This window comes from Xenopus laevis, chromosome 4L, assembly GCF_017654675.1.
Source record: "Xenopus laevis strain J_2021 chromosome 4L, Xenopus_laevis_v10.1, whole genome shotgun sequence".
Lineage (NCBI taxonomy): Eukaryota > Metazoa > Chordata > Amphibia > Anura > Pipidae > Xenopus > Xenopus laevis.
The window spans coordinates 28582500-28654588 of record NC_054377.1 but is presented as its reverse complement, the minus strand read 5'-3'; the positions used below and the strand labels follow the sequence as shown (position 1 = coordinate 28654588).

General features: G+C 40.3%; 1 protein-coding gene across 6 annotated transcripts; it reads right to left on the bottom strand.

The window, feature by feature from the left end:
- Nucleotides 1-40567: 40567 nt before the first annotated feature.
- Nucleotides 40568-65353, bottom strand: kmt5b.L (lysine methyltransferase 5B L homeolog). Of its 6 annotated transcripts, XM_018256874.2 has the most exons (12): nucleotides 65200-65353; nucleotides 64795-64860; nucleotides 56079-56320; nucleotides 54828-54972; nucleotides 52343-52408; nucleotides 51680-51845; nucleotides 50304-50413; nucleotides 49416-49582; nucleotides 46280-46299; nucleotides 46061-46197; nucleotides 44125-44318; nucleotides 40568-43223 (listed from the first exon to the last, which is right to left on the bottom strand). In XM_018256874.2, exons 3-12 carry the CDS (start codon nucleotides 56236-56238, stop codon nucleotides 41755-41757), a joined length of 2634 nt encoding a protein of 877 aa, XP_018112363.1. In that variant the 5' UTR covers nucleotides 56239-56320; nucleotides 64795-64860; nucleotides 65200-65353; the 3' UTR covers nucleotides 40568-41754.
- Between the last annotated feature and the right edge of the window lie 6736 nt (nucleotides 65354-72089).

The following is a 72089-nucleotide window of genomic DNA, read 5'->3' as shown; positions in this document are numbered from 1 at the left end:
CTTGACTCCGGCGCAGCTGGGAACTTCTTGGATAAAGCCTTCGCAGAACAACATTCTATTCCCCTCCAAAGTCTGGCTGTTCCACTTCGTGTTCTTGCCATTGATGATCGGCCTCTTTCATCTGCCTTCATCTCCAAGTCTTCGCAAGAATTGTCTTTCAAAGTGGGCACCCTGCATACCGAAAGACTTTCATTCTTGATTATTGATTGCCCCTCGACTCCTGTAGTCCTTGGACTAACTTGGTTGCACACCCACAATCCAGTCATTGACTGGTCCGCAACTCAAATTTCTCGTTGGGGTTTCTTTTGTCAACAGAACTGTCTTCCAGCCCAGTCCTTGGTCAAGGTATCCTCTGTTGTTTCAAATTCTTCAATTCCTCCTGTTTATCAAGATTTCTCCGATGTGTTCAACAAGAAATCTGCTGAAGTCCTGCCTCCCCACCGGCCCTATGATTGTCCCATTGAGCTTCTTCCTGGAACCATGCCTCCAAGAGGACGTACTTACCCGCTCTCCCTCTCTGAAACTGCGGCGATGAAAGAGTACATGCAGGAAAATCTGCTTCATTCGTCCTTCTTCGTCTCCTGCAGGAGCAGGCTTCTTCTTCGTAGAAAATAAAGATGGCAGTCTACGTCCCTGCATTGATTATCGCGGATTGAACAAGATTACAGTAAAAAAACGCTATCCGCTCCCCCTTATTTCCGAGTTATTTGACCAGCTCAAAGGTGCCAGCATCTTTACCAAGCTTGATCTTCGTGGAGCCTACAATCTCATTCGGATCAGAGAAGGGGACGAATGGAAAACCGCATTTAATACTCGTGATGGGCACTACGAGTATCTCGTGATGCCCTTTGGACTTTGTAACGCCCCTGCGGTTTTCCAAGAGCTGGTAAACGATGTCTTCCGGGACTTACTTGGCATAAGTGTGGTCGTATACCTAGACGACATTCTAATTTTTTCTTCAAACCTTTCCGAGCATCGAATCCAGGTACGGGAAGTTTTATCTCGCTTAAGGAAAAATAATCTGTTTGCCAAGCTGGAAAAGTGTTCCTTCGAAGTTTCTTCTATTCCTTTTTTAGGGTACATTATTTCCCAACAAGGCTTCAAGATGGATCCGGCCAAAGTCTCAGCGATCCAGGATTGGCCCCTCCCCACCTGCACTAAAGCTATCCAGAGGTTTATTGGCTTTGCCAATTACTACAGACAGTTCATCAAAGGCTTCTCCTCCAAGATTTCCCCTATCCTGTCTCTCATTCGGAAGGGTGGGAAGCCCCAATGTTGGACACCTCAGGCTTTAGAAGCTTTCAAGAACCTCAAAGACTCTTTTTCATCTGCTCCAATTCTTAGGCACCCAGAACCTCTTCTACCATTCTTCATTGAGGTGGATGCCTCCGACGTAGGGGCTGGTGCGGTGTTGTCCCAAAGGTCTTCTAATGATGGCAAACTTCATCCTTGTGCTTTCTTTTCTAAAAAGTTTTCTTCTTCTGAGCAGAACTATGACGTGGGAAACCGTGAGCTACTGGCAGTTAAACTAGCTCTTGAAGAGTGGAGACATCTGTTGGAAAGTTCTTCGGTGCCAGTATCTATCTTTACGGATCACAAGAACCTTGAATTCATCCAGTCCCTTAAACGCCTCAATCCCAGGCAAGCTAGATGGGCACTTTTCTTCTCCAAATTCAATTTCGTGATCACATTCCGCCCGGGGTCCAGAAACAAGAAAGCTGACGCTCTTTCCAGAAGCTTCATTCCCGAGGATTCGTGTTCCGAAGACCCTGAACCCATTGTGCCTCCTGTTAAAATTATTGCTGCCTTATTCCCCACCATGGCCTCTCAGTTATTGTCCGCACAGTCCTCTGCTCCTGACAGTACTCCTTTGGGAGTTGCTTTTGTTCCTCCAGATCTCCGTCATTCTATCCTTGCTCAGTCTCATAATTCCAGACAAGCCGGCCATCCTGGTATCAAGAAAACTACTGAACTCCTGTCTCGCCTAGTGTGGTGGCCTTCTCTCCGAAAGGACGTCAAGGATTTTGTCTCCTCCTGTTCTGTTTGTGCAGCTTCCAAGTCTGGCCACTCTCCTCCCAAAGGATTACTTCTACCTTTACCCATTCCCTCTCGTCCATGGACTCACTTGGCGATGGATTTCATTGTGGATCTGCCTGTTTCCCTCGGTCATACTGTTATCTGGGTCGTGGTTGACCGATTCAGCAAGATGGCCCATTTCATTCCCCTGCGAAAGTTACCTTCTGCTCAGGAACTCTCCAAATTATTCATTCAGCATATCTTTCGCCTTCACGGATTCCCGGCTGAAGTGGTGTCGGACAGAGGTTCCCAATTCGTTTCCAAATTTTGGAGATCGTTATGCAAGGCACTTCATATCTCTCTCCAGTTTTCCACTGCCTATCACCCTCAATCTAATGGAGCTGCCGAGAGAGTCAACCAAGCATTGGAGCAATTTCTTCGTTGCCATGTCTCTTTGTGCCAAGACGACTGGGCAGACCTTCTTCCTTGGGCAGAATTTGCTCACAACAATGCTATGCACGCTTCTTCTGAAAAGTCTCCGTTCTTTTGTGTCTATGGTCAGAATCCTCTAGCTTTTCCGCAAGATCTTCTTCTCACAAATGTCCCTGCTGCCAATGATCAGGCCGCTCATATGCTTGCTATCTGGGTTGCCACTAAAGCTAATTTGGAGAAGAGTTCTCTGTCTCAGAAGAAATTCGCGGACAAGAGAAGAATTTCTTCCCCACAATATTGCCTCGGTGATAAGGTTTGGCTTTCTACACGGAACATTCATCTTAAAGTTCCTACTCCTAAACTCGGTCCCAAGTTCATCGGTCCTTTCCCCATTATAGAAATCATCAATCCCGTGGCAGTTCGTCTTCAGCTTTCCCCCGAGATGCGGATTCCCAATGTCTTCCATGTATCTCTTCTCAAACCGGCAAAAGATTCTTCTTCTTCTTCCTCGTCTTCTCCTACTCCTGTTCTTATTGATGGACACCAAGAATTTGAAGTCAAAAGAATTCTGAACTCTCGAATTTCCAGGGGTAGGTTACAGTATTTAATCAAATGGAAGGGGTTTGGTCCAGAGGAATGCTCCTGGGTGAAGGACTCTGACGTCCATGCTCCTCTTCTTATTCGAAGATTCCACAAGCAATTTCCTTCCAGTCCCGGTTTTGGTGGTCCTGAGGCCCCCCCCTAAGGAAGGGGGTACTGTAATGGAAACTGAAGTTTCTCACCCTCGTGATGGCCATGGCGTCCAAGATGGCGACGGCGTCCAAGATGGCGACGGCGTCCAAGATGGCGACTCCTTCCTTCCCCATGTGGATCCTGCTGGTCCCTGTGTGATGACGTCTGCTGCCTCTCGCTCTCCGATTGGTCGCCGGCGACGGAATGGTCGCCGGCGTCAGAACGTGCGTCGGCGTCACGACGTTAGCGTCTTGACGCCGGCGTCAGCGTCATGACGTCATCGCGTTCAAAATCTTGGCGCCAAAACTTGCCTATTTAAACCCCCTGGACATTGCAAACATTGCCCAAGTATAGGTTCATCTTCGTGATTCCTGGGTGTTATATTATTGACTGATTTCTTGTGTACGAACCTTGCCTGTTATTCGGATTGACCCTTTGCTGCCTGTATTGAACCCTTTGCTTGTACCTCGACTATTCTTCTGCCTGATCCCTTTGTACCACGAACTCGCTGACTACCTGCCTCCTCCTTGGTCCGCACTCCAACTGCGCCTTCGGGCCCTTACAAATACATTCTCAGTAGCATCAGATATATATCCGAGCTAATGCATCTTTTTTGGCAGTTTTTCTTTTACATACTCCAGAAAAGCTTGGGGAGCATGCTTATTACTAGTTGCTGCTAGAAGAATGTTTAAAAAAAATAGCTGATGTATGGTCTTGCTCAGCTGCCATGTTAGGAAGTGGTAATGAGAGAAGTAGTGTGTGTCAGATGTCACAGGAGAAAGAAGGAAGCAGTGGTTATGCTATGAAAACCAATGTGGATATACCACTGAAGGGGTTTTACTCAGCTGGATAGTGGTAGCCTGCTGCCTTATGAGCACCCGGCGTCACGGATGGCAAACAATTGGCGGGCCTGGTTGTTGTGAAGGTGCTGGGTGTGAAGGAATCCCCTGCATAGGTTCACTGAAGCCTCCTGACCTCTCCATGTGCATCTCCAAGTTGGCCGCTGCAACTGTGTTCTCAGCGATCCATAAGTGGTGCAACAAAAATGACATGTGTAGCTGATGCATTGGCACAAAATTAAAATTCATGGGAGAAAGGCCAGTTCTTTACTGTGTGGTTAGGTGTGCTCGGTGCCGGTGTAGAGATTGCTCTGACAGATTAATTGTGGGCACTAGCCTCATAATAGAAGTGCTGACAGCTCTGCAGATGCCCCCCCCCTGGGGAATTAGAAATGGTAGCTGAGTGTGGCAGCGCTGGTGCAAACCTTACACTGAATCACCACTCATGGGCCCAGACAGAGTTGGGGCGTGTCCATATAAGTCAGGTGATAACACCTCTTGGGTGTAAGGAGGAGAACCTAGCAGCGCAGAAGCATGCTTCTGATTCAACTTCAGGGGAAGCAGCGCCCCCAAATGCTGTAAGTCCCCAAACTGGCAGTGGATTTAGGTGTCCTTCTGATAAGGAGTAAAGTAGTGGTAAATCAAAGATGAATTAAATATATAAATTAGCAAAGGGAGCAGAGCTCCCCAGGTATCCTACCTCCTAGGAGAAGGATGGCAAAAAAACTGATAGAGGAGGGGTCATTCCAGGGAAGGGGAGGTTTAGGGGAATATCTTCTTCTCACGTTTTGAGCCATCTTGCCTCCTAAAGGGAACAACACATTGACTCTACTGTCCCTGTGGTGCCTATGAATGTTCCGAAAAAAATATGTGCCTAGTGAACTGCTCTGTTGAGCCCTAGGTATGTGCCTATTCTGCCTGCTCTTAGTTCTAGCCCTGGTACCTGATGTTTACTAATGTGCCCTCTTAATAGAAGAAGACACAATAATTTGTTGCATATCAAAACATGCAACAAAGCACACACCTTCTTTTTAGCAGGTTAAGAAAACATTGGTGTAGCAGTCAAAATATCTAGGGCAGTAAAACATATTCCCACCAAATTTAGGCAAATAAGCTTTCACCGCTAACTGGTCTTCAAAATGAGCCCCCCCCTGAGGTGTAGCCCCACAGTTTGGAATCCACTCTACATAAAAACTATATCTTCTTAATTATGCACAGCATGGGGTTGTCGTGTATGTAAGGGCAGCTTTCATGTAAAAAAATACAAAAGAATTGCAATGGATTGACAGTTTCTCTGTACATGAGAAAAACACCAGAGGGCATATTTACTAAAATGTTAAATTCTTCCTCCAAAGTTCACCTCCATTAGTCAGGTGTATTGCCACAACACAGCTCATGGTCATTAAAAATAGTACGTATACAGTTGTGAGAAAAATGTGGTGAATTTTCTTTAGTTGTATATTCTAAACCAGTAATTCTGCTGTATTATATATGCATTTCTCCACACAATTGCAGTGGGGAAAATTCTCTAGAGAATTTAAACCATATAGAAATGGAGTATAAGGGATTTTCACATTTCAGAAGTGACAAATGTAAAAGTGACCTCTCTAGCTTTACAATGGCAGTTTGCCAGCTTGAACCCGGCCAAATCTAAGTCAGGCTGCTGGCAACATAATTTCAGGATATATTCAGTCATATTGTTTTTAGGTAATAACATTTTCAAATAACTTAAAAACTATTAAAAGTATTGTACTGTATATTATTGGAAAGTTGCTTATAATTTTCTTTCCCCGTGCACAGAAAAAATGGTTTTCAGGGGAGGACCCCATTCAAATTCAAAGTAGGGTGAAAACGTTTTAGTAAGGATTTTTGCAGCAATTTGAAATACTTATGTCCAAAAAGTTTCAACTACAGGATATTGCCACCATACGAGTCTCCTGGCTTTGGCATTCATGAAAACATGCGGGTGAAGATGAAGGGATGATGGCACGTTTGCATAAAGCAGTGATATTCCATCTGTGTAAGACTTTATAGGCCATTTCCTTAGGGGTGGTTCATCTTTGAGATAACTTTTAGTATGATGTAGAGAGTAATATTCTGAGACATTTTATTATTGGTTAATTTTTTATTATTTGTGGTTTTTGAGTTATTTAACTTTTTAATCAGCATCTCAATTTGCATTTTAAGCAATCTGGTCGCTAGGGTGCAAATTCCCATAGTAACCATGCACTGATTTGAATAAGAGACTGGCAGGCCCAGACCAAGCGAGCCAGGCACCCAAGGCAACCCGGCCGGCTGCTTCGCCCCCTTACTGGCACGGCCTCGACTGCGCATGTGCATGCATCTGGAACTGCGCATGCGCAGGAATCAGAGCCAAGCCAAGCTGAGTTGATGTCAACGCATAATGCGCAAGTTGACGCCAGCATGCATGTGCAGAAGCGCCAATTGGTGTGCACACAGAATCAGAAGCGCAAGAAGACGGGTAGTGAAGGGACCGGACATGGGGTAGGCGACAGAGCAGGTACATGCCTGGCACCTCCCCAGCTGTGCGCCCTAGGCACCTGCCTACTCTGCCTATCCCTAGTTCCGGCCCTGGAGACTGTAATATGAATAGGAGAGGAGCTGAATAGAAAGATCAGGAATATTCTTATATTATTATATAATAAGTAGCAATAGCAATACATTTGTAGCCTTACAGAGCATTTGCTTTTTTGGAAGGGAGTCAGTGACATACATCTGAAAGCTGCAAAGAGTCAGAAGGAAAAAAACGATAAAAATAAATAAATAATGAAAATCAATTAAAAAGTTGCTTAGCATTGGCCATTCTATAACATACTAAAAGTTGCCTTAAAGGTGAACCACCCCTTTAACGCTGAATTGAAGTCAACATTTTAGACAACTTGTTATCTATTTCTTCGAGTTGTCCATGTAATCATATATGAGCATACAGAGTCATTGTGATTGTATTCATTAATTTTATATATATATATATATATATATATATATATATATATATATATATATATATATATACACATCACGAGGCCACTGCACACGCTTGCCAATAGGTTACACACCCTGGTGCTCCCAGAAATTCGAATATAGGTAAGTAGATGCCGGTGCACACAAGGAATTTTTTGAATAAATCCTTCTTTATTTTATCGACGTTTCGGTCCTCTGCTGGGACCTTTCTCAAGATGAGGACCAATTATTGCGGGGGTACGTATGGTTAAGGTTGTAGCGTTTGGGGGCAATAAGTGATGTATCAGGAAGCGTTTCAGTCAGGACTTTTAGACATCCTCAAAGAATGTTACATCAGTGACACTGGTAACAAAGTTATAAATTAGAGTATAAATAGTCAGCATATTGTTACAAAATAGTTACAAGGGAACAGTGTCCTGATACATTGGTTTTAAACTTGTTTTAACATTGTATCTAATTAAAATATACTGTTAGATTTAACTGTAATGCATAATGAAGTGCAATGAATCTGTGGTTTTCTATCATAAATGGAGTCGCTCTGTTTCTGACGAGTAGTAAACGTCAGAGCTACCATTGTTTCCCGCCAGATTGTGTGTATATAAGGAATGTTTTTTGCAGAATGAATACTTTGAGAAAGGCCTCGGAGAGGCCGAAACGTTAGTCATCTGTTCTAATAAATATTTTTAACTTTACTTAAGACCTTTGAGTGCGGATTCCTTTGGATTGTTGTGGATAAAATTTCTGCACCCAGGCTTACTAACATCGTCCTTCGTCAGTGCCGACACCATGGTGGTGTTGTCAGCTGTGCTCATAGTTTATATATATCTCCACTCAAACCATGCACCTTCTAGTGTAGCACAGTGAGGTGTTTAGAAATGATAGAAGGTTGAAATCTGATTATATTGCAAAATGTTGGAATAATTACCATTTCTTGCAGCAGTTGGAAAGATTTAAGTCCCCAGAAAGTAAGATAAATACATCATGCTTACCAATAAAAGTTGAATTTGATGTTTCTGTATGTTTACAGTTATAACCCACAATAAGAAACAGGAAAAAAAATGATCAAACTTTATTCCCTGGTCCCGTTCACAAATGAATTTAGTATCTAAGCTAATGCATGTATTAGGCAAAACAGGGATTTTAGTTACAAAATTATAGAACACAACAAGGCCACTATTTATAAATATATGTGTTTTCAAAGTCCGCCCACTGAACTGTTCCTGTAGAGGAGTGCCACTGAAATCAGTTAAATAGAAATTGCACTTTCAAGCCTCCTTCGACTTGTTAACCCTATGGATATAATGACTATTAGGGGGTTATTTACCAAAACTCGATTTTATCAATTTTTTTTATAAAAATAAAGATGACCCAAGTCAAGTCGAAAAAGTCGGTGTGGGAAAAGTCTAGATAAAATCGTATGAAAATTGAATAGTACGACTTTGTATGATTTTTTCAAGTTGTTGTCTGAAAACCTGTTAAAAATATCCAGAGCAGATCACTATGTCAAGAAACATCTTCAGGGGCGTGGCCATGAGCGCAAGCAGGACGGACGTGTTCTAAGACAGCTTTAGCACTGCTAAACTCAATGCAGGACTCTAGCTGGAGGTTAGAACCCGGAGTTCGCCACCTTGAATGCAAGTTCACCTGTTGGCAGAGACTTCACATGGGAATCCACGATCGGCAAAGGCCTTCAGTTTACAAGCATGGAACACTTGATTGATATCATGTAAAGTAAATTTTTGGTTTAATCTTATTGACACGTCTTGGTCCTGTTTGTTCTGAGGACCATTACCTAGAAGACTATAAAAATAGTTATGGGAGTAAATCCACTCAACATAACTAGAAATGTTGTTAATAATCTGCACAGTGTGGTCATAAGGGTAAATATTGTATATGTCTGTTTTAGGGGCACACAACCAGCCCAATATATTACACAAATACATAATGGATAGTCTAAAGGTTCTATCATGGAATGTGAGATGACAAGTGAGTGCAATAAAGAGAGGCCTGGTGTTCCAATTACTCAAGCTCCACAACCATCACATTGTTCTCCTACAGGAGACACATCTTGTAAATTTTTAGCCCTCAAAAATAGTTGGATGTCTGCAACATACCACGCCACATACCTATTCAAGAGGGATCATAGGGCAAGTAGAGTATGGTACACACAGGGAGCATAGGGCAGGCAGAGTATGGAACACAGGGAACATAGGGCAGGCAGAGTATGGAACACAGGGAGCATAGGGCAGGCAGAGTATAGAACACAGGGAACATAGGGCAGGCAGAGTATGACACACACAGGGAGCATGTGGAAGGCAGAATACAACAGGAGACAGGGAAATTTATAAGGACCACTCTAAAATAAACAGGTAAACACTCTAAGGTGTTAACAGGTGAACAATGCAGGCACTTTCAGTGTAGGTCTGAGGGGTGAATAGTACAGGATTTGAACACAGGGGTGTGAACAATAGAGGTTTCACAGGTGTGAACAATGCAGCGGGATTACATGTGTGAACCTTACTGTCTGAATTTGAGGTGTAAACAATGCAGGGACCAGTTAATCTCAATACTGATACCTTTTAAAGTTTATACAAACGTAAGAAGGCAGATTTACAAGGTGAGTCGTGGACCGTCAGTTGGACAGCACTGCTGTTAAGGAATCTGAAGGGGATGTGTGAGTCCTTCCGGCAAAAAGTAGTTAATGGCCGGCAGGTACTGAAAATAGGCTGAAGGTCAGAAACAAGAAAGACGTGATTGGGAAGAAGAGGCAGAAGAGTCAGAGACAGACAGGAGCAGGACGGAACGAGTGTAGCAGAAGCGGGCAAAAGGTCGGGCAGGAGCATGACAAAGCAAGCAAAGGTGCAGGTAAGAGCAGGCCCGGATTTGTGGAGAGGCCACCAAGGCCCGGGCCTAGGGTGGCAGGATTTTATGGGCGGCATGTTGCCCAACCACACCCGCATTGGTTTAGAAACACTGGGGATGCGCAGGAGATACAATCGTTTTTTAAATTTCCCAATCCTCATTGCTCTGGTCCAGATGAAAATTTGAGCGAATAAAAAGGAGGGGACGGAGGTGACAAACGACAGAGGGCCAAGGGATGCCCGCTATCTAAATCCGGTCGGATCGAATATCTGAATTTGAATATGCCAATTAGGCTTCAGATTTTGTTCAGTATTCAGTCAAATTTTTTGTGGAGAATACAGTATTCACTTGAACACAAAAATTATGAATTTTATACATCCCTATAAACAGAACCAGCTTGAAACTGTCCCTCATAGCTTTGCAATTAAACCATCTGACACGTGCTTACGCCAGCTCTTGTTAGGAGATATTTGCCCCAAAAAGCAGGTTTCAGGACATTGAATTAGAAACCAAAATAAAGGATTTTGGATTATCTCATGATTGCACAAGAGAATTATAAACCTATCATATAAACAGTGCTTAGTAATGTCTTCTAATACAAGCAGTTCTTAGTGAAGTCATATGTGTCACAAGTTTCACCCAGAGTTGTGTCATTTCATTCAAACTTGTAAGATATGTAATGACCTTTAGAAAAGCACTTGGGTCCTGACCTTGTGGTTCTATAACCATGTCAGATGCTGCACACACTCAATAGCCAGTCCTTTAGTTATAAATGCTTTCCACTTTTAATGTTTTTATCAAATGTAACCTTTAAAAATTCCTTAGTTCCCAGTTAATATCCCTGTGCTTGGAAATTTCAGCTACTTTATGAGGGTAATGATGGGGCGGTTTTTCACCCACGAGAAATCTGAAAAGTGCCTGAAAATACAATCCTATCAGGATCCATTGAAATCGTCATATGTAAAATGACTTTTGTGGGCCCAGCCCAGGCCCAGACTGGCAATCAGTGAGTTCTGGGTAATGCCAGAGGGGCTGCTCTGAGGTGCCATAGAAAGTCACATCTTATTGGGCTGGTGGATGGCTGTTTGGGTTTCTTTGTGGGCTGTTTGGGCCTCTGTGTACCTGGCAGAGCCTATTTTGATTCTCAGTCTAGACCTGGCCCAGCCGGTCCAGATCCGCAGGCTTCTTCCTGCCGCGACCTCCCTTTTTGGGGTGGTTCTGGCAAAAACACAGTGAGCATGCGTGCATGCACATCGGCGCAGCAGGGGGGTCCCTGGGACAGCAGCCCCTGTGGGCCTCGCCCCCCAGTCCGACCCTGGATGACAGTGTCCTATCTGTCATCATCTCTGGGCAGAAATTTCTCAGCTGTTTGTCCTGCACAGTGTATAGCGCTCTGGTGCAAATCAGGTAAAAGGTGTCAGTTCTAGCACACAGAAGGCTCTGCTGTGAATGCAACTAATGCACTTGGAAAGGGGAGTGGCACTTTAAACATATTTTAAATGAGCAGGGCCGTGTGCATTCGTTTACAACTTCTCACATCACTGCCACAGACTATAAAATCCAACTATTACAATACTGCCATCTACAGTCTAAATTGCATCCAAAATACACAAAACCAAAATGTATAAGGAGTAAAGTTTGAGTGTATTATTAATATTATTATTATTACTAATAATATTACTAACACATATTTAGAAAGCATCACCATATTCCACAGTGTTGTACAATGGAAGAGTGTAAACCTCAAACACAAAAACAGAACAATTATTTTATCATAGTATTAAAAAAAATTATTTGTTTTAGCTGGTTTCTGTTTTTCCCATTTTTTTAAACAAGGTTTTAAAATTAATTAGTTTCATCTCTCAATCTCTCTCATAATTGGGTCAGTAAGCTAGATGGCCAACCCCCTAAATTATTAACATTTAATACATTCTCAGTAGCATCAGATATATCTAATGCATCTTTTTTGGCAGTTTTTCTTTTACAGCTTGGGGAGCATGCTTATTACTAGTTGCTGCTAGAAGAATGTTCTTGCTCAGCTGCCATGTTAGGAAGTGGTAATGAGAGAAGTAGTGTGTGTCAGATGTCACAGGAGAAAGAAGGAAGCAGTGGTTATGCTATGAAAACCAATGTGGATATACCACTGAAGGGGTCTTACTCAGCTGGATAGTGGTAGCCTGCTGCCTTATGAGCACCCGGCGTCACGGATGGCAAACAATTGGCGGGCCTGGTTGTTGTGAAGGTGCTGGGTGTGAAGGAATCCCCTGCGTAGGTTGACTGAAGCCTCCTGACCTCTTCATGTGCATCTCCAAGTTGGCCGCTGCAACTGTGTTCTCAGCGATCCATAAGTGGTGCAACAAAAATGACATGTGTAGCTGATGCATTGGCACAAAATTAAAATTCATGGGAGAAAGGCCAGTTCTTTACTGTGTGGTTAGGTGTGCTCAGTGCCGGTGTAGAGATTGCTCTGACAGATTAATTGTGGGCACTAGCCTCATAATTGAAGTGCTGACAGCTCTGCAGATGCCCCCCTGGGGAATTAGAAATGGTAGCTGAGTGTGGCAGCGCTGGTGAATACCTTACACTGAATCACCACTCATGGGCCCAGACAGAGTTGGGGCGTGTCCATATAAGTCAGGTGATAACACCTCTTGGGTGTAAGGAGGAGAACCTAGCAGCGCTGAAGCATGCTTCTGATTCAACTTCAGGGGAAGCAGCGCCCCCAAATGCTGTAAGTCCCCAAACTGGCAGTGGATTTAGGTGTCCTTCTGATAAGGAGTAAAGTAGTGGTAAATCAAAGATGAATTAAAATAAAATAAATTAACAAAGGGAGCAGAGCTCCCCAGGTATCCTACCTCCTAGGAGAAGGATGGCAAAAACTGATAGAGGAGGGGTCATTCCAGGGAAGGGAAGGATCAGGGGAATATCTTCTTCTCACGTTTTGAGCCATCCTGCCTCCTAAAGGGAACAACACATTGACTCTACTGTCCCTGTGCTGCCTATGAATGTTCCGAAAAAAATATGTGCCTAGTGAACTGCTCTGTTGAGCCCTAGGTATGTGTCAAGTAGCCAGGAGCTCCCTCCAGGGAGGTAGTCTGGATCAAGGAGGAAGCCCTCTTGAGGGTGCAAGGTCGCGGTATCCAAAGGGTTAAGCAAAGCAGAAGGTCAAAGTCCCAGCGCCCACCTGGGCTGACTGGGCGCCGCCATTTTGGATTATTCGCCGCCGGGAGCAGGCGCGCCTCTTCGCACTCCCGGCGGCCTTGACAGTATGTGCCTATTCTGCCTGCTCTTAGTTCCAGCCCTGGTACCTGATGTTTACTAATGTGCCCTCTTAATAGAAGAAGACACAATAATTTGTTGCATATCAAAACATGCAACAAAGCACACACCTTCTTTTTAGCAGGTTAAGAAAACATTGGTGTAGCAGTCAAAATATCTAGGACAGTAAAACATATTCCCACCATATCAAAAGCAAATAATCTTTCACCGCTAACTGGTCTTCAAAATGAGCCCCCCCCCCTGAGGTGTAGCCCCACAGTTTGGAATCCACTCTACTTAAAAACTATATCTTCTTAATTATGCACAGCATGGGGTTGTCGTGTATGTAAGGGCAGCTTTCATGTAAAAATACAAAAGAATTGCAATGGATTGGCAGGTTCTCTGTACATTAGAAAAACACCAGAGGGCATATTTACTAAAATGTTAAATTCTTACTCCAAAGTTCACCTCCATTAGTCAGGTGTATTGCCACAACACAGCTCATGGTCATTAAAAATAGTACATATACAGTTGTGAGAAAAATGTGGTGAATTTTCTTTAGTTGTAAATTCTAAACCAGTAATTCTGCTTTATTATATATGCATTTCTCCATACAATTGCAGTGGGGAAAATTCTCTAGAGAATTTAAACCATATAGAAATGGAGTATAAGGGATTTTCACATTTCAGAAGTGACAAATGTAAAAGTGACCTCTCTAGCTTTACAATGGCAGTTTGCCAGCTTGAACCCGGCCAAATCTAAGTCAGGCTGCTGGCAACATAATTTCAGGATATATTCAGTCATATTGTTTTTAGGTAATAACATTTTCAAATAACTTAAAAACTATTAAAAGTATTGTACTGTATATTATTGGAAAGTTGCTTATAATTTTCTTTCCCCGTGCACAGAAAAAATGGTTTTCAGGGGAGGACCCCATTCAAATTCAAAGTAGGGTGAAAACGTTTTAGTAAGGATTTTTGCAGCAATTTGAAATACTTATGTCCAAATAGTACCTGCAACTTGCTAGCTGCTTTCAAAGTAAAACTCCCAAACTTGGCTGCCCTTTTATTAGACACCAGCAAGTTGCAGGTAAAACGTATTCGTCCCTTTTATAAAATGTATAATTAAACCATAGAATTCTTAATGAATCAGATGAAAATTGAGCATAGGACTGGCCAGATATGGGATGACTTTGACGTAGTTGGCCAGCTTAAATATATTGCAATATATGGACAAACAATCCCTGTTTTGTTTAAAGGGTAAGGCATTTTTCAGCAGCAGTATGCACAAAATGTCGCTGTCTTAAATATATTGATAATGGGTTGAGTGCAGAGGAATCTTGTATTTGTCTATATGTTTTTTGTGGTCACACCCTCATTGCACCCCCGCCTAATGATTTTAAAAACTAGTGGTGAGCACAACTTTCCCTTGTTTGTTATAGTTATACAGAAGCAGTGACCAGCTCCATGTTGTAGCTCCCACCCCCTCCAACTATAGTCAGGTGATCCCACTGGTGTCTATAATAAAAGGGCAGCCAAGTTTGGGAGTTTTACTTTGAAAGCAGCTAGAAAGTTGCAGGTAAAACGTATTCGTCCCTTTTATAAAATGTATAATTAAACCATAGAATTCTCAATGAATCAGATGAAAATTGAGCATAGGACTGGCCAGATATGGGATGACTTTGACGTAGTTGGCCAGCTTAAATATATTGCAAAATATGGACAAACAATCCCTGTTTTGTTTAAAGGGTAAGGCATTTTTCAGTAGCAGTATGCACAAAATGTCGCTATCTTAAATATATTGATAATGGGTTGAGTGCAGAGGACTCTTGTATTTGTCTATATGTTTTTTGTGGTCACACCCTCATTGCACCCCCGCCTAATGATTTTAAAAACTAGTGGTGAGCACAACTTTCCCTTGTTTGTTATATATATATATATATATATATACACACATCACGAGGCCACTGCACACGCTTGCCGATAGGTTACAAACCCTGGTGCTCCCAGAAATTCGAATATAGGTAAGTAGATGCCGGTGCACACAAGGAATTTTTTAAATAAATCCTTCTTTATTTTATCGACGTTTCGGTCCCCTGCTGGGACCTTTCTCAAGATGAGGACCAATTATTGCGGGGGTACGTATGGTTAAGGTTGTAGCGTTTGGGGGCAATAAGTGATGTATTAGGAAGCGTTTCAGTCAGGACTTTTAGACATCCTCAAAGAATGTTACATCAGTGACACCGGTAACAAAGTTATACATTAGAGTATAAATAGTCAGCATATTGTTACAAAATAGTTACAAGGGAACAGTGTCCTGATATATTGGTTTTAAACTTGTTTTAACATTGTATCTAATTAAAATATACTGTTAGATTTAACTGTAATGCATAATGAAGTGCAATGAATCTGTGGTTTTCTATCATAAATGGAGTCGCTCTGTTTCTGACGAGTAGTAAACGTCAGAGCTACTATTGTTTCCCGCCAGATTGTGTGTATATAAGGAATGTTTTTTGAAGAATGAATACTTTGAGAAAGGCCTCGGAGAGGCCGAAACGTTAGTCATCTGTTCTAATAAATATTTTTAACTTTACTTAAGACCTTTGAGTGCGGATTCCTTTGGATTGTTGTGGATAAAATTATTGTTTCTGCACCCAGGCTTTCTAACATCGTTTTTCGTCAGTGCCAACACCATGGTGGAATATATATATATATATATATATATATATATATATATATATATATATATATATATATATATATATATATATATATACAAGGTTGCCAGCTGTGCTCATAGTTTATATATATCTCCACTCAAACCATGCACCTTCCAGTGTAGCACAGTCAGGGGCGATCCTGGCCCCTCCGCCGCCTGAGGCAGCAGCAGTTGCTGCTGCCCCACCTCCCCCGGAAATTCGCTCTTAAAGTACCAGGAGCAGCATTTTTGCTGCCCCTAGTACCTAGTGGGGCTCTGCTGCCTGAGGCGACAGCCTCAACTTGCCTCATTGGCGAAGCACCCCTGAGCACAGTGAGGTGTTTAGAAATGATAGAAGGTTGAAATCTGATTATATTGCAAAATGTTGGAATAATTACCATTTCTATCAGCAGTTGGAAAGATTTAAGTCCCCAGAGAGTAAGATAAATAGGATTCCAGGAGTGAAATCATGCTTACCAATAAAAGTTTGCATATGTTGGATCAATTTATGTTGGATCAATTTAGATCTCATAGTCTGCCAGAATCACAGATGGAGTGCCAATACTAAATCTTGAATTTGATGTTTCTGTATGTTTACAGTTATAACCCACAATAAGAAAAAGGAAAAAAAATTATCAAACTATATTCCCTGGTCCCCTGTTTCACAAATTAATTTAGTATCTAAGCTAATGCATGTATTAGGCAAAACAGGGATTTTTAGTTACAAAATTATAGCCCACAACAAGGCCACTATTTATAAATATATGTGTTTTCAAAGTCCGCCCACTGAACTGTTCCTGTAGAGGAGTGCCACTGAAATCAGTTAAATAGAAATTGCACTTTCAAGCCTCCTTCAACTTGTTAACCCTATGGATATAATGACTATTAGGGGGTTATTTACCAAAACTCGATTTTATCAATTTTTTTTATAAAAATAAAGATGACCCAAGTCAAGTCGAAAAAGTCGGTGTGGGAAAAGTCTAGATAAAATCGTATGAAAATTGAATAGTACGACTTTGTACGATTTTTTCAAGTTGTTGTCTGAAAACCTGTTAAAAATATCCAGAGCAGATCACTATGTCAAGAAACATTTTCAGGGCGTGGCCATGAGCGCAAGCAGGACGGACGTGTTCTAAGACAGCTTTAGCACTGCTAAACTACAGGGACCGAGACAAAGTCTTGGCTGAGGCTTGCAAAAAGCAAGAAATAATGCATGAGGATGCAAATTTACCCTGATTTTTTAATAGAGGTCCGCAAACAACGTCAGAGATTCACAGAGGTCACAAAAAGACTGGGTCTGCAAACCCTACCATACGCCATGATGTTTCCAACTAAACACTTCCTGCGCGGGTCCATTTTTTGGAACCCGTTCCCGACCCGTACCCGACCCGTACCCGAAACCTGCAATCCGCAACCCTGACCCGCATTCTTTCCCGCTTGGACCCGCTACCCGACCTGCAAGTACCTTATCCGCAACCTGGACCCGCGACCCGCTGATCATCAAGAACCAGGAAGTGCTGTCATAGTAAACCAGAAGTGACATCCGTTTTTTTGCGGGTTTTTTGCGGGTAACCTGCGGGTACCCGACCCAATGCAGGACTCTAGCTGGAGGTTAGAACCCGGAGTTCGCCACCTTGAATGCAAGTTCACCTGTTGGCAGAGACTTCACATGGGAATCCACGATCGGCAAAGGCCTTCAGTTTACAAGCATGGAACACTTGATTGATATCATGTAAAGTAAATTTCCCAAGCCACCCATGGCAGCATATCACCAACATGAGTATTCCCCGCCCCTCAGGTCACTGGACAGGAAAGGGTTAACTCCCAACCCTATAACATCCGCTCTGCACCGCCCCCACCTTGTCTTTTTCCTGTCCAGGTCACATGTGTAGCTTACCGCTTCCAGGGTCTCTCTGCTCTCTCTCTGCCCTGATGCCTCCCATATGCTCCCCGGAGGGGATCGCGGTGGAGAAGGACCAATGGCTGGGTCAAATTCCACCTATCTGGCCCACAGTTAAATACTGGCCGTGTTGTTTGGTGGCGAAGTGCGGATCCTCTGAAAACCGCTTCTAACAGACGCAGGAAGTACGTCATTTTCCTCCCAGAGCCAGGCGTTCTTGCGTTCCACCGGCCGGATGTACGCGTCATTTCCGGTCGCGCGTCAGTTTGGTCGCGCGTCATTCCGGTCGCGCGTTATTTCTGGAGCGACGGACGCGTGTGCCGGCGTCTGACGTCACGACGCGCGACGGAATTGGAAGTGAAGCGTGGTGTGTTGGTGAGCATGGAGGAACTTAAATTCTCTATTTTTGGACGCAAGGGTGCTTACTATTGCCTGTCTCATAGGTTACAGACAACATGGATCAGTCTGGCTCTGGGAGAGGAGTGCAGCCAAAAGTTTCTAGGTAAGCAAACGATAACGGAGTTATTGTTGGGGAGAGAGTGGAGGCTAATGGTGCTTGTTTCTTTCCTATTAGCCTCTCTGCCTCTACTGAAGCACAGAAGGTGGAAAGTCAACAAGCAAGAAAGCAGTCGGTGGCGGAGCAACCCTTAACGACTGAGCCTCAAACTTCTACAGCACCCCAATTGGATGCCTTAGTGTCCCTAATTAAGCAAGCAGTGGTGCAGGGGGTGCAGGAAGCATCCTCTTCAAGCAGGAGGCCTAAGAGGTCTCGGGAAATGCTGTATGAGTCCCTTTCGGACATTTCAGAAGACGAATATTATGATCCGGCGGATGATCAGTCGGATTTATCAGAAGAAGGTGAAATTTTTTCTGAGGATGAGTCTGCCTTTGATGCCTCCACAGTAGAGAGTCTAGTAAAGGCAGTTAGGAAGTCATTAAGCTTAACGGAAGAGACACCAAAGAGTTCTTCTGCAGACAAGTTGTTTCCATCTGTGAAAAAGCGTTCCTCTACCTTTCCGGTTCATGGCTCAATTAAGGAGCTAATTAGCTCAGAGTGGAAGAAAACGGAAAAGAGAGTGGTTATTCAAGGTAAATTTGCAAAGAAATACCCTGTGGATGAGCCTAATGCAAAGTTGTGGGATAATCCACCTAAAGTTGATGCGGCAGTGGTTCGATTGGCTCGGAAAACTACCCTTCCGGTTGACGATGCGGGTGCGTTTAGAGATCCGATGGAAAAGCGGATGGAATTGGATCTGAAGAAGGCGTTTGTCTCTGCCGGGGCATCTTGCAGGCCTGCAGTTGCACTAACTTCAACCTCTAGGGCGATGAAGATCTGGGTAAACAATCTAGAAGATGCCATTTCTTCAAATGTCAAAAGATCAGTCTTGCGAGAGATGTTGTCTGATCTAAAAATAGCTACTGATTTCATGGCAGAAGCTTCCATCGATTTAGTCAGGTTGGCAGCGAGGTCAATGGCTCTTTCAGTAGCATCAAGGAGAGCACTATGGCTGAAGTCCTGGTCAGCAGACACTGCCTCTAAAGCCAATTTGTGTCAGTTGCCTTTCGAAGGAGACAGATTGTTCGGTGAGAGTCTGGATTCAATTATTAAAAAGGTGTCTGGTGGGAAAAGTGTTTTTCTTCCACAAGAGAGGAAATTCAGACGTCATGGGCCAAGAGCTGAATCACCTAAGAATAGGAATTTTCGTAACTCAAGGCAGTACAGACCGGGGAGGTCTCAAGGCAGACAGTCTCCATGGAGATCTTCTAGAGGGGAGCCACGACAACCGGCAAAAAAGGCAACTGGGTTCGGCTCCTCCTCACACAGAACACAATGAGATCAGGCCGGCTCGAACCTGTGCAGTAGGAGCGCGTTTAGCACTCTTCAAGGAGGTTTGGGCCGAGAATATTCGGGATCGTTGGGTTTTAGAGATTATAAGAGAAGGTTACCATCTCGAATTCTCCAGGATCCCAAGATACGATGTGTATCGAGTTTCTTTGGTGCCGAAGGTTCAAGGTGCAAAGGAAATAGTCCAAGAATATATGGATCAGTTGCTAGAAACCGGTGCTGTAGAACCAGTACCCCGGGAGCAACGAAGGAGAGGGTTTTACTCCAAACTCTTTCTAGTAAAAAAAATCCTCAGGGGCCTTCAGACCAGTTCTAGATCTTCGTCCACTAAATCAATTTATACGTTGCAGAAAATTCAAGATGGAGTCCCTGACATCCATAATTGCAGCAATTCCGCCTCGAGCATGGTTGGTAAATCTGGATCTCAAAGACGCGTACTTTCATGTTCCAGTGTATGGTCCACACAGAAGATACCTGCGGTTTGTGTTTCAGGAACAACACGTGCAGTTCACTTGCCTTCCGTTTGGCCTGTCCACGTCTCCAAGGACTTTTTCAAAGGTCTTAGTAACAGTAATAGCTTTCCTGAGAGTGAAGGGGGTCCCAGCCTTCCATTATCTGGACGATATACTTCTGGTGTCCAACTCAGAAGAAGAAGCTGTAAAAAACAGAGACAAAGCGATTGGAATTCTGCAACTCTTCGGCTGGGTGATAAACTGGCAGAAGAGTCATCTGGTGCCAACTCAGAAGATAATTTTCTTAGGAGCCAGCTTGGACACTCTTCAAGGGATAGTGTCTCTTCCAGATCAGAAGGTCTCATACATCATGGACCGAGTGAGATCCTTTCAACAGCTCACCAGAGTGTCAGTCAAGGATTGCATGTCAATTCTGGGTCTATTTTCCTCCACCATTCAGATGGTACGTTGGGCAAGATGGCACATGAGACCCCTTCAAATATTTTTTCTGGGTTCAGGGTCAACCAATCCCATAAATCTGAAGAGACTTCTTCATATTCCAAGTCAGGTGATGGCGAGCCTAGACTGGTGGTTGATCCCGAGAAATCTAACCAGAGGAATGCCGTTGACAGAACCAGACTACGTCACAATTACAACAGACGCCTCTCAAACAGGCTGGGGAGCCATGTTAGACGATCTGTCAGCTCAAGGGCAGTGGGAAGTCTCTCATCTTCCTTCCAATGTATTGGAGTTGAGGGCAATAAGGATGGCTCTATTGGCCTTCTCGGAGAGGATAACACACAGGTGGGTGAAAATCCGTTCAGACAATGCCACGGCGGTGGCATATGTACACAGACAAGGAGGCACCAAGAGTGCGCGGTTGATACAAGAGCTGTCACCTATCATGTCATGGGCAGAATCAAACCTAAGAGGTTTAGTAGCCTTTTTTGTACCAGGCAAAATGAATGTGCAGGCGGATTTCCTAAGCAGAAATTCCTTGGAGCCAGGAGAATGGTCCCTGAATCCCGTTGTGTTCCAGTCCATTACCAAGAGATTTGGCAATCCAGAGATAGACCTCATGGCCTCGGATCACAACCACAAGTGCAAGAGGTTCTTTTCAAGGTACCCCTCCCGGATATCCAGTGGGATAGATGCCCTAAATCAGAACTGGAGAGGGATGTTCGGGTATGTCTTTCCACCCTTTCCATTAATTTGGAGGGTATTGAAGAAAATAGACAAAGAGGAGACACAGGTGATTGCTGTAGTCCCATTCTGGCCCAGGCGTCCCTGGTTTCCACTTCTAAGACAGATGTCAGTGGAGCCTCCAATGAAACTTCCAGTTATGAAAGATCTGCTGATGCAGGGCCCAGTTCCATTTCAGGAGGTGTTCCAACTGTCTCTGAGGGCGTGGAAGTTGAAAGGCAGAGGTTATCAGGTATAGGCCTCAACAAAGATCTGATAGAATTGCTGTTGAAATCTAGAAAGCACTCTACGTCAAGTCAATACTATCGTGTCTGGTCTTGTTTTGTCAAATTTGCGGAAGATAAAGGATTTGATCCCAGATGTCCTGGGGCGTCAGAATTGGTGCAGTTTCTCTTTGCTGGGTACCAGAGAAGGCTTAGTGTCAGCACTTTGAGAGGACAAGTTTCGGCACTGTCGGCATTAACTGAAAAACCATGGGCTGAAGATCCGTTGGTCATTCGCCTGTTTAATGCACTTAAAAGAGTGTGTCCAATAAGACGACTAGGGGTGCCTCCATGGGATTTGCCTTTAGTCTTAAAGGTTTTGATGGCAGCTCCTTTTGAACCGTTGGAAAAGGCTTCGGATTGGCATGTTACTCTGAAAGCTTTATTTCTGGTGGCGATCACTTCAGCCTGCAGAGTAGGGGAAATTCATTCTCTTTCAGCGAAGGAACCTGATACGGTGGTGTTCCCTGATAAAGTGGTCTTGAGACCAGCGTTTGAATTTCTTCCGAAGGTTGTATCACAATTTCATATGAATTTGGAGATAACTTTGCCCTCCTTTTGTCCAGATCCCAAAACAGTGCGTGAACAACAGTGGCATACGTTGGACTTAGTTCGAATAATATCTCATTATCTGACCCGTACACAGGCGTGGAGGAAGTCAGAAAGACTGTTTGTCATTCCGAGGGGTCCTAGAAGAGGTTGTGCCCCGTCTAAAGCGACTATCAGTCGATGGATCGTTGAATGCATAGTGTTCGCCTATCACAAAACAGGCAGACAGGTACCTAGAGACTTGAAGGCTCACTCTACTCGAGCATTGGCTGCTTCCTGGGCGACGGAAGCCAGAGCGCCGCCAGACGTAATTTGCAAGGCTGCAAGATGGTCCTCCTTGCATACATTTATAAAGCATTATAAGTTAAATGTTTTTCTTTCCCAAGAGGCTAAATTTGGGAGAAAAGTTTTGCAAGCTGTATTGCATTCATAATAAATGTTAAGCATCAGTTGTTGTCCCTCCCTTCTTTTGGCTTTGGAAATTCTCATGTTGGTGATATGCTGCCATGGGTGGCTTGGGAAATAGAGAAATTTAATTACTTACCGTAATTTCTATTTCCAAGTCACCTACCATGGCAGCACTCACCAACTTCCCTCCCTTCTGAAGCTAAGAAACATAGACAAGGTGGGGGCGGTGCAGAGCGGATGTTATAGGGTTGGGAGTTAACCCTTTCCTGTCCAGTGACCTGAGGGGCGGGGAATACTCATGTTGGTGAGTGCTGCCATGGTAGGTGACTTGGAAATAGAAATTACGGTAAGTAATTAAATTTCTCTATTTTTGGTTTAATCTTATTGACACGTCTTGGTCCTGTTTGTTCTGAGGACCATTACCTAGAAGACTATAAAAATAGTTATGGGAGTAAATCCACTCAACATAACTAGAAATGTTGTTAATAATCAGCACAGTGTGGTCATAAGGGTAAATATTGTATATGTCTGTTTTAGGGGCACACAACCAGCCCAATATATTACACAAATACATAATGGATAGTCTAAAGGTTCTATCATGGAATGTGAGATGACAAGTGAGTGCAATAAAGAGAGGCCTGGTGTTCCAATTCCTCAAGCTCCACAACCATCACATTGTTCTCCTACAGGAGACACATCTTGATGGAAGTAAATTGTTAGCCCTCAAAAATAGGTGGATGTCTGCAACATACCACGCCACATACTCTACCTATTCAAGAGGCGTATCAATTTTGGTCAACAGAAACTATTCCTTTACCCTATGCATTGGGTAACAGACACAGAGGGAAGGTTTATAGTTATACAAGAACGGATAAAGGGGTCGTTCATTAACATTGTAAATATATACATACCTCCTCCATTTTCAGATAAAATACTGTACACGGTTATGAACAAAATTACTAACCTACCCCTCCTTATTATGGGCGATTTTAATGCAGTTTTAAATGAAAACAGAAATAGACTACCCACACCAGCTCGCTCTGATGGCTCCCTCTTTGGGTGGCTGGAAGCATTCAGTTTATCAGTCTTATGGCGTTCCAGATACCCCAATGCCATCCAATACACCTGCTACAATCAAGCACATATGACCCTCTCTTGTATTGATATGGCATTGGATTCCCCAGAGATAAAACGGGGGTGGGGGAAATACAACATCTAATGAGGGGTAGTCCAGATCACTCACCAATTCTGGTTAACATACACTTAAATGATAACCCCTCCAACAGAGTGTGGAGGTTAAGCCCATACTGGGTCAATCACACCGAACTGGTATAATAGACTTTCTCCACACCAATGATCATACAGCGGAAAGCCCTGTAGTTTGGGATGCTTTAAAGGCATATACAATGGGAGAGTATATCTCACATATAAAAGCCTCAACGCCCAATACTCAGCAGATATATCCATGCTTACCCAAATGGTATCTAACAATGAAAATCTATACATCACAAACCAGAATAAGAATACCCGTACGACCTGGTTAACATCTCAAACCAGGCTCCTGACAGCACAAACTGAACTAGTTAACAAATCTATCCTACATCTTGGAAACAGGAGACAAATCTGGCAAACTACTAGCCATGCTGGCCAGAGATCCCTCACAAAACATGATAATACCAGGTATTCAAGATGAGAATGGGCATACCCTAACACTCCCGAACTAAAATTAATGAAGCCTTTTATCATTTCTATTCCGAGCTGTACCATAAAAGAGGAGGTGCAAGCCTATGTTAGCAATATAAACATGCCTAGTCATGATGCCTCTGATAGAAAGGAACTGGACTCCCCCATATCCACACAAGAAGTGATCAACGCCATTTATTCCTGCCCATCAGGGAAAACCCCAGGGTTAAACGGACTACCAATGAAATGGTATAAAAAAAACACCCTCCTAACTCCATGGTTGTCCAAAATGTGAGCTAGAAAATAAAATTAAAGTCTGGGCCAGATTACCCCTTTCCATTAAGTGGACGTATTAACCCTTTTCAAAATGTCAATGCTCCCAAAATTTACATATATTTTTTGACAAATACCCATCAACATTTCTGCAAAATTCTTCTCCAAACTTAAAAGCCTAACCACACAACTATACTGGGGGCCTCCATTCTGAGGGTCAGTGCAGCTAAATTACAACTCCCCGCAGATAGTGGGGAATTAGCTGCCGCAAATATGTTCTTATACTATCTGGCTGCCAGACTCATCTCCATTCCAGGACATCCCGGCCACTACTGTGGAAGCCCGTATACTGGGTTCCAACGAGGAGTTAAAAAATATCTTATATAGAGGATGTAAAGACGCACTTAAAACAACTCACCTGATAAAGGAGGCGAGACAGCTCTCCAGCTATTTACTAGACCCACCAATCATCTATCTCCCTATGCCCCACCCTGGCACAACCCAAACAGACCACATTTGCAGAATGTTCCCGACTCCCAATATTCTGTAATGGCCGTCAGAGTTCCCAATTTGAATATCATGGAAAATCTATGGGATGATTTGAAGCAGGCTGTCCATGCTCGGCAGCCATCAAATTTAACTGAACTGGAGAGATTTTGCATGGACGAATGGTCAAAAATATCCAGAATCCAGACACTCATCAAAAGCTACAGGAGGTGTCTAGAGGCTGTTACATTTGCAAAAGGAGGCTCAACTAAATATTAATGTAATATCTCTGTTGGGGTGCCCAAATTTATGCACCTGTCTAATTTTGTTATTATGCATATTGCGTATTTTCTGTTAATCCAACAAACTTTATGTCACTGCTGAAATACTACTGTTTCCATAAGGCATGTTATATATTAAAATTGCTACTTTGAAAGCTCAGCCAATGATAAACAAAACTCCAAAGAATTAAGAGGGGTTCCCATAATTTTTCATATATATAAGATTAAGCACAGGATGACTTGCACTACGTCCATGGTCGTCTATATAGTGAAAGTGGCTTAATATATTGCGGAAAGACTGTTAGACAGCTAAAGGAACGAATGTGCATGCATAGGTCTAGCATCAGGGCTGCATTGAATCCCGATAAAAATGATAAGGCAACCAAAAAACAAGATATTTCACAGCAGTTAGTTGCGAAACATTGGGCTGAGGCAAGACATAGCCCAGCATCTTTTAGATGCCAATAGATCAGGTTCAAGTCGGACCACGAGGAGGGGACTATGCGCAAACCCTGCTGAAAAGAGAGGCCTACTGGATCCATGAGCTGGATACTGTTGCTCCAAAGGGATTAAATGGCCAACTAGTGCTAAATTGCTTTTTAAATTAAAAAGCTTTCCATATAGCTATTTACAGTTAAGACAGCAAATAAAAAAGCAAAGAGCTTGTAAAAAACGGAAAAACAAGGCTAAAACATTGACTCATTGTTCAAATTTGTTTTTAATGGATGTTTTTTGTTACATTGTTTCTGTTTTTAACTTTTAAAAAATAACACTGTCATTTCTGTAACTAAATAGACACTTTGTATAAACTTCACAGATTTCACGACAGAAAGGTTACTATGATGGCTCCTCATGTTTGCAGCACAACGGTGACACCCAGTGGTGAGATCAGATATCTTCTTTTGACTGTATATATTTTTTTCAATGGCCAATTAGTGACGTGAAGTTCAAACCTTTGATGACATCATACTTGGCGCCAAAATTTCAAACACAGGTGGGGGTATAAATACACAGTCACTACTGCATGTATGTATCCTTGATAAAGGCCCTGAAGAGGGCCGAAACGTTGGAAAACAAATCTATGCAAATAAATATCACTTGATTTACGAAGAAGAAAATGGTGTGTGGCTCTATGTGAAATTTGTACATAATATTTGAACCAGCACCCACATTCACAAAATCCGGATCCGAGTGCGGCTGCCTGCAGGAAATTATATATATATATATATATATATATATATATATATATATATATATATATATATATATATATATATATATATATATATATATATATATATATATATATATATATAAATAATATATATATGTGTGTATATATATATATATATATATATATATACATATATACCAATTATTTTCAGACCAGCACTCCCTGTTATAAAAATTCAATTATTTATTGTTGCATAGTTTCAATGCCCGACGTTTCGGTCCCCATTGGGACCTTTTTCAAGGATGATACAAAACATTAAAAAAGCTCACATTAAATAACAAAGTGCATAGTTCTAGACCAATCAGTGCCCTCTTGCAATTAACTGATCAATATAAATCATGTGTTAAATTAAATATCCATTAACAAATAGTGAATAATCATTTATATTGACAATATTTTATTTGCCATACATATATCAAACGTATATAAATGTGTGTCTATACATTTTTAATAAAAACATAAATACGTGAATAAATATCTAATACTCTCTTAAATACAATCGTGTCCATGTTGTGATTAAATAGATAAACTTGTAATGCATTAAAACATCCACAAGATGTCACCAGTGTGACTCTCAAAAAGGTTCAAGTTACAGTGTCCATAGAATCCAATTGTAACAAATCCTAAAAGAAAACAAAAAATAAGAAACAAAATTGTAACTGTTATATAAAATCCTGGCTAAAACACTGTAACAACTACTGAAGTATAAAATCAATTGTCTGCTAACTTTAATCTTCTTCTGAGAAATATTTAGTTCAAAAAACAGCTCAAGTTAACTTGTCCATTCATACCATAAGCGATCATACAATTTAGCTCATAAATCCAGAACGCTTCCCTTTTCAGCAGCATCTTTTCTGTATTCCCTCCCCTCGGGTGAGCTCTGACATGCTCGATAGACATGCACCTAAAAGAAGAGGCATCATGTTTAGCCTCAGCCCAATGCTATATATATATATATATATATATATATATATATATATATATATATATATATATATATATATATATATATATATATATATATATATATATACACACACACACATACAGGTGACGGCACTCCCAGAAAAAAACAAAAGTTGAAAAAGGCAATATTGCTAGTTAAATCAGGTTTATTATATCCGACGTTTCGGTTATTATACTAGAACCTTCCTCAGGGAACAAACACCAAACAGTGCACAAGATGGAGCTTTAAGCATTCAAAGTTGGCGCCAAAAGTTGTTGCTAGGGAATCCTAGCAACCAGTAAACATGGGAAAGTGTATAGTGCAGACACCCCAGTGTGTGAAAATTAGTTAAAACCAAAACCGCATAGCGCATACTAGCCAGAGTTATGAGTAGGGCAGAGGATTAGGCTCCTTGCGGAAGATTAGCGCAACCCGACCTTCTTCCATAGCGGTGGACCGGAACTGGCAGCAGCGCCGTACAGTACAGAGCACCGACGCTCAGAGTGTTGCTTAGCAATGCGTGCAGACGTATCTCGGTTTAAAAGCCAAAGGGAGCATGGAGCGAGAGTTGTAGGTGTGACAGGACGGGCTGTAATCTCTAGGGTACATCGCGAAGCTTGGAAGGGCCACGATGGGCTAGTTAAAGCCTACCGTGATCCATTCTCAGTGCTGCATTGACCCATTACACCGGAGCCTTCTGTCCACACCAGGCGTGCATTGCTTGTTAGGAGACTATAGCAGGGTATGGAGGGAACCTGGTCTGCTAGTTAAAGCAAGCCAAGAGCCCATCAACACACTACTTTTGCTCGTGCCCCTTTTGGGAGGAAGAAGCGTTTTTTCTCATTACTGTCGATAGTCCACATATGGAATAAGGGTATTCACGTATATACCGCAAAGGAGCCTCTTATGCACAGTTAGAAATACTGTAGTGCCCATACTGGGCATCAAAAGTGGGGCGAGCCCAAGCCCCTAACCAAAAGGTTTCTTATATAATACTGGCAAATCATATATAAATTTATATGACCTGTGATACCGCTATGGTGGTCTACATTGTAAAGTGTCCCTGTGGGCTCATTTACTGTGGTAAAACGATCAGACCATTCAAGGAGAGAATGTCGATGCACAGGTCCAGCATTAGAGCAGCCCTGGATCCTGAGAAAAGCAAGAGAGAAAAAGGCAGAAAACAAGACATTTCACAGCAGCCAGTAGCTAAACACTGGGCGGAGGCCAGGCATAGTCCAGCAGCATTTAGGTGCATGCCCATAGAGCAGATCCCCAAGAGAGCAAGAGGAGGGGACTATGATAATATGCTCTTAAAAAGGGAGGCATACTGGATTTATGAACTGGGCTGTGTAGCGCCAAGGGGATTAAATGGACAGCAGTCATTGGGTTGCTTTCTAACGTAGCAGCATATAAATTTCCCTTTTTATCAGTGCCTAGAGATCAGATTTAGAAGAGAGACCAGAACAAATGAACAAAGATTTGTTTCTATTGGAAGGATACATAGGAGTTGTTTCCTTCATAAACACATATGTTTCAACTGGTTGAGATAACGTTTATCTTAATTTGCAGGTGCTGTATCTGTGTGTTTGCCGTTTCTGGAGTTAAAGAAAATAACTTGTAACAATTTTAATTCACTTCAGTGGATCAAAGCACATATTCATTTTTCAGCACCATGGTGACATCTACTGGCAGTAATGTAAAGGTACACTTAATGTTTTATATTCACTTTTACACAAAGAGGTTTATTGCAAATAATGAGGACGCATTGCAATTAGAAATGAAAGATTTTATTTTTGAGAAATTGTGGCACTTATTAAATATATAACAGTTAGGTGGTAATTACAAGCACATTATAACTTGAAAAGATGTTTTTCCTGTGCGACATTTTTAACACATGTGTAATTGGAGTGTAAATTGAGCATTGTGATGAGGTCATCATGACATGACTAACGAGGGGGATTATGGGTATAAAAGGCTGATCACTATCACTGTCACTTTATCCTTGATAAAGGCCCGGATGCGGGCCGAAACGTTGGATGCACAGTGTGTATTGAATAAACACGTTTGATTGAAGAAAACGGTGTGCTGGTCCATTCTATGCATATATAAAGACTTTGACCGAGCACCCGGCTTGGAGAAAAAAGAGGACAGAGTGCAGGTGTTTGTACTATATTGTATATATGTATATATATATATATATATATATATATATATATATATGTATATATGTATATATATATATATATATATATATATATATGTATATATGTATATATATGTATATATGTATATATGTATATATATATACATATATACATATATATATATATGTATATATGTATATATGTATATATATGTATATATGTATATATGTATATATATATATATATATGTATATATGTATATATGTATATATGTATATATATATATATATATATGTATATATATATATATATATATATATATATGTATATATATATATATATATATATGTATATATGTATATATATATATATATATATATGTATATATGTATATATATATATATATATATATATATATGTATATATATATATGTATATATGTATATATATATATATATATATATGTATATATATGTATATATGTGTATATATGTATATATGTATATATATATGTATATATGTATATATGTGTATATATATATGTATATATATATATGTGTGTATATATATATATATGTGTATATGTGTATATATATATGTGTATATATGTATATATATATATATATATATATATATGTATATATGTATATATATGTGTATGTGTGTGTATATATATATATATATATGTATATATATATGTGTGTGTGTGTGTGTGTGTATGTGTGTATATATGTATGTATGTGTATATGTGTATATATATGTATGTATGTGTATATATATGTATGTGTATATATATATATATATATATATATAATGTCTGAGTAAACGGATTCTCGGGTATATCGAGGTTGTGGGAACTGATAGGCCTATGCCAATGAGGGATCTGCCATGGAGACTGGGTAAGCTCAGGTGAGGAATAATCAAGTTTTTACAGGTAGTTTCCTTGGAATAGACTGGAACGAGATTTGACAGCCGAATGTTATTTGCGAGAATGAAAGATGAGGGCCAGAATTATTGGCACATAGCGTCATGGGATGGAGGATAGGAAAAGGATTCATTAAATCCAGCGATCTTTGTTAAAGTTGACACCTGTGGTATAACCTGAAGTGATAAAGAGAGTATTTCAGAATATGCAGGAGTCAGCAGGCATAGATTCTTCAGAAGAAGCAGTGAGGTCTGAACCGACAGTAATCCCCAAGAAAAGCCCAGCAAAAAGAAGGAAAGCAGCAACTGCGACCGGTAAGACAGCTACTACCATAACCTGGAAGGCTATTAGGAAGACAGTGGCTGGACGGCGCAGAGCAATCATAGGAGACCCGGGAGCTAGTGATGTGCGGGCCAGCCCAGAAACCTGAGGGAACCGCGGTTCGGGCCTACTCCTGCACCAAATCTTTGGGTCGACATAGCACTTCCGGCTTCTGATACCTAAACTTATAGACTCAAGCTTTTGTAATGTCACTGTAGGGCTGGTTAGGGCATCTTGAAAAAGAGCCGTGCGAGGCTTGAAACATTGCTATGCTGCCCTGCTGTTGGTGATTAAAGGCAATTTTTTAACTTTATCCTGGAGTGCTGCCCATTTCGTCTCTGATTCCTGTATTCCAGTGGGGAAGGACACTGCGGGAGGTGCACCCAAACAATTGAGAAAATTAACCAGGTGTGTGCCCCTCAAATCCTCCTAAAGGACCTCCGGCAACCTCTGTTCTTCCTTCTCCCCCCTACTTTTCTCCGCAGGTACTCATAGCGTCGGGACTTATTTTATGTGGAGTGCTCAAAGCCTTATTTTCAAAACCGGTGTCAGGTGTCAGATGCTCAAACTGGATGATCTTGGCCTGCCCTTCAGGTCATGTATTCCATGTAATGTAAAACCAGTGGCACTCTGATGAAGGTGAAAAAATGAATCCATGGTTTATTTAGCCCATGTGCATACAAATTCGGGACAACGTTTACTGAGCCTGAAACGTTGCTCTGAATTTGTATGCACATGGGCTAAATAAAACACGGATTCATTTTTTCACCTTTATCAGAGTGCCAGTAGTTTTACTTCTCATAGCGTCGGGAAGCAGGGCACCAACCCGTGCATATGCAGCAAACCACCATGTTCAACATGCACAACCCCCAGCAAAAGCACAGACACAAGTGCAGCCTCTATGAGCAACCTGGGACCTCCAAAGATGCCAGCAACTGGAGGGTTTAAAAAGCCTTCTGTACAGAGCAACCTCAAATACTAAAAATGCCTCCCCTCTAATGAAAGCTACGGTGAAGGCATGGCAAGTGGTTCAAAAATTTTACCCCAAACCTCAATTCTGCTTGGAATTTTCTCTACTTTGGTACAACCCCAAATTACAGCATCTCAGCACCATCCCAGGCCCACACATATGGGCGCAACAATATAAAATACTTGGCTGACATTATGGTTGAGGGAAAGATAATGACATTCCAGTACCTGAAACAAAATTAAAACCTTCCCAACAATTTATTTTTTAGATACTTAAAGCTGAGACACGCGGTTGACACCCAATTTCAAAATGTATCAAAAGACACCTCTCCCAGAAGTTGAGTTGAGTTAAGCATTAGAAAGGCGACCCTCAGCGAACCTCTTTCATCCTTCTATGCCCAGTTGTCTCAGGCAGGGAGTGCCTCTCTTAACAAATTGTTAAATAAATGGCAAAGGGATATTCCTGGGATTACGGCAGAGGACTGGGAGGATATATTGGAAGCTGCTTTTGAAGGTATCATCTGCAGTAAAGATAAAATGACACAGCTGAATTACCTACATAGGGTATACTTTACCCCACATAGGCTCCACAAAATGAACCCAAATATAAAAGATGAATGTCCCAGATGCTCAGGTTCCTCGGCAGAGTTTATGCATATGGTTTGGGACTGCCAGATCATCCAGAGGGAGGTAACACAGCTGATCAGAATGAAAACTGATATCCCTTTACCAATGGACCCCAAAGTATTAATACTAAATCAGGTCACTGAAATATCCCCGAAAAGAGCACAGAGAACATTAATAACTTTTTAGTGCATGTGTGCAAAAAAGATGATTGCAGTGAAGTGAAGACATGGGCCGTCAGTGCAAGATTGGGAGCAGGCAATTGAGAAATCACTACCAATGTATAAAATAACATATATGAGAAGGGGCTGCCTGGAGAAGTTTAACAAGGTGTGGGCACCATGGACAGATGAGGACCCAGACTTAGCTGCACCCTGATGTCTGGAGCTTTCGGTGGGGCAGTGCTCCCCTGCAGGGTCCTGATCAGTTAAGGTACAATTGGGTTTCCATTCTTTAAAAAATCTAAATCTTTTCCTAAGAAACAAATGGTCATTTTAATATTCTCCAATGACACTGTATATGTAAATGACGACATTACTCAGGTTAATGATTGTTATGTTCAATTTATTTAAAAATGTACAACAAGAATGTAACTGCTACATATATGATTGTAATTCTTATCAGTTGTGCAATAAAAAAAGAAGTGTTAAAAAAAAGATACCAGCAACACACAGGGATTAGATTCCCAAATACTCAGAGAGCTGGGTAAATTGTGTCACTTATTACCCATCTTAGTTAGATTAATTAGTTAATAGAGGTGAATATGAGGATTTATTGTCACAGTTACCAGCAAGTAGGAATTTTTAAAAAGTGATAAGAAGGGAAATTCTGAAAAGGACAGGAGAAGACCTGTGGCGCACACATTTTTCAATTGGCTTCAAGCCCTTTGCATTTATAGTAATATCTTGATCAGTGAGCATCCACAAACATTTAGAAATTATTTTAGAAGCTTTGGTGGTATAGCATGGTATATATATATATATATATATAAACGATGACAAATAATGCCAAAAAATGGTCACGTAGTTGGGGTACAAAGGCCAGGGGCGTAACTACAGAGGAAGCAGACCCTGCGCTTGCAGGGGGGCCCAGTAGAATAGGGGGCCCAGTGAGGCCCTAATTAATAGCCAATTTTAATATGTCTGGGTAGAACAGGCCACCTTATCAATATTTGAATCTGCTGTGGAGCCCAGTGACATATAGTTACGCCACTGACAAAGGCTATAAATCTATTGATGGGAATGCTCATTCCCAAACCACAATATAATTGGACACCAAACACAGACCAAGTTGCTGATAGTCAGGGTAAGCCGACTTATTGCTGGGCATGCAATGAGAACATTTGTAGATTTCGTTACCACTGCAAATTCAAGCACAAATGTACACCCAGCATTTAGACGCGTTAAGAGATTCATGGCAGCAGCAGCAGCAAAAGCAGGCAGTAAAGAAAAATCTGGGAGAAGTGACAACGCTGGTGAGAGTGCAGAACATGGTACCATTTTTAAAAATATACCCAAACCAGAAAACAGCAAGGATGCTATTTGAAGGGTTTAAGGAGGGTTTTATGATTCGCTCCGTTGACAGACAGGAGGATAATGTGATTAGCAATAATTGTAGGTCAGTACACAAAAATTCAGCAATAGTAAGGGAAAAAATGAATAAAGAAATAAAATTTAATAGGGTTGCAGGAACATTTGATGAATCACCTTTTAACAATTTTAAAATCTCTCCATTAAGATTAGTGCCAAAGGAGGAATCCAATGCATTTAGATTAATTCATCACCTATTATATCCAAAGGGAAGTTCGGTTAACAATGGCATTGATCCAGAATTATTTGCAGTGTCATTCATACCTTTTGTTGCAGCTATAAGCCTAATAAGACAATGTGGCAAAGGAGTGCAGTTAGCCAAATCAGACATTCAGTCAGCATTCAGATTGCTTCCCACCCACAATGTTGTCACTTATTGGGCCAATATTAAGACAAATGTTTGCCCATGGGAAGTGCGATTTCATGTCGCTATTTTGAAACATTTTCCAATTTCATTGAATGGGTGATATTATATATCACTGGGTCAAATTTGATCTTACACTATTTAGACAATTTTTTATTCACTGGCCCTGATCGTACAGGAATATGTCAAATGCTACTGAATACATCATTGTGGTGGCAGAGAAGTTGGGAATCCCATTATCAAGGGAAAAAAACCTGTCCCTCCATCACAGAATATTAAATTCCTCAGAATTAAGATCGATACAGTGGACAGGCAATTTAAATTACCAGAGGACAGTTAAAATGCTTAATTCAGATAGCCAGAGCAGCAAAAAAAGCTAATACAGTCCTTAATAGGCCATTTAAATTTCGCCTCAAGAATTATACCAATGGGATGGGTCTTTAATAAATACCCCATAGCTTTGACTGCAGGAATCAAAAATTGCATAATAGAATAACACAGGAGGTAAAGGAGGATCTATTTATACGGGAACAATTTCTAGAAGAGTTTAATGGTAGAAACTGTGTTCAAGAGCAATTTCTGGATAATGAGGAACTTCAATTCTCAACTGATGCTGCTGCGTCAGTGGGTTTTTTAGCTTATTATACAGGACAATGGTGTATAGACAGTTGGCCCATGAGCTGGAAAGAAAACGGATTAACAAGAAATGTGGTACTATTGGTACAATTTCCCAGTATTAGTTGCACTAGAGATATGGGGCAGTCAGCTGTCTACCAAAAGAATATTGCTGCTTTGCGATAACATGGGCGTAGTTCTAGTAATAAATAAGCCGCATCACCACCAGTTATAACAGTCTTGAGACAAATTGTTTTAAGAGCATAAAATATATCATATGGTTAAGAGCAAGACATGTTCCAGGTCAGCAAAATGATATTGCAGATGCTCGTTCACGATTTCAGATTTCTATGTTTCAGACAGGGGGCACCTCAAGCGGCTTCACATCCGTGTCCAACTCACTTATGGTATTTTATTTAAGCATCATACTCACCTTAATAGCCGACTCAGTGGCATGCAACACCTGGGGTCAGTTACAGAAATGGCTGGGCTTTGTGGCAGGCTTTTCTACAAAAACATGAAAATTGGAAGTCAGAATTGGACAAATTAGTGCTGTTTATTTTGAATGGCATGGACTTAAATTGGTCCATTGAGAACATTAAAAACACATAGTGGGGATATCCTTTTTCAACTGATTGCTAAATAAATCTGACTGCACAAAATCAGCAGTAATAAGGCAGCTGTTCGTCCGTCTTTAATAGATGATATTTAAAGTGGACCTGACACCCAGACATAAAAAGCTGTTTAATAAAAGTCCTTTTCTTTTTTTTTGTAATCTCTTTTATTTGTCAAAAATAGATACATTGACAGAGAATAGCGTAAATATCTTTTCCAGTACAGAACATTGTAATTAGTTCACAACAGTACAACTCCAAGTAGTGAAACATACATTAAACGTATTGTTTTGCTCAAGGTTGTAGAAACATATTCCATGGGGCCCAAATTTGCATATGTCTCTCCACCTTATCTGCTAATAAAGCTGTTAAATATAACATATTCTGCGTTTGAGCAATTTTTGCAGTGACAGCATGAATATCAATAGCGTGTTGTAGCCAGTGTTTCGCTAAATTGGTTCGTGCAGCAGCTAAGATTTGATTCATCAAGGTATTCTGGAGTTTCGTAAGGGCTTTGGAAGGGCAGGCTAAAAGAGCCGTAGTGGCTTCAGGGACTATATGCTTTTGAAATACTCGCTCAAGTAAGCTATAAACCTCTGCCCAATATTGTTTTGCCACTGGACAAGTCCACCAGATATGTAGATAATCCCCAACTGCTGTACAACCCCTGAACCAAGAATCGGGAGTGGAAGGATCAAAGCGATGTTTCCTAGCGGGTGTGAGGTGCCAACGCATCAGCACTTTATATGTGGATTCTCTAATGGCAGTGTTAGGGGATATCCTGGAGACAGTATTCCATATTAGTGACCATTCTTGTTGAGATATAGAACGCCCCAAATCTTTCTCCCAGTCCAGCATGTATTTAAGGGGCTTTTCCACATCTATAGAGACTAAATATCTATATAGTAAAGAAATGGTACCTTGCAGTTTCCCAGCTCATTGAGAGCAGGTTTCCAACAGGGTTGGAGGTCTAGATTTAAAAGAGGGATCAACAGAACGAATAAAGTGTAGTAACTGTGAGTATCTATAAGTCTCGCTCTCTGGCATAGATTTTACAAATTGTAAATACTGAAATGATTTAATGCCCATAGTCAGTAACATATCTTGTATTCTATTGATGCCATTTGCTTTCCACCATTGAAACGCCGGAGTAGCATAGCCAGGGAGAAAGAGCGGGTTATTGTGTAATGGAGTGAGAATACTATGAGATCCGGCCGGTTGGAATTTCCCGCGGCTGTCATGCCATGTCCCAATGGTGTGTTTCAGCACAGAGCTAAGCATGGGGACAGATTTAACCTGTGTTCTATCTGCCCATAAATAAAAAGACAGGTCAGTGGGGTGTGCTAAAAGTGTCTCTAAATGGACCCATCTATTCTCATGAGGCGGTAGATGCCATTGGGTGGTCTGGGAGATCCTCGCAGCTTTATAGTACAATAACAAATTCGGTAAACCTAGACCACCTTGTAATGGAGGCCTGTACATAGTCCTCCTATTGATACGTGGTGGTTTATGGGCCCAAATGAATTTGTTAAGTTTAGTTTGAAGATAATTAATATCTCTTATCTTAATTGTTACCGGTAGTGTACGAAACCGATACAGAATTCTGGGTACTAAAGTCATTTTTACTGAGTGGATTCTCCCAAACCACGAGATAGCGTACCTGGACCACTCCTCAAGGACCTTTGCCAATTTTTTAAATAAAAGTCCTTTTCAAGTTAAACATGAAATCTTTTTTTTTTTTATTAAAGCATTCATAGCTGTTGTAAACTTATTTAAAAATCTCAGCTGTCAATCAAATATTGTCCGCCCCTCCTCTATGCCTTAGGCATAGAGGCGGGTCAGACAATTACTTTCACTTTCTATTCAGCACTTCCTACAAGTCACTTCTCTCCCCACATTCCCCCATTTCTCTTAACCGTTTAATTGTGTAATCAGCGCATGGGGGTGAATATCAGGTCCCCATTCTGGGGCACAAACAAGATTCTGAGATGATGCAAGGCTAGTCTGAATAAGTGTCCACAAAATGGCGCCTGTCTACTTGCTATAATTATGAATTTCCAGAGTGATGGAAACCAGATTCAAATAATTTATACAGTGTAATTGAAGTTCATTTTGCTTGACTAACGTGATAAAATAGAATTTGGATTAATTTTTTTGGTTGACGGGTCCCCTTTAACTCTTTGTTATTTGCTTCTAGGTAAATGTACAATCATCATTGTTGGTCACTCTTTTATTCATTGGGCGGCAAAGAGAGTGCAGAAAAGCCCTTATACTGAAAATTTAGAATTCAACCGAGAAAAAGTATTCATAAGATGGCTAGGCATAAGGGGTGCAAGATGGTCAGACCTGCACACCATGTTTTATAGGCAAGTAGCCAAGTTTGGAAGACCACAGATAGTAGTCATCCACCTAGGGGTTAATGACTTTGGAAAAATCAAAACAGTGCGGTTGATCTGTGACATTAGGAGGGATTTAGCACAAGTGAAGTTAATGTTCACGGACACTCTTCTGGTTTGGTCAGAAAACATATCAAGGCCCGTATGGGCAGAAACTGAGGAGTACAAACCTCTGGAAAAAGTTAGAAAGAAGGTGAATTAGCATTGCTTTCTTACAAGCACGTAGATCTGGAGCAAGGGGGTAAAGCCTTTTTTGATGCCGATATGGTACACTTATCCGAAATTGGTTACGACATTCTCAATATAGGATTACAAAATGCTGTAGAAACAGCTTTAGTAAAATGGAGGGTGGCCCAAGCCGGATCGGAAGATACCAGCTTTGGTGGTGGAAGAAATTAAAAGAAAAATTGGTTAGAGAAAAAAGGATAATTAGCAGAAGCAAGTACCAGTGCACACATTATTTGTATTTGGTATAACAAAATGTAATACTTAATGAAAGATTTAACTGATTGTATTAAAAAGAAATACAGTAAATTAAAAGGTGCGATCTTTACACCACCAGCTCCAGATGTGTCAGTGTGTTTATTTACAGTGTTTGTTGTTGTCATGTTATTATCCATCATTCCTATCCCATGTCAGGTGCAATGTGAGGAAGCATCTCTGGGTTTTCTTTTTCCTTTTCCCAAATTGGTCGATAAAGAGGGTAAATGACCTTTGTATCGACTGATGGAATACAAGTACACGTAGTCACTTTAGAGCTAAAACAAAATACTAAAGAATAAATGGGAATTCCTCTTCAAAATAATCTTGACTTTAATAACCTAGCTGGAACTGGACGATATGTCTGTGTGTAACTGCAGGGTAGGTGGTGCAACATCAGGATACAATTGTATGGGGTCACCCCCTAACGCCACTGCCTAGTGGGTTCTTGAAGATCGTATGAGATTTTCCTTTATTTCATAATAATTTAAGTGGGCTTCTTTAGAATGGGGTTTAGTGTAAAGGGCTCTATGGACTCTATTAGCGATATTCCAGAAGTATCTTAGAGAACAACAGTTCAAGCAATTTGTGGAGATCTGTGTATGATCAGAAGACACTGAATATCCCTATATTATTTCTATGGGATCTACCGTACTCAGGCTCTTCTGTATGTGTAGGGAAGGCATGTACTGACCTTTGCAAAGACTGAACCTGCAGCCTTGTGTTTTTCTTAAGTTGCATGCATATCTTCACTCTTTGTCTCTTGGATGTCAGTGTGTCAGGCTGTCAGCATGAAAGGAGTTTGTCAGTTAAATTAATAGGTTGTTGAGGCTAGCATCTAGATCTATATTATAGCATCAGAAAGTTTCCAAGACAGACTAGAAAAGTTTTGCAGGCTTGCATAAAATGTTGTGTTCTCACAACATGCTTATATTCAAGATCTGAACGGAGAGCTACCAAGCTAGTGTGTCCTCTCACAACATAGCACCTTAGGACAATTTTCTTTTTAAAAAATTACAGTAACTTGTGTAAGGGTGCAGGTTTGTTATTGCGTACTAATATAATACATTTTTAACAGGAATTTTCCACTGCTTAAAGGAACAGTTCAGTGTAAAAATAAAAACCTGGGTAAATAGATAGACTGTGCAAAATAAAAAATGGTTCTAATAGAGTTAGTTAGCCAAAAATGTCATGTATAAAGACTGGAGTGAGTGGATGTCTAACATAATAGCCAGAACACAACATGGGACATCGGGACTGTTCAAGGAGAAGGAAAGCTATGGAGGCATTTTATTGCCAATAGATTAGCTGCAATAGTGCAAGCTAGAATGCTATATTTATTCTGTAGAATGTTTTACCATACCTGAGTAAAAAGCTCTAGATACTCTCTGTTTGTTTAGGATAGGAGCTGCAGTTTTAATGTGGTGTGACATCACTTCCTGCCTGAGTTTCTCCCTGCTCTGGGCTCAGATTACAGTAGAGAAGGGAGGGGGCGGGGGAAAAGGAGCAAACTGAGCATGCTCTTGCCCAGGGCAATGAGGTTTAAGCTGAAGGCAGGAAGTCTGATACAGAAGCCCATGAGTACACAATAGAAGGAAAGAAATGCTGTGTTTCTTTTGGCAGGGGACTCAGAGCAACATTACTTTGGGGGTTTACTGGTATATTTAGATTGACCTTTCTTATAAGGCTTACTTAGTTTTAACCTTTCCTTCTCCTTTCAGTGAGTTTGCAATTGATCCTTATCATGTAGGTCAGATTCAAAAGCAACAGTTATGACCCATGTGGACTCCCCTCAAATCACTGATCACTGATCAGCAGAAACAAAGAGAGCTGCAAAGTAGTATTCTGGTTATTATGTTAGTCATCCAGTCATTCCATCCTTTAAAAATTACATTTTTGGCTAGCTAACTATATTGAAAACATTTTTTTATTTTGCACAGTCTATCTATTTACCCAGTTGTTTTATACTGAACAATTCCAATTGAAAAGTTGCTTAGAATTAGCCATTTTAGAACATACTTAAAGTGAACCACCTCTTTAAACTGCTTGGAAAATATTTTCTGCAGAAAATATTTTTTACATACTTGGTGTTATGTTGATTAAAGGCTGGCAGGTTCCTGCAATATTTTTTTATACTGTGCAAATTAAAGTTATTTGAAAGAGAAACAGCATTTAAAAAAATAGGGTTTACAATATCCTATTTTATTGGCATGAGTACTTAACTTAAAAACCTTTTCTCATATATGGTAAATCATTTCTGAATGGCAAAAAAAAAAAAAAAAAGGATCCTCACAACACATATATTTACATTAGTATACATTAGTATATACAGTTTTAGAACTATACATGGGAGGAAAAACTGAAAACCTTTCAGTTTACTAATTTTGTCTAAACTGTTAGCAGTCCATTCAAGCTATTCAGTCAGTTGTAGTCTTGTCAAAGTGCAAAATTAAACACAAATTAACAAAAAATACAAATGATTTTTGACAGCTGCAATTGAATGGGTACATTTCTTCCTTGTCACATTTTTTTTTTTATTTCACAGCATTTTTTCCATGAAAAAATGTAAGCACCAATTCTTGCAAAGAACAATTTTTATCTAAAAATGTTTGAAAAGTGTTAAATACAAGTTTTTTTTTTTTTTTGCCTTATTGTTATATAACAAGCAATAAATACACCATATCCAACTTTTAATTCTGCATATAGCTTGTTCCTGGTCTATACATAGGACTAAATGGATCAGCAAACCAAGTAGTTTAAAATGTTTTTTTTCTTTAGAAGAAATCATAGTTTAATGCTAATGAAGAATTGGCAAAGGCCACGGACAGTACTATCATTTTAGCATTTACAGTGTAATTACAGGACCTCTTGAAAGAAATTATAATAGACAAGACAACTGGCAAATAAGTCTGAAAGCTGTAAAATGTGCTGCTGGTGATAACATACTAGAAAACTGTAATATGCCACTATTGTGATATTTTTGTATAAGTATAATAAACAGGAGTTCCTATGAAATTAACAAGAAAAAAAAAAAAAGGTATGATAGAGTAGCCACATTATTTCTTTTTTGATTTTATCGTCCTGCATGGAAAGTTTATGATTTATATACAAATGCCTCCTGTAATGTGCAACAGGACCCACTTTTTCCAACTCAAAATTGCACATAAGAAGACTGTTAAAAAGTACAATAAAAATCAAAAAATTTAAGTTGGTTTGCTGTACACTTTCTACAATTTCAGTTCATAGCGGACTAACAATACAGAAGTGCCATCTAAAATGTACATATAGTTCTTCAATTTAGGAATAATTCAATGGAATTATTTTTAAACGTATGAAAAGAAATGAGTGTTCCAGTCAATCTAAAATGATTATGCATTTAGTCTTAAAGATTGATCTTCTCTCCTTCTGGAAGATATATCAATGTCTATTGAGTCCTTTCCAACAATAAGTCTCAAACGTTTTGCTGGAGGGAGGGGGATAAAATCGTCTTCAAATTCATCATCAAACTCATCTTCCTCCTCTTCTTCTTCTTCTGTTGAGGATTCTCCAACACTTTCCTCCTCGTAGTGATCATAACCATCGACTTCCATTCTTGTTCCCAACAGGGATAAGGTGTCGCTACAATACATTCCATTCTCATTAGGAAATGCCATTCTATTCTCCTCATCTCGCTTTAACTGTATCTTCAACTTTGTTGAAGTGCTCCCTGATCCTGAGTTAAAACCATTGTTGAGCTTTGCAACATACAAACTGTTTTTGTCCTTTTCATGATCCTTGCTTAATTTAATGCTTATTTTTGATGAACCCATCCCTTCATTCTCCTTTTCATTAGTCTTGCTACTGTTACTGTCATGTCGCCTTCGAAGGGTTAGCTTTGGAATTCCAGTGCTATTTTCAAGAATCAATTGTGCATCATATCTTGTTATTCGTCTCCTTTTTTTATTTTTCACAGTCCGAATATTTTTTTTTGACTTAGTAATTTCAGAAGTCACTAAAGGGTATTCATCTGTGGAGCTTTTTATATTCTTATAATCAGGAGAAGTGTGAATAAGGGCATTTCCTTCACCTAAATCACAATGGGAATTTCCTAAGTCTGGTAATGAATTGTCTATGCTGGATGAATTATAAATAGACACGGAATCTTCAACTTTGGAAGCTTGCGTGATATATCTATTTTGTCGAGAATTTCTTCTAGATGTGTTAAAGTTATTCCTCTGAAATCTCATACTTTGTCTTGAGGTTTCTTGAAGCAGTTCATTTTTACGAGTTGACTGAAAAAGTGGATCACCTGTATCTAACTGTATAACAGTTCCATGGCTGCTTCTATAACCATCGACTGAATTTGGTTGAAGCTTAGCCTCTGACATATCCTTTGAATTAAATCTGGTTCTCAAAGAACTCCGAGTGATGTAAGTACATGGTGAGGTATCACCATGCGCATAAGCACCTTTAAATGAATTTAGTTTATATTCTCTTGCAGCATGTCTAGTTAAACAACCAGTAGTTTCCGTAACTTGAACTGCACCCTGACTTTCTCTATCTTTTTTGATTGCTAAGTTTTTATACAGCACAACTTTAGGTTCTTTAAGAACCAGGTTGGAAACGTCAAGCTTTTTAGAGGTTTTCTTCTGCTCTACTTTTTTGCGGTGACATCTTATCTTTAATTTTGAATGTAAAGGCTTTGCAGTCTTTCTTAGTCTCTTTGGTACCCTGGAATTATTAATGTGAGGAAGCTTGGATGAGGTAGAAGATGATGAAATGGGAATTCTTGACATTGACTGTCTCCTCAGTGTTCTGCTTTTACTTTTCTTTCTCAATCCATTCGATTTTCTATTTGCTGCAGAAAGACACAAAAAATCCTTATTTAAAGCAGAACACAAAACTATACTTGCATTTTTCCAGTTCCTAAATGATAATCAGCTTCTTAGTGACCAAGTGTGTAAGAATTTTCTAGCCAGTGATAAATTCAGCCTTCACAATACTATATGCAGAGAGTAACCTCTCTAAACTATAGTAAACTTAGTAATGAGTCCATGTACTGAAAAGGAGGAAGGCTTTCTTTCTTTGCTAAACACCAGAGTTGTGCTTTAATTAAAAAAAGGACATATATGATTTTATTATATGTAGACAAAAAACTTTCTATAGGCTAGAATGTACAATATTGAGCTAAAAGGGACTGCTTTAGCTGTACTGAATAAACTCCATAAGCACTGAAGTATAAATGATAAAATTATTTTGCATATATAGTGCAGAGTAACTATAACATAATAATGCTATTGGAAGTGCAGGCTCTTGCTTATTTTATAATACAAGAACCTTTCTTGTGAAAACATCATGTGTATGTAAATAAGGTTTTCCCTTTTTTTTCCTTCACTGCAGGTAGCACCCTTACACTCGCATCACAAACTCTCAGCACTTTAATTCAGCAACTGTATTTACTGAACCTTATCAAATATTTTTCTTTCTTTCTTATTTGCTTGTAAAGTTCTGAAGAACTTTGAAGCTATAAAAATAAAACATTTGTATAAATGTTGTATTTGTATAAAATCAGTAAATGTGCAAACAAAGTTATAAACTACTGCAGAAAGTAATACAAGGCAAGCAAATATTTTAACTTGCTACTAGCAGCAATTATATTTGTTAACTAGCAATACACGCTCAAAGAAGAGAGGTAGAAAGTAACATAGAGAGGATAAATCAGTCAGACAACACAATTAGTATCCTTCCCATAAACTTACCAGTGTTTTTTTCCTGAGATGTGTCTGCATCTGTATTAGAGCTGACTGACTGGCTGTCGGAGTTTTTGCCGTTGTCTCCAAGTTTTTTTAGACGATTTAAGCGTTTGTCTGTTTCCCGAAGTCCATATTTGCTGTTTATCACAGGACCTGGTTCATTAAGTCCAACACGTGATTTAAAAGCACCAGTTGCACGCCTAGCAAGAGAAATATTATTTTCATTTTATTATTTTATAATTTACTTTCAAAATTAAGAGAATTACACTGGCAAATCACTGAACATTACAGCTGAGTGAGCAAACTATTAAAAGGGAGCACAGATATTGTGCTCCCATGTTACTGCTGGTAATATGTGTATCACACAGATTAGTTTCACGTATCCTTTAATTACTTAAACCATTCACAAGCCACAGCAATCCATGACTCTCCCAATTACTACTTCAGTGGTTGAACATGCTCTTTGCTGTTGTCCACTGCCTGAACAATTATTTTGATATACATTTTATAGGAATGGCTAAACCACTGGGGGAGGTAAAATGTTAGGCACCCTTACAGTGAATATAACAATATGTATATTTAACATAAATACTTTTCAACTGTATAGCACTGCAGAATATTTTGGTGCTTTGTACATTTGTGTTTATACTGTAGTAATAAGACTGCAGGACACACAACGTCTTATTCATTTCATTCAGTTATTGTTTTTTTTCTTCAATAATTGATGGCATTTCAGTAACAATCTGATAATCAATTACCTGTTTCAACTATACAAAGAAACAAAGATTTAAGTTAAAATACTTCTGCAGAAATCCTTCTTAATATGAGGGAAAGCTGTCTGCTTTTTTATTTCATAAATTCAGGGATTTTAAGATTACTTTCTCAATCCTCCTGCTCATCCAGGTTACTGGAGATTTTTACAACTTTGAAAAATGTCTGTACTGCATGTCTTTATAAATTAACATCTCTTTAAAATTTGGAGATTTACAATGTCCACTGAATATTGGTTTGCATTGTTGCAATATGTCAAGCGATGAACTCTGCTACACTCTCAACCTTTCTTAAAGGAATTCTTCAATATAAAAATAAAAACTGGGTAAATAGATAGCCCGTGGTAAATAAAAAATGTTAGTTAGTCATAGTATAGTTAGCCAAAAATATAATGTATAAAGGCTGGAGTGACTGGATGTCTAACATAACAGCCAGAACATTACTTCCTCCTTTGCAGCTCTCTTGCTTTCCACTACCAGGCAGTAACCAATCAGAGACTTAAGGGGGTCTCATGGGTCATAACTATTGCTTTTGAATCTGATCTGCATGCTAAGTATCATTTGAACAGTTTTGTCTCATGTGGCCCCCTTTCAAGTCACTGACTAACTCATAGTTATAAAGCTGAAAAGCAGGAATTAGTGCTCTGGCTATTATGTAGATATCCAGTCACTCCAGCTTTTATAGATTACTTTTTTGGCTAACTAACTATATTAGAAACATTTTTTTATTTTGAAGAGCCTATCTACTTACGTAACTAGTTTTTATTTTTACACTGAACTGTTCCTTTAAAGAGAATGTCATCTACTCAGATCAGATTAACTGGGCTTGTTTTCATAAAAACGATTACACCTTCCTTGACTTTTAATATAGTGCACAAGGTTCGTTTAAAAATTAAGTATCAGACAACAAAAGGTACACAAATACATCTTTTATGATCATGCCTGGTCCCATTGTATTGCCAACCAGGCACAGAAAAAGCTCTGTGAAGGAGTACAGTTATGAAAAATGGTTTAATGCCACAAACATTTAATCAAGTCAGGCACCATTCCTACCTCATTTGTCTAACCACACAAGGTGATTTGACTGGTTATACAATTAAGTGGCCATAAGGCCCTATGTACCGGTCACCTCTTCCCATAGTAATCTATACTGACAAAGTATCAGAACAAACCTTTCACATGTGTAACATTCACAAAACTCATTGTTTTCTCCAAAAAAGCCATCCCCATAATAACAAGAGATTTCTTCCCCAGGTTCAATATCTCGGAGAGCTTTTACGCATGCTGTGTCACGGCCAGTGGATACAAACTGCAACAAAAAACCCAAGGTCAGTACAGTCCTATAAAATACAACATTTTAGCACTTAGGAAAATGAAGCTATTTTTCTTACCTTACAGTTAGGTCGGCAGTCTAAGGAAAAATAAATAAATAAAATTAATGTGCTGACTGCCATATATTTACAAGAAAAAGGTCTTATGTTAACTTTTTTTTAAAGTAAGCTTTGCACTGAAAATGACAAAACTGGAAAAGAAAAATAGAAAAATCCACATTAAAATAATTATCTTTAAAAGTGGAACAATCATAGTTATTAGAATACTAAAACATATTTATTAAACAAAAGGATTAGGCATCCACTACAGTTTGGGTGTATGTTCAAAGAACAGACAATCCCCTTTTTTTTAAAATAATACATCCCTTAATAAACAGCAGCATTATAAAATGGGTCTCAGATTTAGCTTCTTCAATGGTGCTGGAGGATTAGCACATAACTCAATATCCTTCTCAGGTCTAGTCTGAATGATCATCTATGAATGTCAATCATTAAACTAAGCTCATGAACCACACTGATGGTAACAGTAGCAGCCAAATAGAAACAAAAGTTTTGAAGCAACTGTTTACTGAGGGCTTTAGTTGGCCTTTACAATCATACATATTAAAATAGCTCACTTTTACGTGAAAGAGGATCTATAGTCAATAAAGTTGCTTCTCTATTGGTTGCCTCTCTTAGAAGATCTGTCAGTGGAGCATGTAACCTAATTTAACAAGTGGAAAAGAACAAGCAGCTCTAAAAAATGGCAGAAAATAAAGAAATTAAAATATATTATAGGGATGCACCAAACCCTGAGAGAGAGAAGAGAGAGAGAAAGAGAGAGACCATTTAACAGTGAATTAAAAGATTCATTTCAGTTCAGTTCACTCAAAAGAACAGTACGATCCCTCAATAGTTAATCTTGCTTGTCACACTCTGTGGCTAAAAAATGGGGAAAGCAGTTCAGTCTCTATTTAATGTCAGAACGAAGAGGTGAAATACAGATTGGAACAGCAGTAAGGAATAAGTGGAAGTAGCCTAACCAGGAAAGTAAATGTTTTGTTAACTGCTAAAAATTCACGCAATGTTAAGCAGATAAAAAGGAATAATTTGGCAATGGTCTGAATGTTTGGTGTAAATTAGAAATAACGAATATGAAATAAGAGTCAAAAGTGTGTGTGTGTGTGTGTTTCACCTTTGAGTGAACTTAACTTTTACTGTGTTATAGAATGCCCAATTCTGAGCAACTTTTCAATTGAAATTCATTATTTATTTTCTGTAGTTTTGTCATTATTTGACATTTTCTTCTCACTTGTTCCAGCTTTCAAATAGGGGTCACTGACCCCATCTAAAAACCAAATGCTCTATAAGGCTACAAATGTATTGTTATTGCTACTTTTTATTACTGATCTTTCTATTCAGGCCTCTCCTATTCATATCCCGGTCTCTCAATTATATCAGTGTATGGTTGCTATGGTCATTTGGACCCGAGCAACCAGATTGCTGAAATGACAAACTGGAAAGCTGCCAAATAATAAGCCAAATAACTCAAAAACCACAAATAATAAAAAATGAAAATCAATGGCAATGGTCTCAAAATATCACTCTCTACATCATACTAAAAGTTATCTCAGAAGTGAACAACCCCTTTAAAGGGGAATAAAAAAACACTACCCCTATAGTCCCCCCTGCATGCCCCTAAGCCTGTAATTACCCCTCATTGCAGAGTCAGCGCAGCAAAGCTCACGGGGGCCATCTTCAGCACTTTGGTAATCTTCGGTAAGTAATCGATGTATCGGCGCATGCGCAGTTGGGTCAGTCTTCCTCTTCGTGATAACTGCGCATGTGCCGAAAATTATTGAATCACCCGAAGATTACCAAAGTGCTGGAAGATGGCGCCTGTGAGCACCGCTGCGCTTACTCTACAATGAGGGGTAACTACAGGATTGGGTGCATTTACAGGTGTTAACACCTGTGCAGGGGGGGAACTATGGAGGGTAGGAGGTAAGGGTTTTTATTAGCAAGGGGGTTTAGTTCTCCTTTAAGCACTGTATGTTTAAAGGACCAGTAACATCAAAAATTTTTACACAAAAATTCGTTAGAATACAACGAAATAAAACACCAAGACAAATTAAAATTTCAAATAGAAAAGCCTTTATTAAGAAATAACTTACAGAAACTTCACTTCCTGTCCTCTACAGAAAAGGCGACACAGCGACCATCCATCCTGCTGGGCTCGATTTCTCCTTCCTGGATATTCACTGACAGCGTGTAGATCTCCTCTTCTTCATCCCTCTCCCAGGATCAGCAGTAGGCGATGTTCGGCGGGCTCCCCCTCCCTCAGTGTGGGGAAGAAGCTTTCAGCAACTTCTTATTCTAGTACCGTCACCAGCACTGCTGCCTTTCAATCATCAATCGCTTCAGTTCTTGTTTGGCAAGGGGAGATCAGATGCGCAGAAACACTTGGCTGCACAATCCCTCTCATATCTTCGCTTGTGTAACGTCCTGCCGTGGGTCCCGTGCGCCAACCCCCAGACAGTCACGCTCCCCGCACGTAATGCATTCGCGTTATAGCGCAAGTGACTGCGCACTCTGAAACATATTCATAGATCTCTGCAGCCTTTTCCGTCTCCCCTTCTGCTCCATAACTTTGTTTGGAAAGTTAGAATGCCCCTATAATTTGACTGATGCTGATCCTCTTGGCCAGTTGTCAATCACAGGGACCTATTCACCCCGCCCCCAGCAGAGCCGTCCCTCCCTCCCTCCGCTACCTACTAGGCTGCCTGCAGTGGGGCCCTAACAAAGGGGCCTGGGGATGGGGCAACCATGGGATGTTTCCTGCTATCTTACAGTGGGGACACGGAGGGAGAGCCCGCCGAACATCGCCTACTGCTGATCCTGGGAGAGGGATGAAGAAGAGGAGATCTACACGCTGTCAGTGAATATCCAGGAAGGAGAAATCGAGCCCAGCAGGATGGATGTCGCCGTGTCGCCTTTTCTGTAGAGGACAGGAAGTGGAGTTTCTGTAAGTTATTTCTTAATAAAGGCTTTTTTATTTGAAATTTTAATTTGTCTTGGTGTTTTATTTCGTTGTATTCTAACGAATTTTTGTGTAAAAATTTTTGATGTTACTGGTCCTTTAAGCAGCAGTATGCATAAAAAGGTGGTAGATACAGATGCATTACTGTTGGCAATAGACATTTAGGTGCAGGCTTACCATGGTTGATGAAGGCAGCGGGCCCTAGCCACAGCTGAGCACAGTTTTTCCTTGTGGAATACATGACACTAAAGTCATTTTCCCCATGCCGTAAAAGCATGTTTTCCTCTGCTTCAGATAATTCAGCAATGCAGCCCACAAGAAGCTCAATTTTATCATTCCGTTTCCTGCCATAAAAATGTTTTAAATCCCTTATAGAGAGTCACAGATTCTATATAATTGCATACAATTAACCATACTACGACATGACGTTTGAAAAACGTGTATTAGACAAGCATTCCATAGTACAGAAAAACTGAGGTATACTGTGGTCTTGCAAAAAGCAAATATAAAATGCCCCCAAATGCCAATTTTTTTTACGCCCATAGACTTCAATGCTTTTTGGCAAATTTTCGATGCTTCACGAATTATTGGTGAAGTGAAACCAGATTCACCCATTGGTGTGACAAGACAAATGGGACTGAAAATTTCACCCTTTGTACTGGGGATTTTTTTTTATTTTTTTTTAAACATGTACAGACATAAATCTAAGCACAATTCTGCTGAAAATGTTGATGACATTAGTGGCCTTTTACTTTATAAAGTAATTACTGTATTTAACTCATTTTTGGAATATTTAACATATTTATTTACAAAATACTGTACTACAAGATCTGTTCATGGAGACTGCAACCTTTCTGAATCACAAGAAATACATAGTTTAGCCCCTCTATAGAACAAAATAATTTATGCCTCTTGGTCGTCAATTAATTGTCACAACTGAATTTTGATCTGCATTTCAAAATAATTTGAATAATTTTGAATTGTTACAAATCTGATCTGCTTTTTGAATCTTTAGTGCAAACTAACTTCAATTGATTCCAGAATTCTAAAGATGGGCATACATACCAATCTTTTGTTGCAACTATTTTGGCTCCATTTCGCTCTGAGGAATATCTACAGCAAGGCAAGATTTCAAACCCACTACTAGTAGCAAACATTCTCAAGTAGATAAAAACCTAGAAGAAAAATAAGCAAAAACATATAAGAGGAAAGCATAAAGGCTGATTATAAACATTCAAAGAGATCTAGATGCCACATTTACAAAAAGCTGGGCTGTGCAGGAAAAATAGTTGTAATGAATTATGAAGGTATTCTTATCGTATGGGTTGGGAACCCAAAGATGGACCTCCACTTTAATGAAATGCTATGATCATCAGCTACCAGCCCCAAGGACACTAGTCAATGCTGGGTTCATATGACTAACATCCATTACAATAGTAAGGTCAGTGTGCTCCTAAAGCTGGGGGATGTGTGCTTCAAATCACTCATTGTAGTTTAGTACTTGTTGCTACCTGTACACTCTATGAAAGCAACCATCTTGGCATGGCACATATGGAAGCATTACAAAATAATGAATAATCAATGCAACCCTTATAAGATGTGTCAATGTATATCCCATTTGCCTAATCTGACTGGAAGAATTAATAAAATGAATTCTTTGGTATACCCCCCCAAATAAATCTTCAGACCAGCACTCCCTTTAAAAACTTGGTAATTTTATTATTACGTAGTATCTAATACCCGACGTTTCGGTCCACATTTGGACTTTTCACATTAAATAACAAAGTGCTTCAACATAGACCAATCAGTGCCCTCATTCAATTAACATCTCAGTGTGAATCATGTGTTACAATCAAGTGTCTCTCACATGTAGCGAATGTGTATATATATATGTATTAAAACAAACAATTACGTGTCCATCATGTATATATCAACAGTGCATCAATATACATCCATGTATTTCCATGAGAAATATAAATACGTGAATAAATATTTATTCACGTATTTTCTCATGGAAATACATGGAAATACATGGATTCACGTATTTATATTTCTCATGGAAATATATGGATGTATATTGATGCACTGTTGATATATACACGATGGACACGTAATTGTTTGTTTTAATACATATATATATATATACACATTCGCTACATGTGAGAGACACTTGATTGTAACACATGTTTCACACTGAGTTGTTAATTGAATGAGGGCACTGATTGGTCTATGTTGATGCAAGGCGACAGCATTCCAAGGAATTCGTGACAAGGATTTATGTCAAACAAAAGGTAGGTTTATTATTTACGACGTTTCAGTTCCATACTGGACAATATACACACACACTTTTTTTTTTACACATATAATGTATACACACATTACATTTTATGTAAAAAAAAAGTTGTAACTAAAATCTAAAAGTAGCGGAATAATTGACATACATGCGCCTTGAAATGCGTTTCCTGCATTTTGTTCTTGTGGAGGAAATAGTGCCGAGCCCAGTCGCCTGCTACTAAATTTTTGAAGGTTTTTTCAAGTTGTTCATTTTTCTTAAAGTTTTCAATCACCTCCTTTAGCTCTTCCTGACGTCCTTTTATAGGGCGAAATCTAAAATAACCAAACAATGTTTGTCAGTTGGTAACCAACCACTCCTATTCAACTCATTAGTGAAAACTGATTCTGATTATAGCAAATAATAGGTCTTTGATTTAGGGCAAATCACTGTTTAGGTGTACCATAAGCAAAATGTTCCCCTAATGAAAAATGCTGTGCATTAAATTCAATTTTTTCCTTCAAAACACCCGTTGTGGAAGTGCGCTTCGTCCATACCTCTTATAAAGACAGCTTTCAACATTAGAACACAAATGTCTTGCTTCTGCAATCTGAGGGACTAAAAGTAGTCATAAGAAAAGATAACCAACTTTGCATTTCACACAGCTGCTTCTAAAGGACAAGAAAGCCCTGAATCCCTGGGAGAGGTGTCAATTTGTTAGGCAACCCCATTAAACCCAACTGCTGAGCTTTTCCCCTAGACCAGTGCTCCTGTTAAGAAAAACAACACTGGCACAGGATACAAAATAAATAAGCACCACCATTTTACTTACCTTTCCCAGGTGTCCCTCGAGCAGATTTTACTGCGCATGAGAGGGTCCGAATCTGAAAAGGGACACCTGGGAAAATTAAAATACATTGTTGGCGCAGCAGTGAGTTAACTTTTCCTCAGGAGATGTGAACATGTCTATGCTTTTATGAAAATGTGTAGTAAACCAGCTGGAAGCCTGCCCCGACATCGAAACTTATATGGCTCAATGAGAACAGTATGCAAAGAAGGGCTCCCTTTCATTTCTCATACCACAATACAAAAAAAAGGAGGAAAGGCACAACAGATGAATCCATTCTTAGTTAGGGTAATGGCAAATAAGATGTTTTGTCGCCCATGCTTAATCTGCTCCAGCGCAGGAGACAAAATGTCCATTCCTAGCAAAATGAATGCAAATTTCCTGTGGTAAAATATATGCACTTAAGTCTCCGCACAAGGTAACATTTCAACTATTCAATGCATATGTTTTACCATATGAATGCAATGATTTCAAGTTTCCCTTAAAATTAATGCAAAACTAATAACTTTTCTATAGTATAATCATCAATCAATTGTTTAATTGTACTTTCAGTGCAGGTCAATTGAGTATATGACAATACTTATAACTGTGCCTGTTACAGTTTAGTGAGTGTATGAAAAGATTACCATGTATCAGCCTTGCAAATTTGTAGAAAGTTTGTTCAAAATACAACACACCAATTTTCTGGCATGTCTAAGTTAGGGATGCACCGAATCCACTTTTTTGGATTCGGCCGAACCCCCGAATCCTTCACGAAGGATTCGGCTGAATACCGAACCAAATCCAAACCCTAATTTGCATATGCAAATTAGGGGTGAGAAGGGGAAAACATTTTTTACTTCCTTGTTTTCTGACAAAAAGTCACGCAATTTCCTTCCCTGCCCCTAATTTGCATATGCAAATTAGGATTCGGATTTCGTTCGGCCGGGCAGAAGGATTCGGCCGAATCCGAATCCTGCTGAAAAAGGCCGAATCCCGAACCGAATCCTGGATTCGGTGCATCCCTAGTCTAAGGGTCAGATTCATTAAGCGTCGAATTTCGAAGTTAAAAATACTTCGAAATTCGACCCTCGAATTGAAATCCTTCGACTTCGAATATCGAAGTCGAAGGATTTAGCACTAATCCTGCGAGCGATCGATCGAAGGATTTTTCGTTCGATCGAACGATTAAATCCTTCGAATCGAACGATTCGAACGATTTTAATCCAACGATCGAAGGAAAATCCTTCGATCAAAAAAAGTTTAGCAAACCTATGGGGACCTTCCCCATAGGCTAACATTGACTTCGGTAGGTTTTATCTGCCGAAGTAGGGGGTCGAAGTTTTTTTTAAAGGGAAAGTACTTCGACTATCGAATGGTCGAATAGTCGAACGATTTTTACTTCGATTCATTAGATTTCGTTCGAATTCGAACGAATTTAACCAATTCGATGGTCGAAGTACCCAAAAAATACTTCGAAATTCGAATTTTTTTCATTCGAATCCTTCACTCGAAGTTAGTGAATCTGCCCCTAAGCATTGAATGGAGAAGGTAGGGCTTCGAGTAGCTAAGACTAAACCACAATAATAGCCCTTTCCTTTCTGAACTAGTATTTTATTGCGCTCTCCACATTCAGTGATTGTTAGGGGAATGCCATACTCATGTATTGGTGGAACATCAGCCACGTTGGTCTGCATGAATGAATGTGACATTCTAAAACATTATGAGCGGAGGCTATGAACTTTAGGCTTCAATGCCCAGCCTGAATATTACTCTCATATTAAAACTAGAGTACCTGTTAAAATTATGATTTTATATGAATGGCACCTTAATTAATGCATCAATGCCAACATGTACTATTACTATTAAAGGAGAACTAAACCCTAAAAATTATTAGGGCTAAAAATGTTTTATATACTGCACTTATTGCACCAGCCTAAAGTTTCAGCTTTTCAATAGCAGCAATGATCCAGGACTTCAAGCTTGTCACAGGGGGTCACCATCTTGGAAAGTGTCTGCGACACTCACATGCTCAGTGGTCTCTTATCAGCTGTTGAGAAGCTAAGCTTAGGGGTTGTCACAAATTATCCAGCAGAAAATGAGGTTGGTCTGTAATATAAGCTGATGCTACAGGGCCGATTATTACATTCTGATGCTAATCGCACTGGTTTCTGTGCAGCCATGTAGTAATTATCCAAATTAATTACTAATCAGCCTTATACTGTGACATTTATATTCTATGTGTACTGTATATTTTGAGTCAGTCCCTAAGCTCAGTAACTGACAGCACCATGGAGCATGTGCAGTGAATCATTTCTAGCCTACTTCTTTAGTTTAACTTTCCTTGTCCTTTAAGGATTTTATCGCCCATTAAGTGGCCCACCAAGCTATATCACTTTGGCAGCTAGCAACTGTAGATATAAGATCTACAGACAAGTGTCTATGATAGCATGTAAACAATGCCCACGATCACAGAATTAAGAACAATTACCTGGTATTCATTTTGTGTGTCTGAAATCCTAAGTAGGGATCCAAGACCAGACTGGTAGCAAGGTCATCATTTTCACACAGCTCCTTGGCGGACATTCCAGATGAAGGTACATAGCGACTTTGTGTTTCAAAAGCTACATTACCAACTAATGTAAAAAAAAAAAAAAAGTTACTTTATAATGCTGTAAAGTATACAGAATAAAACAATGTATAGAAAAACATCTTGACTGACAAACGTATAAGTCAACGCTTGATTTTATATGGCATCTGTCTCTTTAAAGGAGAAGGAAAGCTACCGAAACAGTTTATTGCCAATAGATTAGCCACAATAGTGCAAGTTTAGTGCAATATTTATTCTGCAGAATGCTTTACTATACCTGAGTAAACAGCTCTAGAAGCTCTGTTTGTTTAGGATAGCAGCTGCCATATTAGCTTGATGTGACATCACTTCCTGCCTGAGTCTCTCCCTGCTCACTCATAGCTCTGAGCCCAGATTACAGCAGAGAGGGGGAAATGGGAGGAAGGAGAGGAGCAAACTGAGCATGCTCAAGCCCTAGCCCTGGAGGTTTACGCTGAAAACAGGAAGTCTGATACAGAAGTCCATGTGTAGAAGGAAAGATACTGGTGTATCTTTCCGATAAAGCTTACTTAGTTTTAACCTTTCCTTCTCCTTTAAAGGTCTGCTTCTTACTTCTAAAATGGTTTTTGGCTGAATAAGTGACAGGATTTTTGAGACTAAAGCATCTACAGAGTGGAGGCAATGTGCTATTATATGATCATAGAAGTCTCCATGACATATTACACTATAAAGAAATACGGATATTAATTTTATAATTTTATCTTTTTCAACTTGTCCTATATTAGACCTTTAAAGCCTAAAAATCCTAACCCAACCCAAAAACACGTTTGGTGATTCACAATAACATATCTGGAAGCAGTGAGGCTAAAGTCCGCAAAATATGCTTAACTGAATGAAGAGATGAGCATTCAGAGGACTGATAAATTGGTAGATACAAAATGTATACAAAAGATTACAAAAGAAACATGACAAAGCTGCTGCTGGAAATGTGGGTCAAATTAATGGGAAAATAGGTCAGACAGCTTTATATTTCCATGTTGCAGTCAACTTTGTATATGGTGCTTTGTATACCACTTGCATCTTAGAGGGAAAATAAAGCACATACCACGCTAGGTTCCAGTATAAATACCTGCATGTACATAAGTTATTCTACAGAATAAATAAATCACTTACACCTGGCTGATCTTCTGTCTGGAACATTTTTGCTATTTCTTAAATTCTCTCTTCCAGAGCTATGCAGTTTTGGCTGGTTCTGTCGATGCTCAGCAGACAATCGGTTTACATTTCTCCTTCCATTCACTACCATGTTCTTGGATTCGCCCAACCACTTCATTCCAACATACAATCTGACCTAGTTGCATTTAGTCACCCTCTGAATAGGACCTGAGAAACCAGTCAATAACTTTTGGTTTCACCTGCAGAAAAACAAAAATGTCAGAGATATAAAATGCTTAACTATTAACTAAAAACTAAAAGCATGATGACAATAAAAACTATATATTAGCACAATTATTTTATGTTGTCATTCAATGGAATATGAAGGGCTACGGGTATACAGTATATAGTGTTTAGATTTTCTTTTTAAGGATATTCATACCCATCATTGGAATGCACTTTGGTGGTGGGAGCCTTGGTAAAAACATGACACAAGGGTTGACATTCTGCAGCCAGTACCTTCCCCTCAGCTACAGTGCATGTATTCTAAATAACTGCACAGAAATACTGGTAGATCATGCTAACTGCCTTTTCTGTAAGACCAGTAAACCCCCGATTCTCTAAAGAATCGTTAATGAAAGAATGGTAACAACAGTGAGGCAGCAAAATGCGATGGGTGCTGATTCACTCGGCATCCCCAGGCAGCAACTGGCGACGCTAATTTGTGGGGATGTAGAGTGAATCTGTGCCTATTGCTTGTTATTACCTATCTGCTATTAGAATTCTTAAATTTTGAGTTTATTGGTAGTAAAGTGTTACTGAAAAATTTCTTTATAAACAACATTTTTTGTGAAAATGTTCTCCTGTCCTTGAATGAGTTCTCCCTGGTGAGCTGTACTTAAAATCTTGACTTTAACATCAGATGAACGCTGCACTCTTGAAAATGCAACATAAAGTTGACCATGACCAAACACAGGCTCAGATAGGTAAATGCCGACTTTATCCAATGTTTGTCCTTGTGATTTGTTGATTGTCATGGCAAATGCAGCCTTAATGGGGAATTGTCGTCGTTTAAGTTTAAAAGGTAATTCCTGGTCAGAACTGGTAAGGTCAATTCTGGGAATCAAAACAGTATCACCGCTATGGGATCCTGTAAGCACTTCTGCCTTGATAACATTTTGTCTCATGCTCTTCACAACCAACCGTGTACCGTTACATAAACCTTGCTTAGTGTTAGGGTAGGGGCACACGGCGCGATTTCGCCGCGATTCTGCGCTGGGCGAGTTGTCGCTGCGTTTTTTAAGCCGAAATAGCTTTGCTAACTTTGGCGCTGGCGTCAATGCAAATCGCGGCGAAATCGCTGCGCTAATTCACACGCGGCGATTCTTTTTCTACTGTCGCCCGGAAACGCTCAGCGAGGCAACTTCGGACGACAATAGAAAACGAATCGCCGCGTGTGAATTAGCGCAGCGATTTCGCCGCGATTTGCATTGACGCCAGCGCCAAAGTTAGCAAAGCTATTTCGGCTTAAAAAACGCAGCGACAACTCGCTTAGCGCAGAATCGCGGCGAAATCGCGCCGTGTGCCCCTACCCTTAAGGTTTCTTAACAGCATGACTATTGTTCCTACTTTGAGTATAAGATTGTGTTGTGGTAATCCAGCATTGTTGATAGTGTTTAAATATTCTAATGGGAAGTTAAGTTTCTCACTTTCGTCTTCAGAATCAATACAGTCAGTACTCAGAAAGACACAGCTTTGTCCAGGAAGTAATGCAATCACTTGGTTGTTTATCATGTCAACATCAATATTTTTTGGAGATAATATAGCCCGTTTTGCTAAAAATGGCCACCCACGCAGGTACGCAACCGGTTCCCCTCCTAGAGTGACGCTAGCGCCGCCATTAGACAAACTTGCAAAGGAGTAGCAAGATGGCCGACGCTTATACAGACTTTAGTGGGCGGATGACAAACTCGCAGAGGAGTAGCAAGATGGCCGACGCTTATACAGACTTTAGTGGGCGGATTTGGCAGTGGGCGGATGACAAAGTCGCAGAGGAGTAGCAAGATGGCCGACGCTTATACAGACTTTCGTGCAGGTACGCAACCGGTTCCCCTAGTGTGACGGTGAGCGCATCTGCCTCCCTAGATCCTAACCTTCCAGCGGTCGCCGCCTGAGTGAGCAGGAAAGAAGAGGCGGCGGGAGGCAGAAGGAGACGGTGAGCGCATCTGCCTCCCTAGATCCTAACCTTCCAGCGCATCTGCCTCCCCGATCCTAACCTGTTCTGATCCTAACCTTCCAGCACATCTGCTAATCGAAGGCCGCATCTATGTCTTTCGGCTGAAGTTGCGCGCGCATCTCATAGATCCTAACCGAAGTTGCGTGCGCATCTGCCTCCCCTCCACTCGGGACATAGATAGGCCTTCGGTTAGTATATAGGATAGTCAAACAGATATATCTATAAACCTTTTTTACTGTGTATGAGGCACTGTGAGATGATTAAGCAGATAAAAAGTAGAAGTATGTATCCTTTTATATAGTTCAACGAATAAGGATTGTGCCAAAAAAAAAAAAAAAAGCTTTCTGACTTTTGTTGTAATAGTAAATGTTTATGGTTTTTGTTATTTCTTGTACCAAACATGGTAAATGCTGAACTGAACGTAAAGGCACATTCGACTCCCAGTTCATAAGAACACAATCAAAACAAATTACCAGTCCACTGTGGAGCCTCTGTATAAACAAACTTCACCTTTACCCCAGATGCAAAGCAGCTCATTATACATAGGTTTTCTCATTGGCCTCCCTTGGAATCCATTTCACATCTACACAGATCTGCTTGGTTGGGCCATAAGCCTAAATGCAAGAACCAAAGCTATGCCATATATAGTGTAATACTTTGAAAAGAATGCTTTACTTTGGTTTGCTTAAAAAAAAAAGTAATGTTTTAATTATTGTCAACAGGAATCAAATTCCGGGTCATCATTTGACCATTTTAATTTAGTTTCCGGCACGCAGAAGTCCTATCGTGCTTCATGATAAGCAGTCTTGTCCCACAAGTAAGAGTAGCACCCTTGGCTCATACACATTTATTACATTACTGCTTAGAGATGCCTGCTGCTAACAATGAAAGGAATAGACAGTACAAGTAGCGTACACTGTGCTGGTATATTTCCACCAGTAAATCATAGCATGCATCCAATTTTACTGCCTGCCATTGGCTGGTAAGAGGCAATAACGATTTATTTTGAGGCAGGTAGAGTGAGCAGTGGCAGATGTTTCTCCAACAAATAGAAATATGTGTGCCATAAGCCTTAAAATATATAAATATATAAAACAGATTTAAATGCATTTATAATATATTGTATGTATGTAACTATGAACTTCACACAATTTCTGTATGGTTCTTCTGGGCGGACTACATCCACGAAGTTGTGGTCACTGTTTAGGCTACTTTTGGGGATTTGGGTCTTGCCCATGGGGTCCCTTCGCTCTGTCCCAGTTTAGATGCTTTTTCGAAAGGCAGCTTTTGTTTTGACAAAGCTGATTTGCTTATGCTCCAGTTGCTCCTACAAATTCTTGTTACTGCTATCCAGACCTAGACTCTTCCTCAGATGAATAGAATCAGGATGATTTCATCTAATCATGCCAAAATGCAAGACAAGATTGCTTGGCAAACAGAACAGGTATCCACTCCCCTTTTACAATCCACCAGATTTTGAACAGAGGTTGTTTCAGGTAAAAGGAAAGATCAAATATACCACAAAAAAGGCACGGACACAATTACAGTCTAGCCAATGTAGAGACTGATTTGAAATTCAATTCTTGGAACAACTTGAAAATAAACCACGCAATTTGCTGGTTACCCATAGGTAATGACTTAAATAATTGTTTTTACATGATCTGGTCACAGATGGACTCCACATTTATCACCTTTGTATTTTCTTTAGTCTTGATTGCTTCTCTTTGTTTTAATGACTGGTATATATTCGGTATCTCCTTTAGTAGCAGAACAGCAAGACCTTGGGATTTTACCACTCATATTGTGCTGGTCTCTGCTTTGTCCATGCATTAAAGGGTTGTTCACCATCCAACACTTTTTCTAATTACTTTCTATTTTCTATTTGTGACTGTTTTTTTAATATTGAAGTGTTAAGTGTCCGTTAAGTGTCCTTTTTTACCTTCTAAAGCAGCCGACCCTGTAAACTGTTCTAAATTGATACATTTAATTTATACATTTCTTATCTTTGGCCCTGCTGAGCAGAATCCCTGGGTTTCATTAAAGGCAGCTGTTAGAATTGATACAATAGTTACTAATACTCCAGAAATGCTGCTTAGAAATGTATCAACTAAATGTTGCAAAATTGTAACAGTTCCGAGTCTGCGCCTGAATTACTGAGCTGCCAGACTCAAACACCAGAGACAGGGACAATAAACTTTAAACGATAAAACATAAAAAATGGAAAGTAATTGAAAAAAAGTCTTTATTTCTGGGGAACAAACTGAAAAAAGTGTTTGGAAGGTGAACAACCCCTTTAAGCCTATCCAAGTCAGTTTATACTACCCTAGCTGCAAACAGGAGAACACCAGCATAGAGTGTGGTGTGCAACAGCAGAGAAGATCAGCGGTGTAAATCAACAGAAAAGAAGATGGAGTGCTACTTAGAGTATCTTTCGGAGCCTCAAATCTTTACTGTTAAAAGGTTGTGGTTGTCTTGGGCTGGTGCAGAAGCCCAACACCTAATATGTAGCATTTCTACCCGACTTCTACGTTGAGCTTCAGTTTTCCTTTAAAGGAGAACTGAACCCTAAAAATGAATGTGGCTAAAAATGTCATTTTTTTTTATATATACTGAACTTATTGCACCAGCCTAAAGTTTCAGCTTCTCAATAGCAGCAATGATCCAGGACTTCAAACTTATCACAGGGGGTCACCATCTTGGAAAGTGCCTGTGACACTTACATGCTCAGTGGGCTCTGATCAATCAGAAACTTAGGTTAGCCTGTGTAGCTGATGCTACAAAGCTGATTATTAAATTCTGATGCTAGCTGTACTGGTTTATGTGCTGCTATGTAGTAATTATCTGTATTAATTACTTATCAGCCTTATATTATGACATTTATATTCTATGTGTACTGTATTTTGTGAGTGGGTCCCTAAGCTCAGTAAGCGACAGCAGCACAGAGCATGTACAGTGAATCAGCAGAAAAGAAGATGTGGAGCTAATAGGGCATCTTTTGTGACAAAGATCTTTACTGCTAAAGGGCTGTGGTTGCCTTGGGCTGGTACAGAAACCCAAAACATAATGTACAACATTTCTAGGCTACTTCTTTAGTTAGGTTTTAGTTCTCCTTTAATAGCCTCATTACCCTTTAATGGTATGGTTGTGTGTTTAGTTAGTATTGCAAAAGGAGCATCTGGTGATTGTGACGGCAATTGCCGAACTGCACTTCTGAACACTTGTTTAATACTGACCAATGTCAGTGGACCACTGGGGCAGAGATTGGCAAAGATCTCTGTAAAACACTGTACTAATAATAATTGTATTTGGATGGCCCTGAATGTCTTGATTAGCTCGTTATGGCATGGGATGGGCAGCAGCAACGTTCTTAGTGGAGTATAACAATTTAACAACTGTAGATTTAGATTACACAAATAAAATAAAAACAGAAAGAAACTGCACAAAAGTAATTTTCTGTAGCAACTAAAAATATATATTTACCATATATGGCAAGAATACCAGAAATCAGTAACAATACAGTAATTAAAAGCCGTTTACCATTTTGATTAGAAAAAAGGATTTAAGACAAAAAACATTCATGGACACTATCATAACAAAATGGTTTTTTTTTAGAAAACAAATTTAGCAAGTGCCGGAAAGTTTTCGTAAAACTTAATACAGGGTTTGTTATGGATTGTCTTGCTAAGCTTTTTATCTCAATCACTTTGCTAATGTTAAATCCTCTAAGACCAGGAATAATTTAAAGCCCTATTATAGTGACAGCTAGAAGCTAAACCATAAAGCTAATTGCACACGTGATGTTTTTAGCACTGCTGGGCACTCAGGAGGCTGAGGCAGTATTGCTTGTTGGCAGGGTCAGACTGGGGGACCCAGGGCAGTTTTTTCCCGGTATCCCGCCGGGCCAGTCCGAAACTGCTTGTTGGCCAGTGTCAATAGGTATATAATAGTGATGTGCGGGTCAGGAATTCATAAAAACAACAGAAATAGCAACAAAATTGAAGTGGTAGATGTGTATTATGAACTCTTTGTTCATCAACAGGTGGACCTAAAAATCTATTGAAATGCTAAAAAAAAATGAATGATCCACCACCTGCATTTAAGGTGAGCATTTAAAAATACAGAGAAAACAGTACACAATAGTGTTACAAGATTTTTTTATACTGAGATACAGACTCACTTCAGTTATATTATTTGTGGTAAATATATTATTTAAGACAAATATATTTTAGAAATACACAGCTTAAATTATAGGGCCGTTAGTAACAATAATGGAAGTCATTTAAAACACTTCAAAATGGCCAGCATCCCTGCAGTAACATCGCAGCTTTATTTTCCAACCTGTCTCATGAGGAAGTTAAAGAGATATATCTAGCCAAGGCCAGCAAATGGGCAGCTGCCTCACTTTGCCTGCAGCCAATGAAATGGATTGTTACAGGCCATTTAAATTATCTGAACGGAAAGTAAACTATAGTCCTGGCTTACAGACTACTAGAAAAGAAAAAGTTGCTTATATCACGGCAGTGTTTCGAAATTTTGACCATCATAAAATCATTTTAAGAATTATTAACCTTATAAGTACCGGAATGAAGTCTAGGCTGTGCTTTCAATGATATGACAAGGAAGCTTTTCCATATTTGAACACTGACTAAGTAGAATACAATTACAGGTACAAAAATGCATTACTCAGCTGCCATCGCTTATGAACAGATGATTGTAGTCTACGTTTGTGTTATTATTCTTTAATATGGGCTCGGTTACATACTACAAACACAGGTATTTTCTAATAAACGCTATAATAATAAGTTACAGAGCATAACATGTTTCTCAAGTCAAAAGTGGCTCCATGAGTCTAAGGGGCAGATTCATCTAAGGTCGAAGTTCGAAGTTAAAAAAAAAACTTCGAACTTCGAATTCAAAAAGACCAACCGAATGGTGGTCGAAGTTTTTTGGGGTCGGAGTGGGCCTACTTCGAATTGTACGATTTGAAGTAGCGCTACTTTGATTCAAAGTTTTTTTTAACTTCGAGCTTCGATCTCCCAAACTCCCCCAATTGCCTCCATACAGGTTCTAGTAGGTCCCCCATAGGCTAAAACAGCACTTTGGCAGCTTTTAGGTGGCGAATGGTTGAAGTCGAAGTTTTAAAGAGACAGTACATGATGAATTTCGATATTCGAATTTCGACGTTTTTTTCAACTTCGAATCGAAGTTGGACTATTCGATGGTCAAAGTACCCAAAAATTACTTTGAAATTCAAAGTTTTTAACTTCAAACCTTCACTTCGACCTTTAATCAATCTGCCCCTAAAAGGATAAAGCCTGACTGATTAAGTGTCCCTGCGCGACACGAAACGCGTCAGGCTTTATCCTTTTAGAAGTAATGTAAAATAAAGAATTATACTTTTTTATATTCAATTTTCGGCTCTGATGTTCCGGATCGGTGCCTGCCAGTTACTAAATTGCCGTAAACTACTCCCCTATGCTGAAGGTCTGGGGCATGAGCACCCGGACCCAACGTGGAAAGCAGTAAGCTTATCCAAATGATTGGATGGATTTATGCTTTTCATGATTATTTGGTTTATTATATATGGTTATTTATCAAGGTCCGAATTTATCTCAATATTGGCTGCTACAAACTCCGATCTAAACCGTTCGGGTTTTTAACACTTATTTATTATATTTTCCCAAAAGTTACGTTTGGGGGAAAAGCTCAAGATTTTTTTGTGAATTTTCCCCGAATTTTCACCCAAAAGCTCCGAAAACATTGTGAAATTGCCCGAAACCCCCGACACAACCAAAAATCAATGACTGTTCCCATTGACTTTTATGCAGCCTCGACAGGTTTGAGATGCCGTGTTTTTATATTAGGGCTTTTTAGCCCTCGGGGTTTAAAAAATTAGTGGATTTTTTAAAAACACAAAACAAATCACGAATTTTTCGGATTCAGGGGGTTTTCAGGTATTCAAAGTTTAGTAAATGACCCCCTTAAAGTGCCAACATCATCGGTGAGACATAGGGCAGCACTAGTAACCAGGAAATAATAAAAACTCAGAACCACAGATTTCCACAATAATTTGGATCAAAGTGGTTTATTAAAGCCCTGCAGTGAATATGCTGCAGGCTGCAGCACAAAAACAAGATAAAGCCATAGGGTAAACACAAACACGAGTATCTTTATCCTTGATCTACAACTGGGCCTTTAAACTTGGGCTGCCTGATACCACTATATAAACAGGAAACCCGAATCGGAGTTTATCAGGCCTCGAATCTATTATCGAGATGGGGCGAGGCCATATGTTAAGATTTAGAAGCAGATGGAACACCCCCGTTTGCCAATTTGCCTCCATGAGTGATAAACCACTAACACGACAGTAATTACTCGACAAAGCGATTACTCGATCGCAATGAAATTTGGAAGCGCGTTTTTTCTTCAGATATTTATACGCGAGTGGGCGCATAGATACACAACAATGCGAACGAGAAATGATCTTAAAACAAGTACCTCGGGTTAAGGACGGTCGGTGCGAACCTTCTCACTTCATATACGTCCAGAAAGCGTCATAACACCCTAAAATTACACAAATAGTCATTTACATAGAACGGAGCGGGGGGAATAAGTCTTAACCCAACGCAAAAGAGATGGAAGTAGCGGGTTTATTGGTCAAAGCTGATATAAAGATAACAAAGGGCTGATAAAGAATTTAAGGGTATTTTTATATAAATATTTTTGTGCCGAAACATTAACATTCAAGATGGCGCCGAGGCCGCAGTACCGCTGCCATAGGAAATAGTTCCAAACTATTAGTGTCCTTCCGCCAAAAAAAAAAGATTCTAATCGAGGCGGATAACGGCAGAAACAAAAAGCATTGACAAAAGAGTGGGGCTAAAACGAATTCTAACTCCTTACCCTCCATCGCCGGTGGGTTCTTGTCTTTAATTAGTCGTCGTTATCTTAGGATCGTACTCCTCTTTGCTTTGAGTGCGACTGAAACACCGTGTCGGAGGCGGAGAAGGCGTAGGGATTTGTGATAGAGGCCCGGCCGGGAAGGAGAGTCAGGCTCCCACCCACAGCAGTTGACAATGTAAAAAGTACAGAGCATCTGCTAGTAGGGTTTCATGCGACTACCTGTAGTAAAATGCTCGTGACACACTGCAAGCTAGTGATTGTTCTAAATACTAGGTGTTTCCTGAAAAGAATCAGGTTGCTATTAATAAAACCTCAATGACTAAGACGTTTTAGAAAATACACGTTCATTGTTTGCCATTAAATATTATGAAAAACATTTTGTGTGCACCAGACTGTAAATTAAGTATAAATGGCTGGTACAGCCTAAATCAAATGTGGTGTATGGTGTGTTGAACTATATGAATATGCCAGTGGTGGTGATTAGGGTTGCCACCTTTTCTGGAAAAAAAATACCGGCCTTCTTATATATTTTATCTTTTTTTCCCTATTAATAACATTGAGATCAGCCATAATTTTTACCGTCCAGGCCGGTAAAATACTGGCCAGATGGCAACCCTAGTGGTGATTGTGGCCTTCAGCCCTTGCTGTTTTAGTAAAAGAAAGGTCATTTATATCTTTCTTTATAGGCAGGCCTCACAAAGAAGGACAATTTAATATCCTGCTTGGGCAGCTCAGTATGGAGTGCTTAAAGCACACCTCCCAACATTTTGGAAGTAAAAAGAGGGACAACATTTTTGTAGCGCAGCAATTTTTTTGACCACACCCCTTTCTGTGGCCACACCCCCTAATTACCATGTTTGTTTTACAAAATTTGGCAGGTTATGAAAGTTTCAAAATATTTCTCCTTATCTAAACTGTGTTTTTGTGTCTCAAAATTGTTACAAAGTCTCTTATTTGCACCTGTTAGCTGTTCTGGGCTCTCTGCTAAAAGCCAATTAAGTGAGAAACTTTGTTTCTTTTTCTGGCTGTTCAGTGCAGAGAAAAGAGGGACTTTCCAGTACAAATGAGGGACTGCGGGTTGAGCTGTCAAAAGAGGGACTGTCCCTCCAAAAAAGGGACAGTTGGAAGGTATGCTTAAAGGAGAATTCAACCCTTAACTAAAAAAAAACCCTACCCTATGTAGACCCCCCTCCCTCCTAGCGACCAGCCTAGCGGCAAGCCCGGGGAAGTGCCGCTAACTTTTTACTTACCCCTAAATGCAGATTCAGGGATCGCAGTTCACGACAGCCATCTTCCGGATCTTCTGAGTGGTTGCGCATGCGCAGTTGGAGCAATTTCCCGACTAGCGACAACTGTGCATGCGCCGAAATAGATGGAAATTGCCGAAGCGCCATAAGAAGACACGGAAGATTGCTGCCGTGAACTGCGATCCCTGAATCTTCACAAGGGGTAAGTAAAGTGTTTGGGGCATTTCCCAAGGTAAGCAGCTATGTTGGGGGGGGAGGAGGTCTTTGTCGGTTTAACGAAGGTGCGCGGGGCCCGGGGGAAATTATTCACTGTGCAGCACCTCCTTCATATGGGCACATTCCTATGATTTTGATAGGAATGTGTCGGTTGCCACCTGGCCAGTAAAAATGATGCTTAATGCCAATGTTATTAATAGTAAAAAACGGCAAAACTATAGGAAGGCTGGTATTTTTTTCCAGAAAAGGTGGCACCCTACCTGGTGGCCACGCTAGAAGCTAAACACGTGTTAGGATGACACACCAGGGAAACGGAAAAACCTACATGAAGGTGGGTTGCCTGAACTTTTTTGCATGTGCCTGGTCTCAGTGTGTTGGGAACGAAACACATTTGGGTAATAAAGCCATTGTTGGGGTAATAAAGCCATTTTTTTAAAAAACCACCGTCTGCTGATATGTGAGCTTGAGTGCAACACTGGAAATTATTGATTGTCACCAATGTTCCGTCTAATTCCTTCTCAGTTGTGTGCACTCAAAAATTATCTTGTGCGCATATTTTAAACTTGTGTGCACATTTTTTTAAAACTGCGTGCTCAGGTCAGAATAAATGCAGAATGTTGTGTTTTCACACAAATGTCTTTGTGCACACCACAATTTGTTGTGTGTACTGCCTCAAAATTTGTTTGCGCATGCATTAGTGCACAGCTTAGAGGGAACATTGGTTGCCACCTGTCCAACAAAAATGATTCTTTGTGCCAATGCTAATAGGAAAGACATACTTGTATTATTTTCCAAAAAAATGTCACAGCCAGTGTAGCTGATGAAAGGTAAGACAGGCGGTAGGAAGGCTTTTGATTTCTAAAAAAATATAATTTTTATCACTGTATTTTATAAGTGTGTGTAGTTATATACACTCTCTGTATGGTAACAGGTATACTTCCAATTAGTGGAAGTGCCTATTTAAGTCACATCCCTTGCTCACACTGGTATATTATTAAGCACATAGTCATGTAATCTCTAGGAACAAACAGTAGCAGTGGGATGGGTTAGATGAAAGAGCTCAGTGGCTTTTAACATGACACCATTGTAGAATGTCTCTTTTAAAAAAAATCAGTTTGTTGCATATCTGACCTGCTGGAGATGCTCCAATTAACTATAAATGAAATGACTTGTAATCTAGGAGCAACAACAGGCCAGTCACTAAGTGGTAGACCACAATAACTCACAAAAAGGTACTGCCAAAATTTCAGCACAAGAAGTATTCCTCAGGATACAATGTTGGTTTCCAAGTACACACGGAGTCTGTCATCAAGGTGGCCGATAAAAGCTGCTGACAGACCGAGTCAGCAGTTTATTGGCCCGTGTATGTGGCCGAAAGTCAGGTTAAAAATCCCATCGGATCACAGCCGCATCTGTTCATCTGTGTCATAACTTTAGCCCCTATATGCAGACAGTCTAGAAAAAAACAGGTTGCTTTTGGTTAATGACTTTGCCCCTACCCTGGAAAATTTTTACTGAAGCCCATGAAACTAAATGTTACTATGTCATCTAGTCACTAGTCCCCCTAGTCCCCCTCTGAGGCAAATTGGAGAGACTTCAGATGGGGTTTTTTGCCTTCCTCTGGGTCAACTGGCAGATAGGCAGGTTAAAAAAAGTAAAGAGGTTGAAATTGATGGACGTGTAGGTTAACCTAACTTACTATGTTACTAGCAACGGGGAGCATGTTTTTTTTTATACAACTTGGGGTGGTTGTATATTTGTTCTATTTGGGACAAAGGTAAAAAAAACATTGTTGCGTAAATGTGAATCCAAAATAATTCCCAGCTTCCTAAAATGTAACTTTAAGAGACTGAAAAGAATAAGAAGAGTGTGAACAAACCTTTGGACACTAAGATCTGGGGTGCACTATATACTATCTATTGTTCAGATTATTGACTCTTGGTCAGTTTCTGACTATTCTAATTGCCTCCTGTCTCGTCCTGTGCTTGAACTTAAACAGTGCTACGCAATATGTTGGCGCTATATAAATACATGTTAATAATAATAATATGATATTGCTTGATCCATCTGATAACATACTGTCAAATTCAGCACAACTCTGTCTTTTCCTAAGTACCAGTTTCCTCCTTGCTACATGGTATTGGGTGTGGTTGGCAAGAAAAGGGTTAATCAGGTATATATTGCTGCTACTCAGCATTATATAGGACGTATAATAGGCCTTTATTCCTATATGACAATAGTGATCCTGGCCCCTCCGCCGCCTGAAGCAGCTTGGTGTTGGGGGTCCACGAGGGCAGTGGAGAGAGCCAGGATGCTGGCGCAGAGAGCATAATTGTGCTCTCTGCGCTAGAAGAGCCGAATTTCCGGTTTGAACCGGAAATTCTGCTCTTAAAGTACCAGGAGTGGCATTTTTGCTGCCCTTGATACTTAGCGGGGCGCTGCTGTCTGAGGCGAGTTACTCAACTTGCCTCATTGGCGGAGTGCCCCATATGTTACATTTTATAATGTTTCTATGTATATTATTTGTACTGCTAATAACGCCTTGGGCTGGATACTCTAGGAACCCACTGTTCTTATCCAGGAGACTCCCCCAGAATGAACAATATAGAATATTACAGCACAGTGATATGAATAAACAAGCTGGTGGGTAAACTCAATATAACTAACATGTGACTATTAACCCCCACTAGTTTAGTATTTCTAAGAAGCAATTGTGTGTTATTAGCTACGCAATAACTGTTACTCACATTATCTTTCTTTATTCTTATTTTATTCATTTTTCAAAGTTTTTAAAAAGGAGAGCAAAACAGAGCAGAGAATAAAAGCAGGAGGAGAAAGACATTTCTGCCTGTGGTATTAGGAAGGTTAGGAGATTTTTTTTTTTGGTATTCTTAAAATTTTTCTAGAACAAACGCAGGTGCAAAATCAAAAGTTCTCTTAAATAAAACAATACTTTTTGTTTTTTAGAAGTGCTATCCTTGCTTTACCATATGCTGAATTGTGGACCCAGTTCCTCTAAGAATTCCGAGGTTTGCTGTTAAAGGAAAGAAAAACAGATTCTCTGATTTTTTACAAAATCCCAAAGACAAGTAACAAAACTCACTGAATATTTATCTGCAACTATACAACAGCTGCACCACATTTATGAAGATATTTGCCCCCACATTTTTATAAAATCAAAAAACAGGTCAAAAGCACTGAAAGTTGAGCTTTTTTTGATGTGCCAGGAACAATAAAGCTTGTGGCATCAGCAGGAGACACAAAATCATCCCATAGATTCATCACGCACCAAAAGTTTCTTGCGCCCTGTTAGTCACCTGGCACCTCAGTGAGCTCTGCCTCCAGCACAATGCTAAGTGCTACCCACAATTAGAGATGGAGGGCCGGATGGTAGAGGCACGAGGTGGGTATGGTCGATGGTGGGGGCCTGAGGTGGGTAGGGCCGATGGCTAGGGTCCAGGGTGGGGAGGGCCAATGGTGGGTAGGGCTGATGGCGAAGGCCAATGGTGGGTAGGGCCGATAGTGGGGGCCCATGGTGGGTAGGGCCAATAGCGGGGGCCCAAGATGGGGAGGGCCAATAGCGGGGGCCAATCGTGGGTAGAGCCAATGGTGGGGGCCCAAAATGGGGTGGGCCAATGCTCAATGGTGGGTAGGGCCGATGGCGGGGGCCCATGGTGGGTAGGGCCAATGGCAGGGGCCCAAGATGGGGGGTAGCTGATAGCAGGGGCCAATGGTGGGTAGGGCCAACGGCAGGGGCCCAAGATGGGGAGGGCCAATGGTGGTTAGGGCCAAAGGTGAGGGCCCATGTGGGTAGGGCCGATGGTGGGGCCCATGGTGGGTAGGGCCCATAGTGGGTCGGCCAATGGCGGGGGTCCAAGATGGGGAGGGCCAATGCTCAATGGTGGGTAGGGCCGATGGCGGGGGCCTGTGGTGGGGAGGGCCTATGGCAGATAGGACTGATGGCTAGGGCCCAAGATGGGGGGGGGCTGATAGCAGGGGCGAATAGTGGGTAGTGCCGATGGCAGGGGCCCAAGATAGGGGAGGGCCGATACAATGGGCATGAGCAGGGAAGGGCTAATGTTGGGGGCCTGGGAAGGGCTGGATGGTGGGCTGGGGAACAAGGAAGCTAGGGACAATAGTAGGTGGCTGAAGTGGGAAGGGGCAAAGGCCTGGTGGCAGGTCCCTGAGGTGGGAAGGAACAATGGCAGGGGCACAAGAAGGGGAGGGCCAATAGCAGGGGCACATTGACAGTAGAGCTGATGGCAGGGCCCCAAGATGGGACGAGACCATGGGTGGGTGATGGCCGAAGGTGGTGGGGCCAATATTGGGGGCCCAAAGACAGGAGGGGCACTCACAAGGGTCTGATGGTGCAGGCCCAATGTTCTGCGCAACACGCGTCTGCGCCCCAGCATCAACTCGCTCTTGCGCGCGCTCAGGGCACCTGGCCCGTGTGGCCCTAGTCTGGTGGAGCGAGAGGGCTAATCGCTTGAATGGTATAGATAATTTTTTTTATAAATGTATATTAGAAATTATTTTCTTTTTTAATGGAGAACCTGGGATCATTAGGGCTCTTAGTGTTTAATGGGGAACTAAAGTCTAAAATAGAATAATGCTAGAAATGCTGTATTTTGTATACTAAACATAAACTTACTGCACCAGAAGCCTAATTAAATAAATGATTTATGTTTTTTAAAGTGTCATCTTGTAACTTTGTTAAACATCTTTGCAAGACCAAGCCCACGCAAATGCTCAGTGTGGTCTGAGCTTCAGTTGGGAGGTTAAGCTTAGGGATCGACATAAATGATCAAAACAGTCAAATAATATCTGCCATAGAAGCCGATACAGCAAGACTGGTTAATAATCAGAATATGTAGAATGCCCTGGGTCTGCGGACACAAATTCTACACAGTCGCCGGCTGCTATACTGTTTATAGGGAAACAAACAAAGTTGCTCAAGGTCAGGAAAGTGAGGTGGGGGCTCCCCCCTGCAGTTTGAAGGTATGATTGTTTCCCTGCAGAGCAGTAAATGACCGTCTGAATCTGCAGCTGTCAGAGTAAGTAAAACGAAGGGGTAGTTTCACTGCATACAGTCAGGTTTATTATAAAAACGGTTTACATTTTTTAATTAAAGTATATTTGAGATAGATTTCTTTAAAGAAAGTAAACATTTTGCCTTTACATCCCCTTTAACTTTTCGCTTTTACAACTTTTTCTCTACATTGCCTTTTAAAAAAAGTGCAGTGTTACACTTACTTGATTGTCGCCACCCTGCTGTCAGTGATTTTTTTCAGGGGAGGGCAAATAAAAATGTCTCTACAGTGTTGGACTGGGACACCAGGGACCCACCCAAAAACCTTTGACCAGGGGCCCACCAATTAATCTTAGACCAGGGGCCCACTCTTTTGTTTACGTACTATACTCTATTTT

Excerpts from the sequence above, each read along its gene's own strand:
- kmt5b.L (XM_018256874.2), bottom strand. The coding sequence starts at position 56,238 with ATGAAGTGGTTGGGCGAATCCAAGAACATGGTAGTGAATGGAAGGAGA. Across the intron at positions 50,414-51,679 it reads AAACGCATTTCAAGGCGCAT|GTTTTTATCTACTTGAGAAT; the intron begins GTATGTCAATTA and ends TTTTTCTTCTAG. Across the intron at positions 49,583-50,303 it reads ATAGTTGCAACAAAAGATTG|GAAACGGAATGATAAAATTG; the intron begins GTATGTATGCCC and ends TTTTTATGGCAG.